Source organism: Peromyscus eremicus, chromosome 23 (genome assembly GCF_949786415.1).
Source record: "Peromyscus eremicus chromosome 23, PerEre_H2_v1, whole genome shotgun sequence".
Taxonomy (NCBI): domain Eukaryota; kingdom Metazoa; phylum Chordata; class Mammalia; order Rodentia; family Cricetidae; genus Peromyscus; species Peromyscus eremicus.
The window spans coordinates 32,600,147-32,672,235 of record NC_081438.1 but is presented as its reverse complement, the minus strand read 5'-3'; the positions used below and the strand labels follow the sequence as shown (position 1 = coordinate 32,672,235).

The 72,089-nt window shown below is 40.1% G+C and overlaps 1 protein-coding gene across 4 annotated transcripts; it reads right to left on the bottom strand.

Moving 5' to 3' along the window:
- Positions 1-25,675: 25,675 nt before the first annotated feature.
- On the bottom strand, positions 25,676-45,217 carry LOC131898080 (zinc finger protein 39-like). 4 transcript variants are annotated; one of them, XM_059249143.1, is made up of 6 exons: positions 45,092-45,217; positions 41,059-41,188; positions 40,459-40,554; positions 35,465-35,591; positions 35,244-35,336; positions 25,676-29,835 (listed from the first exon to the last, which is right to left on the bottom strand). In XM_059249143.1, exons 3-6 carry the CDS (start codon positions 40,477-40,479, stop codon positions 28,247-28,249), a joined length of 1,830 nt encoding a protein of 609 aa, XP_059105126.1. In that variant the 5' UTR covers positions 40,480-40,554; positions 41,059-41,188; positions 45,092-45,217; the 3' UTR covers positions 25,676-28,246. The 4 variants fall into 4 exon arrangements, with proteins under 4 accessions (XP_059105126.1, XP_059105127.1, XP_059105128.1 ...); XM_059249144.1 differs by having other exon boundaries at positions 40,459-40,548; XM_059249145.1 differs by lacking the exon at positions 45,092-45,217 and adding an exon at positions 42,476-42,721.
- Positions 45,218-72,089: the final 26,872 nt, after the last annotated feature.

Below are 72,089 nucleotides of genomic sequence, written 5' to 3'. Positions count from 1 at the left end.
CAGGATTTACAGGCTTTCAAAAATAACAATGAAGGCTTACAGAAAAAGATTCTTTCTCTGGAATCTGCTTTAAGAGATAGCAATGAAAGTGTACAGAAAAAGATTCTTTCACTGGAATCTGTTGATCAGGATTTACAAAACAGGCTTGTACCAAAAATTGATCTTATTGATAATAAATGTGAATATTTAATGGACAGAACACTAACTCTCCAGACACTATATAAGGAAGAAAGATTATCATTAATTGATAAGATAAGGTCCATGGAATCATGTGTTTCTGAGGAACATAAAAACTTCTATGATTCCATGAGAAATCTGGAGTCCCTTGCCAGAGAGGAGGTTCACTCCCTAGAACAGACCCTAGGTGCTCATTTGCAGGCCTTAGAAGAAACTCTCAGTAAACATGACAAGGGACCAAATAAGCAGAAGGGCAAGACCATAGAGGTTGTAACATCTCCAAATGGTTCTCACACAATGGCTTATCCTGTTATCATCCATGAGAAGCCAGCGGATGACACACACCCCGAGCCATATAATACATATACATTACAACCAATTTCAACAAGGGACTTTAAAAATATAAAGGAAGCAGTAGTTACGTATGGGATACACTCCACATACGTAAAACAATTGTTAAATTTGTGGTCTACCTCACATAGAATCATCCCAGATGACTGGCATCAGTTAATTTCAGCTGTTCTAGAATATAGTCAGCAGCTACAGTGGAAAAGCTGGTTGAGAGAAGAGGCAAAAAATTTAGAACAACAAGGTAAACTCAGAGGTTTTGTGATCTCCCAAGATCAAATACTTGGTGAGGGATGTTTCGCTGACAGGAATGTACAAGCCATTTATGATGAGCATACAATATCCCTATGCTGTACAGCAGCCCTAAATGCTTGGGAAAAAATTCCAGAACCTGGAAAACCAACTGAGGTATACACAAAGATATTTCAGGGACCGCACAAACCCTTCACTGATTTTTTACAAAGACTGAACACAGCTATAACAAGAGCTGTATCAGATAAAGAATTAAGAAAAGTATTAACTGAGTCCTTGGCGTTCGACAATGCTAATGCAGAATGCAGAAGAATACTTACACCATTAAAGATCAGATCAGCTCCCTTGGAAGAATGGATTCAGTATACTAATGGTGTTGAGTCTCGTAACTACAGTAATGAGGCTTGGATAGGAGAGACAAATCCCAGAGGTGAAAGAAGGCCCCGTGTTACCAAATGTTTTAAATGTGGTACACCAGGCCATGTAAGTAAAAACTGTACATGGGGTACTCCTAGAAGTACTCCTTTTAGGAATAGCCTAAACAGGAGACCCCAAACACCTCCTGGATTATGTAGAAGGTGTGGCAAAGGCTGACATTGGACCAGTGAGTGCAGATCAAAAATAGATATACGAGGTAACCCTTTACTGGCGGGAAATGCCTCAGGGGGCCTCTTGCAGGCCCCCAAATCAAATGTAGTACGAACATTCCCAGCAACTGTGGAAGAAATTCCTCTCCAAGACAACTGAATAAACCAATGCCTAATGTAAAAACCGATACTGCAATGGATGATAAAACAGCTCTGATGGGTGGATCACAGTTTACAAAGAACACTATAAAACAAATATTTTGGCAGACTTCCATAAATGATCAAAGACCAAAGCTTAGAATTCGAATTAATGGCCTGGTTATGGAGGGCCTGGTAGCCACAGGTGCAGATGTGACTATAATTACACCAAAATCATGGCATCCAAATTGGCCTCTTCAAGAGGTAGATGTCCAACTTTTAGGGATTGGCACCCTATCTCAGATAAAACAGAGTTCGAGATGGGTTGAATGCATAGGGCCAGAAGGACAGAGAGGAAGGCTGAAGCCATATGTAGCAAATGTAGCAGTAAATCTTTGAGGCTGAGATCTGTTACAACAGTGGAATACCCAGATTAAAATTCCTACACTTTCAGAAAAGGAATACAGACCAATGCATGTTTCTAGGAACAATATCATGGCATGCTATAAAAATCAGGCACCAACCATTCAGGCTGTTCACAAACAGAGCACGACTGCTGTCGAACTCTCTGCCTTACCTTTAAAATGGCTAACTAATAAACCTGTCTAGGTTGGACAATGGCCTTTAACAAAAGAGAAGCTACAAGCTTTAGAACAGCTGGTTCAAGAGCAGTTAAATGCTCAACACATTGAAGAATCTACAAGCCCTTGGAATTCTCCTGTATTTGTAATTAAAAAAAAGTCTGGTAATTGGAGAATGCTGACAGATCTGAGAGCTATGAATAAAGTAATTCAGCGAATGGGCTCCCTACAGACTGGGATGCCCTTGCCCTCTCTGCTACCTAAACAATGGCTTATAATAGTTTTTGACTTAAAAGACTGTTTCTTTACCATACCCTTACAAGAAAATGATAGAGAAAAATTTGCCTTCACAGTACCTAATTATAACAATTCTCAGCCAGTCAAGAGATATCAATGGAAGGTCCTCCCACAGGGAATGTTAAACAGCCCTACTTTGTGCCAATACTTTATGCAGAAACCATTGGAGATAATTCGTGTAAAGTTTCCACAATCCATAATTTATCACTATATGGATGATAACCTATTAGCTGATCCAAAGTTAGATACATTAGAAAGCATGTTTGAAGAAGTAAAAAAAAGTTTTGCCTTGCTGGGGACTGCAAATTGCTACTGAAAAAATACAAAGAGGAGATTCTATTAATTACTTAGGGTATAAGATAGAGCTACAAAAAATTAGACCCCAAAAGGTACAACTAAGGAGAGATCGGTTGAAGACTCTTAATGATTTTCAAAAGTTATTAGGAAGCATTTCCAACTTACTGGGTATCATGGGAATACCCAAAGATGGACTACAAAATTTGGCTAATACTCTAGAAGGGGACATAGAATTAAATAGTCCACGAGAATTATCAGCCGAAGCTGAGAAGGAATTGGCTCTAGTAGAAAAGACAATTCGAGAAGCACATGTGGATTGTGTGGAACTTAAATGCATTCTTGTCATATTCCCCTCCAGACATTCCCCAACAGGTATTTTAATGCAGAGGGAAGACATTATATTGGAATGGATATTCCTACCACATAAACCAAATAATAAATTAAAGACTTATATAGAAAAAGATCTCTGATTTGATTCAAAAAGGTAAACTGAGACTTCGCCAGTTGACAGGAATGGACCTGTAGTACCTTTAACTAAAGAGGAAATTTCATCATTATGGAAAGATAATGAATACTGGCAAAGAGCCTGCAGTAACTTTTTGGGAGAGATTAACAACCACTATCCCAAAAGCAAGAGAATAGAATTCATAAAGAAGACTGAATGGGTCCTTCCTCACATTGTACAACAAAAGCCAATTTCTGGAGTCCTCATATTCTATACTGATGCAAATAAATCAGGGAAAGCAGGATATAAATCAGGAGACTTAAGTAAAGTGGTACAAAGTCCATACAGCTCTGTACAAAAGGCAGAACTGTATGCCATTCTTATGGTACTGATGGACTTCACAGAACCCCTCAATATAGTCACTGACTCTCAATATGCAGAGAGAGTTGTTTTACACATTGAAACTGCTGAATTTATTCCTGATAATACAGAATTAACTTCATTATTCATACAATTGCAGGAAATCATCAGAAAAAGGGAACATCATATATATATATATATATATATATATATATATATATATATATATATATATATTACGCGTATCAGATCCCATACAGGTCTGCCAGGACCTCTAGTACAAGGTAATGATGAGATTGATCAGTTACTAATAGGTAATATGCTAGAAGCTTCAGAATTTCATAAGAAATACCATGTAAATAGCAAAGGTTTGAAGAAGGATTTCTCCATCACTTGGCAACAGGCTAAGGATATTGTGAAAAAATGTCCTACTTGTTCCATCTATAACCAAACTCCATTACCTGCAGGGAGCAATCCAAAAGGTATACAAAGAAATGAAATTTGGCAGATGGATGTGTTTCACTTTGCAGAATTTGGAAGATTAAAGTATGTACATCATACCATTGACACCTATTCAGGATTTCAATGGGCAACTCCTATGAGTTCTAAAAAGGCTGATTCTGTGATTACACACCTATTAGAAGTTATGGCCATCATGGGAATACCTGTACAAATTAAGACAGACAATGCCCCAGCATATGTCTCCAATAAAATGAGACAATTCTTTGCTTATTACAATATAAAGCATGTTACAGGTATACCACACAATCCCACAGGCCAAGCAGTCATAAAAAGATCCAATCAAACTTTTAAGGATATGCTAAATAAACAGCAACAGGTAACAATGACTCCTAGAAATAGATTTCATAGTCCTTTATTAACCTTGAATTTTCTCAAAGCTGATGAGAAAGGAACAACAGCTGCGGAGAGACATTGGACGACAGACAAAACTCCTGAGCTAAAGCAACTGGTTTATTTCAAGGATGTGATGACCTCAGAATGGAAACATGGATATGTTCTATGTTGGGGAAGGGGTTTTGCCTTTGTTTCTGCAGGAGAAGAAAAGCTATGGATATCAACAAAATTAATAAAAATTCGATTCGAACAGGAAAAACTCCTTGATGAGGAGAAGTAAAAGATCATCCACCAATGTGACATCTCTACAATTTGTAAGAAAAATTTAACAATCAAAGGTTGGGGTAGGGTTCTGTTTTTGTCTTTCCAGGATAACGGAAATACCCATCTTCCAAAAATCATAAGGCCTTGGATATCCGGATGTTTACAGCAGAAAGAAAGAATCTATTGGTACCAATCTACACACGGTAAAATCTCACTGTCTAACATCTATCTCTCTATCAATCTAGAAAAGTTGTGGTTCCAATTCAATTATAAGCCAAGCTGGCTTTGAAGATGGAATTGGCTCACTCCTTCTCTAAACCCAAGCATATTGCTAAAAGAAAAGTTTGAGAGATTCTTCAGTCCCATATCAGAAGAGCCTCTGGTGTGGGACAGAAGGAAACCAATAAAAAGGGACCATTGTCTTCTAGATTCTAATTATCTCCATGCTTACTCTTGATTTCTCAGAATCCTTTCTTACATGCTATGTCCTCTTTAAATCCAAACCTCCCATTTTGATAACAAATAAGTTTTTCCAATAGCAATCTCGGAAGTCTCCAGAAGGAAGATGGGGCCCCAACAACAGCAACTCTACCTAACCCAGAATGATGCCATGGTAATCATCATCATACTACACTTCTTGCCAGAATTTCAGACAATCTTACCCATTACTCTAAGACTTGCTGCAGAACCTACAGTTAGTCTAACTGAGATTTAACTATCTGAGCTTTCTCACAGTACCCAACAGAGATAACATCACCCCCTAAACAGCAGGAAGCAATTCTAAGAAAACGATGTCCCTTCTCCCTTAGGTTTCATAATTCTCAGGGTTATGGATGATGGCTATAGGGTTGGGGGTGGAAGAAAATATTAGACTCAGTATTCTAAAAAAAAGAGAGAAAGGGGAAAAGAAGAAATGGAATGGATAGGTATAAGATATTATGGTAGATTATTGTATATACTAGTAAACAAATTTAGTAAAATAGCAGCCTTAGATAATTTGCACTGTTATGGATTCTTATATGTTGATACAAATGAAAACTATTTTTATATTCCTGTTTAAGATAATTTGTATATTAATACAAATACAGAACTATATTTGTTATAATGTACATATATTTATACTCTTATTTGAAATATTTATATATTGATACAAATGTAAATTTATATCTGTCATACTTTATGTATGTTCTACTTCTGTTTAGGATATTCAGTATATTGATATATATTTAAGATTATTGTCATATTGCATATCACACTATATATTCCTACCTCTGTTATAAATATCTTGTGTATTGTCACAATTTTGAAGTCATTGTTCTTTACCATACATTTGCTTATAGACTGTTTACCTTGTTTATGTGAAGCCTTAGTCCTTAGGTTATTTTGGTAGATAAGACTTATAAATTTATAGTCACCTATGCTTGTCATCACTATAGTTATGTTAGTTAGGTTATCCAAATTTACAGATACATAGGTCAGATGGACAGGTAATCTTCAAACACTTCATAGACCTAGAGAATATGGCATTTAAATAACTTAGAATTCTGTTGACATGAGACACAATTGCTCCTGGCTGCACCAATTTGATCCTGAAAGAATGTTGGGCTTCTAAGACATTTCCATTTGGAAGTTTGTCTTCTTGGCACAAAATGGCCTACTGGGCAAAGAAATGCCCTTGCCTGGACGGCTGACAGTACAAATGCAATGCTGTCCTTTCTGGACAAGCGGAACACAAGGAAAGTGACCACTGTACTCTGCCAAGACAAGGTAAGATGGTCTTTCAGAATTCCTGCTTCTGAAAATGGTCTGTCAGATACTCTAGGCTTGTAGCCAATTTGAATGCACCAACAATGCTGAGAAACATTAGGTGACTGTCCAGGCTGCCAGCTGTCTTGGTCTACTCTTGCAAGATTCCCAAAAGTTGCTTGCATCCATCTACCATTTCTCAGGTACCATTATACTCCTTCTCAGGTCTTTGATGAGATTGAAGACTAGCAGTTATAGTTACAACTTAGTAGATAGAACATAATAAGTATTAAATTCAGGTTCTTCAGGATAGGACACCTTTTGGAATGATCTTTGTAACATGCCATTTACTTATGCTCTATACTTCTCTGGATTTTAGTATGTGTTTCTTGCTTGATATTGTTTGCATTGGTTGTAGTTCCATCTTATCTAGGTCATTATCCCTCATTATTCCTGGACAATATTTGATAACCATTCCTTTGTATATAGTCTTGTATTAGGTTAGAACCTTCTTATTTAGACAAAAAGGGGGAGATGTAGTGGGTAGCCATTCCATCTTTGATCTGGAAGTTCCAATCCCCATTGAGACTTCGGCAACTGTCACGCCTACAAGGCGGGGCCAAGGGAGGCACCTGGAGACCCGAGATCTGAATGAGCCAGCACTCTCTCTCGGTTCTGGGACCCTGAATGGTGGAGGTAGACCAAGCAGAGCTCCAGAGAACACCGCTGGACTGCGATACACCTTCCCCAGACCCTGTGACCTACCTATCACTTAATTTGTAAGTTATGCCATAAATAAATCTCCTTTTAACTACGTGGAGTGGCCTTAATAATTTCACCAATATAGTTGAGCATGTGTCCCTGTAGAATAATTGAGCATTCCTTGGGTACATGCCCAGGAGTGTTAAAGCTGGGTCTTGAAGAAGATTGATTACCAATCTTCTGAGAAACCACCACACTGATTTCCAAAGTGGCTGTACAAGTTTTCACTCTCACCAACAGTGGAGGAGTGTTCCCCTAGCTCCACATCCTCTGCAACATAAGCTGTCTTCAGTGCTTTTGATCTTAGCCATTCTGACAGGTGTAAGATGGTATCTCAGAGTCATTTTTATTTGCCTCTCCCTGATAAGGATGTTAAGCAATTCCTTAAATTTCTTTTGGCCCTTTGAGATTCTTCTGTTGAGAATTCTCTGTTTAGATCTATAGTCCATTTTTAAATTGGATTGTACATTATTTTGATGTCTAGTTTCTTGAGGTCTTTATGTATTTTGGAGCTCAGCCCTCTGCCAGATGTGGGGTCAGTGAAAATCTTTTCCCATTCTGTAGGCTGTCGTTTTGTCTTATTTATTGTGTCCTTTGCCTTACAGAAGTTTCTCAGTTTCAGGAGGTCCTTTATTAATTATTGCTCTCAGGGTCTGTGCTACTGGTGTTATATTTAGGAAGTGGTCTCCTGTGCAAATGTGTTCAAGACTACCTCCTACTTTTTCTTCTGTCAGATTCAGTATAACTGGTTTAATATTGAGATCTTTGATCTACTTGGACTTGAATTTTGTGCATGGCAATAGATATGGATCTATTTGCAACCTTCTACATATTGACATCCAGTTATGCCAGCACCATTTGTTGAAGATGCTTTTTTTTTCCATTGTACAGTTTTGGCTTCTTTGTCAAAAATCAGGTATTCATAGGTGTGTAGGTTAATGTAAGGGACTTCAATTTGATTCCATTGGTCCACGTGTTGGTTTTTATGCCAATACCAAGCTGCTTTTATTACTACGGCTCTATAGTAGACCTTGATATTAGGGATGGTGATGCCTTCAGAGGTAGCTTTGTTGTACAGGAGTCTTTTAGCTATCCTGGGTTTTTTGTTTTTCCATATGAAGTTGAGTATTGTTCTTTCCAGGTCTGTGAAAAAATATGTTGGGATTTTGATGGGGATTGCATTTAATCTGTAGATTGCTTTTGGTAAGATTGCCATTTTTACTGTGTTAATCCTACCTATCCATGAGCATAGGAGATCTTTCCATTTTCTGACATCTTCAATTTCTTTCTTCAGAGACTTAAAGTTCTTGTCATACAGGTCTTTTACTTGCTTAGTTAGAGTTACCCCAAGATATTTTATATTATTTGTGGCTTATTGTAAAGAGTGATATTTCTCTGATTTCTTTCTCATCCCATTTATCATTTGTGTATAAGAGGGCTACTGACTTTTTTTAGTTAATCTTGCATCCTGCCACATTACTGAAGGTGTTTATCAGCTGTAGGAGTTCCCTGGTAAAGTTTTTGGGGTCTCTTATGTACACTATGATATCATCTGCAAAGAGTGAAAGCTTGACTTCTTCCTTTCCAATTTGTATCCCCTTGATCTCCTTTTGTTGTCTTATTGCACTAGCTAGAACTTCAAGTAATATATTGAATAAATATGGGGAGAGCAGACAGCCTTGTCTTGCTCCTGATTTTCGTGGAATCACTTTTGAGTTTCTCTCCACTTAATTTAATGTTGCCTGTTGGCTTGCTGTAAATCACCTTTATTATGTTTTGGTATGTTCATTGTATTCCTGATCTCTCCAAGACCTTTATCATGAAGGAGTGTTGGATGTTGTCAAAGGCCTTTTCAGCAGCTAATGATCTTGAGGGTTTTTTCCCTTCAAGTTGTTTATATGGTGTATTACATTGACAGATTTTCATATGTTAAACCATCCTTGAGTCTCTGGGATGAAGCCTAACTGATTATGGTGGATAATTTTTTTGATTTGTTCTTGGAGTTGGTTTGCCAATATTTTATTAAATATTTTTCCATCTATGTTCATGAGGGAGATTGGTCTGTAATTCTCTTTCTTTGTTGCATCTTTGTGTGTCTTTGGAATCAGAGTAACTGTAGCCTCATAAAAGGAATTTAGTGATGTTCCTTCTGTTTCTATAGTGTGGAACAATTTGAGGAATATTGGTATTAACTCTTCGTTGAAAATATGGTAGAATTCTTGATTGAAACCATCTGGTCCTGGGCTTTTTTTTTTTTTTTTTTTGGTTGGGAGACTTTTAATGACTGTTTCTATTTCCTTAGGGGTTATTGGTCTATTTAAATTGTTTATCTGGTCTCAATTTAGCTTTGAAATGGTTTACCTATCCAAAAAAATTGTTCATTTCTTTTAGATTTTCCAATTTTGTGGAATACAGGTTTTTGAAGTATGACCTGATGATTCTCTGGATTTCCTCATTATCTGTTGTTATGTCTCCCTTTTCATTTCTGATTTTGCTAATTTTGCTTCTCTCTCTCTCTCTCTCTCTCTCTCTCTCTCTCTCTCTCTCTCTCTCTGCCTTTTGGTTATTTTAGATAAGGGCTTGTCTATCTTGTTGAGTTTCTCAAAGAACCAACTCTTTTTTCATTGATTCTTTGTATTGTTCTCTTTGTTTCTATTTTATTGATTTCATCCCTCAATTTGATTTACTGGCATCTGTTTCTTCTGGATGAGTGTGCTTCTTTTTGTTCTAGAGTTTTCAGGTGTGCTGTTCAGTCACTAATGTGAGATTTCTCCAACTTCTTCACGTGGGCATTTAGTGCTATGAATTTTCCTCTTAGCTCTGCTTTCATAGTGTCCCATAAATTTGGGTATGTCATATATTCGTTTTCATTGAATTCTAGGAAATCTTTAATTTCTTTTTTTATTTCTTTCGTGACCCATTGGTGATTCAGTTGAGCATTATTCAGTTTCCATGATATTCTAGGCTTCTGTAATTTTTGTTGTTGTTGAAATCTAACTTTAAGCCATAGTGGTCCAATAGAATACAGGAGGTTATTCCAACTTTTTTGTATTTGTTGAGATTTGCTTTGTGACCGAGTATGTGGTTGATTTTAGAGAAGGTTCCATGGGGTGCTGAGAAAAAGGTATATTCATTTTTCTTAGAAAGGAATGTTCTGTGGATATTGATTAATTCCATTTGAGTCATAACATCTGTTAGGTCCCTATTTCTCTGTTAAGTTTCGAGCTGGCAGATCTTTCTAATGGTAAGAGTGGGGTGTTGAAATCTCCCACTATTAATATGTGGGGTTTGATATGTAATTTAAACTTCAGTAATGTTTCTTTTACATACGTGGGTGCCCTTGTATTTGTGGCATAAATGTTCAGAATTGAAATTTCATCTTGGTGGATATTTCCTGTGATGAGTATGCAATGTCCTTCTCAATCTCTTTTGATTTTAGTTTGAAGTCTATTTTGTTAGATATTAAGATAGCTGTAAGTAAATTGTTGCAAATCGTTTGAGTTTTGCAACTCTGTGAATTTGGTGTCCTGGGTTTTGGCAACAAAAATGTTAGAAAACTGGTTGCAAAACATGAGTTTTGCAACTCTGTGGATTTGGTGTGCTGGGTTTTGGCACCAAAAATGTAGGTAAATTGGTTGCAACAACTCTGGAAAAAGGTGTTCTGACTACCTGCAGAGTCAGGCAACACCTTGAGCTGCTTAGACAGCTCCGATGTTGAAGAGCAAGGAGACAGTTCAACCCTGGAGGGCAAGGTATCCTGGACACCTCAAGCTGCTCAGAACAACAGCTCTGCCCTGAAGGTATCCCAGACATCTAGAGCTGTTTAGCACAGCCCTGACAGCTGAAACTGCAAAGAAGCAGCCTAACCCTGGAAGGGAATTTTTTCTGACTTCTCGGGAGAGTCAGGCCTGGAACTGCTTCAGCAGGGAAGGGTATCCTGACTCTTCAGGAAAGTCAAGGTATACCTAGTGTGATGGGAAATGGTCTCCCCACAGGATATAGCAATCCTGCTCCTCTCCTGGAGAACCTCTACAACTGAGCTTTACTCAACCCCCACTTAAGGGGGCTTCCTAGCAGAGCTCTGCCTCTCCAGCCTAAATGTTGCTTCTTTTGCTTCACTCTACAAAAGGGGAAACCCCTGCAGAAATGTAGCATTCTCCTCTAGCTCTGGAGAAAAGTGTTACTGCAGAAATGTAACATTCTCCTCTAGCTCTGGAGAAAAGTGTTACTTATTAGTTCTCTATCTATCTATCTATCTATCTATCTATCTATCTATCTATCTATCCACTGAGGGATGTCTCAGCAAAGATCTTCTATTCAGCTCCTCCTTGCTCTGCTCTTTCAGCTCTCCCTTATTTTGTCCACTGGGGGATGTCTCAGCCAGGATCTTCTCTATAGCAGTGAATGAAGACCTTCACACCCAAAAAACTCTTTTGAGAAAGAGATTTATTTGGGAAGGAGGAGTCCAGGAGAGTAACTGCCTCTACCAGGGTGGAGAGAACAGCCTTTTTTTCTGACTAGGCAGGGCAGTTTACACAGGAAGTCTTGGGGGTGGAGTCAACCATGGGTTCTACTATCCTGCTCTGTGATTGGTTGGTTTCACAAGTCAGTTGTCCAAGGACAGAGATGCCTCTGATCTGACTGGGCCAAACTGTGTTTCTTTCTGCCCTGAGCTATGTTTCCTAGTTCTGGGCTCCAGGGTCAAGGTGGATTTCTTTAGCCAGCCCCTTTTCCCTACAATAGCTACACTAGCTTGCTTCTTAAGACCATTTGATTGGAAAGTCTTTTTCCCAGCCTTTTACTCTGAGGTAGTGTCTGTCTTTAAAGTTGAGGTGTGTTTCTTGTATGCAGCAGAAGGATGGGTCCTGATTTCGTATCCATTCTGTTAGCCTGTGGTTTTTTATAGGTGAACTAAGTCTATTGATATTACGGAATTGTGGTGATACTTTAATCGTGCTGAAATGTGATTTTATTTGTATATTAATAAATAAAGTTTGCCTGGAGATCAGAGGTTATTAGCAAGCCAGGAATAGAAGTCAGGCGATGGCAGCCCATGCCTTTAATCCAATCACATGGCAGGCAGAGTCTCTGTGTGGTCAAGGACACAGCCAAGCATGGTGACTCTTGAGTCTTTAATCCCAGTACCAACCATAGAGACCAGGAGGTCTGTATAGACAGGCAATGACAAAGAAGTCATGTGGCTGGGCTTAGAGCCAATAAGAAGGCAGAACAGGAAAGCAATAAAATGCAAGACACACAGGATGAAGGTCTCTCTCTCAGGAGAAGGATGACAGCGAGTGGTAAGCTAAAGGGAGTCATGGCACTTGCTTTGATCTCTTAGGCTTTAACTCTGTATTTGACTCTGTTTCCTATTTAACAAAACTGTTTAGAAATTCGTCTACATTTGGTGCCCAACGTGGCAAAAATTCTATAAAAACCATTGGTGGTTAGGGGACACTGCTCAGCCAGGGGTTACAGGCCCCAGCTCAGACAGAGTTAACAGACCCCAGGCCTGGTCAGAGCTATAATCGGTCAGTTCTGGCTGCACGTGGTCAGAGCTGCACTCAGTCATAGCTGCAGCAGCTACACGCAGCTGGAGATGCTTGAAGCCAGATCACCAACTCACCTGACTGGAGCTTAAGGAAGCTGGAGTTCAGGCCCCAAATTGGCTCAAGCCGGAACACATGGCACATAGCTTTTCTTCTCTTCTCCTGGTAGACATTAGGCACTTGATTCCTTTCTCTCTCTCTCTCTCTCTCTCTCTCTCTCTCTCTCTCTCTCTCTCTCTCCACAACCAGGCTAGGTAGCTGTTTTGAAATCCCTCAGACTTCTACCATTCTAAGAAGATTTGATAAGTCAATTAAGATATCAGATATGTTAGAGGGAGAAAATATTTAAAAGAGAAGATTTTTTAATTAAAAAATGGGTAATATCTTTATAATAGAAGGCAATTGGTCTTTGTTTGATAAAACATTAGGCAATCTGGTAATGAAACAATTATATGAGAGGATTAATGTTGATGGAATGTACATAATATCAATTGTGCATATTATTAGTTTACTTATCCTTATTTTACAATTTAAAAAGATAGTCAATTTAAGTGCCAGGATAAAAAGCTTTAGAAAAACCTGTTAAAATTAGTTATAGAGAAATTCAGATTCAGACAAAAGAATTTAAAGGTGAAATTATTTCATGATTGGATTATAAGGTTACAGAAAGAAAGCTTGTTTTCAAACAAACAAACTTAATTTATCTGATAATCGTACAGCAGCTACCTGATCAAGGACATGTACACAATAATTGGACTCCAGTTGAAATGTTAGATTTGAGAAGGTTTAAGGAAATTAAATGGAGAGAAAATCAAAGCGATTCCACTAAAATCAGGAACAAGAAAAGGCTGTCTGCTCTCCCCATACTTACTCAATACAGTACTTGAAGTTCTAGCCAGAGCAATAAGACAACATAAGGAGGTCAAGGGGATATAAATTGGAAAGGAAGAAGTCAAGCTTTCACTATTTGCAGATGACATGATAGTATATATGAGTGACCCCAAAAATATGAACAAGTAACTCATACAGCCTATAAACACCTTCAGCAATGTAGCAGGATACAAGATTAACTTAAAAAAATCAGTAGCTCACCAATATACAATTGACAAACAGGCTGAGAAGGAAATCAGAGATACATCATCCTTTACAATAGCCACAAATGATATAAAATACCTTGGGGTAACTCTAACTAAGCAAGTGAAAGACCTGTATGACAAGAACTTTTAAGTCCCTGAAAAAAGAAACCGAAGAAGATGTCAGAAAATGGAGAGATCTCCCATGCTCATGAATAGGTAGGATTAACAGAGTGAAAATGGCAATCTTACCAAAAGCAATCTACAGATTCAATGCAATCCCCATCAAAATCCCAACACAATTCTTCACAGACCTGGAAAGAACAATACTCAACTTCATATGGAAAAACAAAAAACCCAGGATAGCCAAAAGAATCCTGTACAATAAAACAACCTCTGGAGGCATCAACGATCCATGACTGCAAGTTCTGCTATAGAGCTACAGTAATAAAAAAAAGCTTGGTACTGCTATAAAAACCAACATGTGGACCAATGGAACCGAACTGAAGACCCTGACATTAATCTGCACACCTATGAACATATAATGTTTGACAAAGAAGCCAAAACTGTACCATGGAAAAAAGAAAGCATCTTCAACAAATGGTGCTGGCATAACTGGATGTCAACATGTAGAAGACTGCAAACAGATCCATATCTGTCACCATGCACAAAACTTAAGTCCAAGTGGATCAAAGACCTCAACATAAATCCAGTTATTCTGAACCTGATAGAAGAGAAAGTAGGAAGTAGTCTTGAATGCATTGGCACTGGAGATCACTTCCTAAGTATAATAGCAGTAGCACAGACACTGAGAGAAACAATTACCTCTTGAAACTGAGAAGCTTTTGTAGAGCAAAGGACATGGTCAACAAGAAAAGTGACAGCCGACAGAATAGGAAAAGATCTTCATTAACCCAACATCTGACAGAGGGCTGATAACCAGAATATATAAAGAACTCAAGAAATTATCCATCAAAATGCCCAACAGTCCAATTAAGAAAGGGATTTTAGAGCTAAACAGAGAATTCTCAACAGAAGTAGGTCAAAAGGCTGAAAGAATTTTTTTTTTTTTTTGTATTTTTTCGAGACAAGATTTCTCTGTGTAGCTTTGTGCCTTTCCTGGAACTCGCTTTGTAGACCAGGCTGGCCTCAAACTCACAGAGATCTGCCCAGCTCTGCCTCCCAAGTGCTGGGATTAAAGGCATGTGCCACCGCTGCCCAGCCACTGAAAGACATTTAAGGAATTGCTCAACATCCTTAGCCATCAGGGAAATGCAAATCAAAACAACTCTGAGATACCACCTTACACCCGTCAGCATGGCTAAGATCAAAAACACTGAAGACAGCTTATGCTGGAGAGGATATGGAGCAAGGGGAACTCTCCTCCACTGTTGGTGGGAATGCAAGCTTGTACAACCACTTTGGAAATCAATATGGCGCTTTCTTAGAAAATTGGGAATCAATCTCCCTCAAGACCCAGCTATACTACTCTTGGGCATATTTCCAAGGAATGCTCAATCATACCACAAGGGCACATGCTCAGCTATGTTCATAGCAGCATTGTTTGTAATAGCTAGAACCTGGAAAAAACCTAGATGCCCTTCAACTTAAGAATGGATAAACAAAAATGTGGTACATATACACAATGACATCATGAGGTTTGCAGGCAAATGGATGGATCTAGAAAAAAATCATCCTGAGTGAGGTAACCCAGACTCAGAAAGACAAACATGGTATGTACTCACTCATAAGTGGATACTAGATGTAAAACAAAGGATGACTAAACTGCTACTCACAACTCCAGGGAGGCTACCTAGTAAAGAGGACCCTAAGAAAGACACAGGGATCATCCAATGACAGAGAAATAGATGAGATCTACATGAGCAAACTGGACCTGAGGGGGGCTAATAAAGGGCAAGTGTTGGGGGAAAGAGAGCTTAGGGGAGTGGGAGATCCCAGCTGGATCAAGAACAGAGAGAGAGAACAAGGAAAGAGAGACTATAATAAATGAATACCCCATGGGAATAGGAAGAAGCAAAGTGCTAGAGAGGTCCCCAGAAATCCACAAAGATACCTCCACAATAGACTACTGGCAATGGTCGAGAGAAAGCCTGAACTGACCTACTCTGGTGATCGGATGGCCGAACACCCTAACTGTCATGATAGAACTTTCATCCAATGACTGATAGAAGCAGATGCAGAGATCCACAGCCAGGCCCCAGGTGGAGCTCCAGGAGTCCAGTCGTCAAGAAAGAGGAGGGATTGTATGAGCAAGAGATGTTGAGACCATGATTGGAAAAAGCACAGGGACAAATGGCCAAACTAGTAGAAACACATGAACTATGAACCAATAGCTAAGGAGTCCCCAACGGAATCAGGCCCTCTGGATAAGTAAGACAGTTGATTAGCTTGAACTGTTTGGGAGGCCCCCAGGCAGTGGGACCGGGACCTGTCCTTAGTGCATGAGCTGGCTTTTTGGAGCCTGATGTCTATGCTGGGACACTTTGCTCAGCCTGGGTGAAGGGAGGAGGGGACTGGACCTGCCTCGACTGAATCTACCAGGCTGAGCTGAATCCTCAGGGGAGTCCTTGCCCTGGAGGAGATGGGAATGGGGGTGGATTGGGGGAAGGGTGGGTGTGGGACAGGAGGAGGGAGGACAGGGGAATCTGTAGCTGATATGTAAAATTAAATTAAATTATAAAGATAAAAAATTTTAAAAAAAGGTTTAAGGAGGCAACAGCATCTTATGGCATGCATTCCGCATTTGTAAACCAATATGAGGTTAAAAACATAGAAAGTCAAAGGAGGGCTAGAGGTGTGGAAATTTCCCAGGATCAACTTCTTGGAGAAGGCCAATATGCTGAAATACAAGGACAATGTTTATATGATAACCAAACCTTAATTCTATGTCACATGGCAGCCATGAATGCATGGGACAGACTTGAGGAAGCAGGAAAGAAAACTGGGTCATTCACAAAAGTTATACCGGGCCCAAAAGAATCCTTCACGGATTTCTTACAAAGACTGTCTTCAGCAGTAAAAAGAGGTCCCGAATTCAGACACTAGCCAGATAATAATCAAATCACGTTTTGAGAATGTGAATAAAGCATGCAAGAGAATAATCAGGCTGTTAAAGGCAAGATCTGTACCCTTGGAGGATTGGATCAGAGACACAATGTTGAGTCTCATGGCCATGATGATATGTAGACAGGAGAAGCAATTTCAAAAGGTTTGAGGAATGTCAGATGTTTTGGATATGGAAAGCAAGATCATTTGAAAAAGGACTGTAAACAGGGCATTCCTAGAAACAATGTTTCTTCAAAGAGCAATGGCAACAGAATGCCTCTTCCTTCGGGAGTAGGCAGGAGGTGTGGTAAGGGTAAACATTGGACCAATGAATGTAGATCAACAAGGGACAAACAAGGTAATCCTTTGCCTTTGTCCTTGGGAAACTCCCAGAGGGGCCTCAGGGAGGCCCCCACAGCAAATCCAGTTCAGACATTCCCTGCCGTCATAGAAGAAACCCCTACTCAGAGCAATTAAATAACCAAATGCCTATTGGAATAAACCAGGCTGCTCAGGGTGATAGAACAGCTGAGGAAGAGAAAATAGAAAATTCAGGAGAAGCCATAAAGCAATTTTTTTGGCAAACTTCTATAAATGAACAAAGACCAAAATTAACAATAAGAATAAATGATGTTTTGTTATCTGGCTTAGTAGACACAGGTGCTGATGTCACCATAATTGCACCAGAATTTTGGCATCCAACTTGGCCTCTTCAGGAGGTAAACGTTCAGCTGTTAGGGATTGGAACATTTTCTCAAGTGAAACAGAGTGCAAGATGACTTGAATGTATAGGTCCAGAAGGACAGAGAGGAAAATTAAAACCATATGTGGTTAACATAGCTATGAATTTATGGGGATGAGATCTGTTACAACAATGGAATACTCAGATTAACATCCCTCCAACCTCAGAAACAAATCATAAACTAACACCTTTCTGAGAGAAATATTAGAAGGTATTATTCTAATGAGTAGTCACCAGCCATCCAGATTGTACAAGAACAGGGCACAACAACTGATGATCTTCCAAAGACACCAACAGCTCTACCTTTAAAATGGTTAACAGACAAGCCTGTATGGGTTCAGCAATGGCCTTTAACAACAGAGAAACTCCAGGCTTTAGAATGCTGGTAGAAGAACAGTTAAATGCTCAGTATATTGAAGAATCAACTGACCCTTGGAATTCTCCTGTATTTGTTATTAAAAATAAATCTGGTAAATGTGGAATGGTAACAGATCTTAGAGCAATTAACAAAGTAATTCAGCCAATGGGCTCTCTACAATCTGGAATTCCTTTGCCTACTCTGTTACCTAAAGGATGGCCTCTTATAGTTATTGATTTAAAAGACTGTTTCTTTTCAATACAGTTACAAGAAAAAGACTGAGAAAGATTTGCCTTCACAGTGCCGACTTACAATAATTCTCAACTGGTTTAGAGATAGCAATTAATTATTTAGGATATAAAATAGGTCTACAAAAAAATTAGACCCCAAAAGGTACAAATTAGGTACAATTACAGACTCTTAATGACTTTCAAAGATTATTTGGAGGCATTTCTCATCTACAAACGATTGTTGGGGTAAAAAATGATGAACTGAGTAATTTGTTCAAAGCCTTAGAAGGTGACAAGGACTTAAATAGTCCAAGAGAATTATCACCTGAAGCTGAGAAAGAATTGGCCTTGGTAGAAAAAAAAGTACAGGAAGGACATATGGATCGGGTCGATCCAAAGCTGGATTGCATTTTGGTTATTTTAACCTCTAGGCATTCTCCTACAGGAATTTTAATGCAGAGGTTAGATGTTATATTGAAATGGATATTTTTACCAAATAAACAGAGTAAAAAAATTAAAAACTTATGTGGAAAAAAATCTCTGACTTGATTTTGAAAGGAAAATTGAGACTTCGTCAAATAGCAGGAATAGACCCAGCAGAAATTGTCATACCTTTAGCTAAGGAGGACATTGAAAAATTATGGGCAGAAAGTGAACCTTGGCAAAAAGCTTGCAGTAATTTTTGGGGAGAGATTAACAGCAAATATCCCAAAAGCGATTGAATTGATCTTATAAAGAGAGCTGATTGGATTTTGCCTCCCATTGTACAGGAAACATCCATGTTGTTAAAAGGAAAATGCAAACTCCCTGTATCATGCCAGAAGAAAGCCATCTTCTGACATGGGACAGGAGAAAACAAAAAAAAAATAAAGGGACTATTCTATTACTACTAATCTCAATTCTTCGATTCTATTCTGATTCTTTAAACTTTTCTTAAGTTATGAATTTTATATCAAAGTTTATAAGATTTATATATATATATATATATATTTTAAACTTTGTTAAGATATCAATGCTCATATAGAGTACTAATTCTAGAAAAAAGGCTTCAATTAGCTGCCTATACATGTCTTTGTGTTGAGTCTTAATCACTTTTCTGCAGAAAATCATGACCAAGCCTAACATCAAATTTGAAGTCTCCAGAAAGATGGTGGAGCCCCACAACAACAATTCCATGTGGACAATAATAATACCACTAAGCTGACAAACATCACCAACAGATCAGCTTTGGACTACAAACTGTTCAGATCAATTCTGAGATGGCTAGCTGAGATGACCCAGTTTCACAAACTACTTGAATAAGGACTTGAGATAAGCCCTGAACTTTGGTATTATGCACAGACTGACAACAAAGGATATAGCTACCTTTCCTAGAATTTGACAATTAACCCAAAATTTTTCTTTTCAGAATAAAGATGCCTTTGCCCATAACCAGCAGGAAGCAATTTTAAGAACATGACGCTCACATTCCCAAGAGGTGGTGTGGGGCGGGTGGTTTTTGGTCTTTTAATGGGTTTTGGGTCTGGGATAATTTTCACTGTTTAGGAGGGTTGGTTACAAGTTGTTGCTAAGGGTTAAGAAAAGGGATAAGCAAAGGAGATTAGATTTAAGGTTCTTGTTTTTAAAAAAGATATATAGAAATGATAGGATAGAGGGTAGATTATTGAATCTACTCTGAAAAGAAAAGAGAAGATATAGATATGATATAGATAAAAAGATAGATTATTGAATCTACTTTTAAAAGACAATTACTAGTTTTAAATACTTTACATTGGATTGGATTTTTGTATATTGTATACAAATTACATATATTGAGATTGAGATTGTTCGAAAATGCTGTACACATATTTCTAATCTTGTTCAAGATATTGTACTTAGACAGTTCATTTAACAATGTAATACAATTTGCTAATCCTTGAATGTTATTATTATCAACTATCAGGATATAAGGGAAATGAAAGTTAGTAGTTACAATTGAACTTGGAGTCATATTAGACATGTTTTCAAGGTTGAGCAGAGGTATTTTAGATAGACAGGTCATCTTCAAATCCTTCAGAGATCTACAGAATATGGCATTTAAAATGTTTTAATAACTTAGAATTTTTTTCTTTTTTTATGACTATGAGACATGTCAGCTCCTGGCAGCACCAATCTACTTCAGAGAAGATATGGGCATTGAAGAAACTACATATGGAGTTAACTTCACTGTGGCAAAAGTTAGCCACTGGACAACAAAGTGTCCTCAAATTGACTGCTGACAAACAGGACAAAATGGACAGACAGAACACAAAACAAAGGACTACTGATTCTTTTCAAAACAAGTGTGGTTGTGGCTTTAGCAACAGGCATCCTCTGAGGCCAAGACAATATGGCCTTTGCAATCCAGAAAAGGTACAGTGCCCCTTTCTTTGAAGGCAACTGTACAGGCAGTGGACCGATAGCTTCTGACATGCAGTGGAACAGTAGCTGAAACAGTTATTTTTGAAAGAGTAATAAGCTGACGGAGTCTAACCTCTCAATGGTAGACTGGCATTTAATAAAAGAGATGAAGCCACCCACAAGCCAAGAAGAATGGTATGCAGAGAAGAACAGGATACAAGATGAAGCCACCCACAAGCCAAAAAGAATGGACAGCTGAATTTAAAAAACATCAAGAATTTCCAGAATTTAAAATCCTGAATCATGATAGGACACTAGTGGAATTCAGGTGACTCTGGTACATGAACTACTCTCACCGAATATGAGCTCAAACTGTAGGCCTTGTGTACATCTTACTTCACAAATGAACCTGTCAGATACGCTAAGCCTATAGGTGGAACATGATGCCCCAACATTGTGGAGAAACCTTGGGTGACTGTCGAGGCAGCTGGCTGTTTCTGTCAACTCACAATTTTTTTGGAAGCTACTTGCGTGCACTTCCTGTGCTTTTGTTGTTGTTGTTGTTTGTTTTGTTTTGTTTTTGTTTTTTGGGTTTTGGGGGTTTTTAGGTTTTGGGGGTTTTTTGGGTTTTGGGGGTTTCTTGGGTCTCTGAGGGAGTTGAAGATTAGATAGTTATAGTTATAGTGAGCTGAAGATTAGATAGTTATAGTTATAGTGAGTGGAAGATTAGACATAGTTATAGTTTTCCTTGTTAAGAATTTCAGAAAAGAAACTCACTAAGAGGTGTAAAGTATATAAATTTGAAAGACATTATAAGATAATTCTCTGTTAGTAATATAAGTAAGGATAGAAAGTGTTTTCATGGGTACATCTGACTTCCTTAGGTTGGAATTTTCCTTCTAGTGCTTTCTGTAGGGCTGGATTTGTGGATAGATATTGTTTAAATCTGGTTTTGTCTTGGAATGTCTTGTTCACTCCATCTATGGTGATTGAAAGTTTTGTTGAGTATATTAGTCTAGGCTGGCATCCTTGGTCTCTTAGTGTCTGCATTACATCTGTCCAGGTCCTTCTGGCTTCAAAATCTCCATTGAGAAGTCAGGTGTTATTCTGATGGGTCTGCCTTTATAAGTCACTTGGCCTTTTTCCTTTGCTACTCTTAATATTCTTTCTTTATTCTGTATGTTTAGTGGTTTGATTATTATGTGGTGAGGGGACTTGCAGGGGGGGGGGTCTAGTCTGTTTGGTGTTCTATAGACTTCTTGTATCTTCATAGTATTTCCCTCTTTAAATTGGTAAAGTTTTCTTCTATGATCTTGTTGAATATATTTTCTGTGCCTTTAAGTTGGTATTCTTCTCCTTCCTCTATCCCTATTATTCTTAGGTTTGGCCTTTTCATGGTGTCCCAGATTTCCTGGACATTTTGTTATGACTTTTTTGGCTTTGGTGTTTTCTTTGACTGATGAATCCATTTCCTCTATTGTATCCTCTACACTGGAGATCCTCTCTTCCATCCCTTGTATTCTGTTGGTTATACTTGCATCTGTGTTTCCTGTTCGTTTACTCAGATTTTCTGTTTCCAGCACTTTGTGTCTTCTTCATTGTTCATTCCTATTTCCTTTTTCAGGTCTTGAACTGTTTCCCTCACATGTTTAATTGCTTTTTCTGGTTTTCTTGGCTTTCTTTAAGGGATTTATTGATTTCTTCCAATTTTTTGTTTGTCTTTTCCTCAATTTCTTTATTGATTTCTTCCACTTTTTTGTTTGTCTTTTCCTCAATTTCATTTTTCATTTTTTCTTGAAAGGTTTCTAGCATCTTCATGAAGCTATTTTAAAGGTTGCTCTCTTCTGCTTCTTCTACATTGTGATGTTCAGGTCTTGCTGTTGGAGGACTAGATTCTGGTGATGCCATATTGCTCTTTATGTTGTTGTATGTATTTTTGCATTGATGTCTGTCCATCTCCTCCTCTAATAGGTATAAGAGGTGCCTGTGTCTGAGCGAGTTGCTACTGGTCCACTCTGTGCTTGTTGTGTCTGTGTCTCAGGGGGTCCCTCTGGGTCCAATCTTAGCTCTTGGTCTAATTGGAGCTGGCAGATTCTGTATCTCAGGGAGCTGCTATTGCCCCAATCCAAGCTAGCTGATTCTGTGTCTCAGGAAGCCTCTCTTGGTCCAATACGAGCTGACAGCTTCTGTGTCTCAGAAAGCCACTCTTAGTCCAATGAAGGCTGGCAGATTCCCTGTCTCAGCAAGTTACTCTTGGTCCAATTAGAGCTGGCAGTTTAGTTTCCATGTCTCAGGAAGTTACTGGGGTCACAGGCAGATCGGTAGTGGGGCAGGGCATGGAACTTGTAGATTGCAGGACCAGTCTGATGGAGGTTTTGTTGGGGGTTAGGAGCTTCCTGCAGGAGTTTTCCCTGCTGGCCAGCAACTGGGGCAGAGTTGGGTGGTGGTTCGCGGGAATTGGCTGTGTCCCAGGGCCTGGGTCCTAGTGGCAGGACTCTCTGGGTGGGAGAGGGCATGATTGTTTTCTTAAGTTACTGGCAAGCACACTCAAGCAGTGTATCAATGAGAAAAAATGCACATGCTCATTAGCTATATGAAATTTATATCATATGGTACTATTTTCCTTTCTATCCTATTTAGAGATGGGAATAGGAACAAAAGGAAAATAATTACAGAGACTGCATTTCATTAAGCAGATTAGTTGAATTATATTGGTCTAGCAAAGTAGCAGCAATAGATTCTCTTCTAAGGTCTCTAGCCCTAGGTAGTTATCTAGATTTCTAGTACCAGGTGTGATTTCCCTCCTGTTGAGCATGCTTAGGACACAAGACTCAGATTATTTCACTTGGATCTAACTTGAAAGCTTTCTTCCTGCAATCCACCTTCCACAGTACCGGAAAGTACTATTCAATCTGCCAAAGGAGGGAAGCAATTATTAGTCCTATCCAATTGTGATGCTCATGAGCCATAGTGATGGCCAGCATGGCAAGATATCCCTAAAGGTGAAATAGGAGCACTTACAACTTGGTGGTAAGAATTGTTTAAGTGGACTTAAGTCTGGCTCTAGAGTTGGATATGGCTTCTCCTCACCTCTAGACTCAAGCATGTTTTTTTTTTTTAATTTTCTGTCCTATGTTGGTAAGCCACTTAATTTTGTTACTCTATGACAGAAGAATATCTCCTAGCTGAAAATCCTGTCCCCAACTAAAAGATATGGTTGGACTATATAATAAAGATTCTTGGGGTGGGGTTCGGGGGTATTGAAGAAACCAAGGACAGGTCCAACACCAAGTTCCTATAATCTTTCAACTAACCAGTTTAGCTACCTCTGTCCAGATTAAACAATACTTGTTTAGTAAAATATTAAAGCTGAACCTCCATGTACTTATATATAAAAATTTACCTTTTTCTGGCAGTCAAACGTTGTAATATGAGTCACCCAGATGGTACTGGTTTTAAAGACATGAAAGAGTCATGGAGAGCCACTGAAGCTTGACACTATATGACAGGATTGAATTTCCTAAAATATCCCAGGAGAAGCTGATAACAAAAATGCAGCCCAGTTGCAATAAGGGACCCCACCAATTTTAGAGATGCCAATGCCAAATTATGGCCACCAAGAACAGCAGTCACAATGAGGTGCAGCCAGCTAGATTCTATGGGACAGGCTATATATGCTGCCAAGGGCAAAACCAGAGAAGTGACCTGGACCTCTTGGAGAAACCCAGAGGATCATGAATAAATCCTACATATTGAATTGTTTATACTGTTGAAGTTTGGTCTTGCCTTGTCCAGATTATGATTGTGCCCTCTTTCTTCTCTCTTGAGAGATAGAACAGACCCCCAAACCTTACCAGGCCTCCAAAACTTAGCACAACTGACTCCATGATGGAAATACAATTCAGGTTGTAAAACTCAGCCACAGACAGCACTATTACCCAAAACTAAAATAAGCTAAACAATTAGGGCCACAGCTATGAGCACCAAACACTAAATTCATCTTATGAAGCAGCAAGACAGTGACCTAATCAGTATAACAAACAACAAAGCCTTCAAAAAAGGCTAGAAACTCCCTGGCAAAGAGAAAGAAATGGCTACATATAACACCTATTGGCATACCAGGTTCCTCATTGTCAAAAAGGTAATGTTAAAATCAAATAGATCAAGATCTACCAATTTATTAGCTAAAGCAGTTTTATAATATGAAAGAATACTCGACATGCTCTATATAGAACAAAAACCAATCTCAAACCAACAAGACAGAAACAATGGGTACCAATCCCGGTTCAACTGGTCCCCCTGGGACTACTCTTGCTTCAGCTGCTGCAGGCTCCTAATACTCATAATGCTCACAATCAAGGCCTTCTGTATTCCAAAGTGCTACAAATTCCATCTCCTGCCAAATAAAAATACTAAGATACTTGTCTTCTGCTGGCACTATCAGCCCATACAATAGATAGAAATGACCATTCCCTTTTCAAGCAAGGACTTGAAAGGAACCCATAAGACAATGGGGGAATGATAGACCAACCTGACTTTTCTTAAGATTAGAAGCACCTTGTTACATGGTAAAAATAAGTTCATTCTTGTTTTCTGTAAAACTTAAGTTGGACCATGTCTTTACCCATTTTCTGGAATTTGACATGTTCTACACCCTATACCCTGACTTTTACTCTGATAAGATGCTTTACCAAATGTAGATGTTCTGCCAAGTTCCTACATAACTAAAAACACTTGAAAACCCCCTAGCCTTGCAGTTTGGGGACTATAAAAAAAAATTATGCTATATTCTGTGCTATTCTCTTAAACCCTGCTTTAGGGAGATAGCTCTGACAGAAAATAAAGCTTGCTTAATTCAACCAAAAAATTTGGGTTAGTGGTCTTTACTCTTTACAAGAGTTCAATAGGATTCACATGACTGTTTTTTTACTAGAAAGTAGTCAGCCCTGAAACCACATATACACACACACACAAAAAAAAAAAAAATTAACCCAGTGGGCTGTATTTATATATTTGTAGCTATACATGTAACTATAATAATGAAAGAGGCTATCACTTGAGGGAGGGAACACTGGAGGAAGGGCCTGGAAGAAGGAAAGGATAGTGGGATATGTGATATAATTATCTTAACTAAAAATGTAAAAAAAAAAATGAAAAATGAAACAAGAATTGTTGACCAAAAGTGCTTTAATTCAGATATCAACTATAAACAGTTGTGTATCAGACTTCTACATTTCAACATTAATTGCTGATATGTTGGTTAAACATTGTAAAAACATTATCAGTCACCTTCTTGGGGCAGTGGATAACTCTTCTATTCAATCGAAATAGTTTTATAAAAAAAACCCATACAACTCTATATGAACATGAATATACTTAACAAAATATGAATGGGATAGTTGTTTAATATGAAAACTGCATATTCTGATTTGAATCTGAAATGCTGCACAAAGGCTTGTCTTGGATGCTTGGGTCTCAGATTGTGGCAATGATTTAGAGGTGATATAAACTTCAGGATGGACTATTTTCATTTTAAATGTGTGTCACTGTTAAACGTAATTAAAGAATAAACCTGATATTCAGCCACTTCTTTGCTGTTTCCTATCTAGAAGTTAAATAAAAAGCGCTTCTGACAACCATGATCTGCTCATGGTCAGGGGGGTCAAGTAACTTGACTATATGAAATTATGATCTAAAGTAAGTATGTACAGCCTTAAATTGGTTCTATCAGATAGTTGCCCACAGTAAAACCAAGTTAACTAATACAACCACAGCATCTTAATACTTATGTCTGAAATTGCAATCAGAACTACAAACATAAAAGGGCATGCACCCTACCTCTTAAGTAGTCTCCCAATGTATTTGTTACACATGTAACAAATTCTCTGTACTTATTCTGAGTGCACTCAATTCAGATTTCTAAAACAAAATATATAATATAGAACATAATTATATTTGAGATGTGGTTCAAGCCTGTTTACTAGATTTGAGTATTAACTATTAACTTTCATTTATGTCAACCACAAGTGTCCCAGGTTGGAGACCAGTTTATGCTGACTGGAGATGACCATCCTGCTTATTTGTACACAACTAAACACAATTTGAAATAATTTTTTAAATAACTTATTTCCAATTAACACTCAAGTTATACGAACAGATTTTTTACATTGTAGGATTTTAATACAATCCAAATGAGGGTGTGTTTTATTTCAGCTCCTTCATTATCTGATTCAGCTTCCCTGACTTCTGCTTGTCTGTGATGATCAAGGCATAGGTTTCTGCTGCAGTGAACTTTGAACTTCACATGACCTGCATTCTTCTGGATCTTGACAGATTTGGCATCCTTTCACCGTGCTGTGAAATCAAATCTTTCATTTGTTCAACGTTTTTGTAACACAGTGATGGAGCATTTAGACCATACAGACAGCAGCCAAAAAAAGCTCCAGAAGCATTCGTTCTTAATTTTTTTAAGCCTTAAAATTTTATGCTGGGCATAGTAGCATATACATGTAATCAAAGCATTCACAGGTAAGAACAGGACTTTGATATCAACCAGGGTGTTTGTAGCAAGACCTTATCTCCAAATTGAAAAGTTGGGGAAACTTCACTTAAAATGATCAAAGAAATGTCCTTACCCATTAAAGAATTCTGAACTGACTAAAATAACTCCAGAACTGCTTATTTTACAAAAATTAATGAGTATAAAATACAAGGGCAGTAGATGGCTCAGACGGAGGCTAAAGACACTTGCTGCCAAGTCTGACAACCTAAGTTTGATATGAAGAACCCACCAGGTAGAAGGGAATTAACTTTGGAGAGTTTGTCCTCTGACCCTGACATACGTGATATGGAATGTATGTACATATAAATATAATAAAACTTTTAAGGTGGTAACAGGTAATCTATATGAAAGGCAACATTTATATTGATCAAGCACTCTGCCACTCAACTACATCCACAGCCCTCCTAACTGCTTAAATTCAAGTGGGCTCACTTTTATGAGTGAAGTGATGTCCAGTAACATGATTTCCACAAAGTTCCACGTTTCTACAAAACTTACATGACTAGGACTCCTATAGCATATTTGATTCAAATGGCATTAAGGTATGTAATTGTATTTTTGTCCTTTGTCAGTCATAGAGTTTGTGAAGCCATTAGATTCTCAAATTCTCGTATTTTTAATTATTTGATTTTTTTGTTCTTAAGGTCCCATGTAACACAGGCTGGGAGTGAACTCGCTCTGTAGCCAAGGACTATAACTCTTGATCCTCCTTCCTTGACCTCCCAAGTATTGAGAATACAAGCATGCACCAACACACCCATTAATCAGTTGCAAATTCTATTCAGAGCTTGAGGCAGTTCTTCATTTTCATTGGTTTCACACTATTGAGCTCTGATATCATGTGAGGAAAACCTCAAGTAGAAAATTTTGCCCAGTTTTCTTTTAAGCCATGGTGTCTTCCTCTGTTGCCTGAATACAAGTGACCCTCCACCATAAACATCTGTTTATGTTGGTTTAAAAGCCATCACTTTTATGTACCTAGCAAAATTACTTGCCACAGTCAATTGTGAGTTCTTTGATAAACAAGCATAAATCAAAGTTTTCTTTCACTGTTTATTCATACAGTTTAATCTCTCATGTGGGTACTCCTATGTACAGTAAGGTCTGACTTGTGGGTAAATGTTTCCCAATGTTCTTTACATTCACAGGTTCCCTTACCTATAAGAAGTGTTACATGTTTAAGTAAAGTTTATTTTATGTTGGAAAGCTTTCTTGCACTCTTCATATTCATAGTACATTGTCTGATGTTGAGAAGTGTTACTCAGCAAAGATTTATTGCACTGTTTGCATTCACAGGCTTTCTCCATAGTATGAATCTTCTGATGCCGTCTAAGATTTGACTTATCATAGAAAGATTTCCTACATTCTTTACATTCATAGGGTTTCTCACCTGTATGAGTTCTCTGGTGTACAGTGAGGTGTGAAGTGCAATAAAAAGCCTTCTCACATAATTGACATTCATAGGGTTTGTCACCTGTGTGAGTTCTCTGGTGTCGAGTCAGGCCTGACTTGCGGTAGAATGTCTTCATACATTGCTTGCATTCATAGGGTTTTTCACCAGTATGAGTTCTCCAATGATGACTGAAACTCGACTTACAAATAAACGACTTCCTGCATACTGTACATTCATAAGGTTTCTCACCTGTGTGAGTTCTCTGATGTACAGTTAAATAGGACTTGGTGGAAAAGGCTTTCCCACATTCCGCACACTCATAGGGCTTTTCACCTGTATGAATTCTCTGATGTAGAGTGAGTTGGGGCTTTTGGCAAAAAGCTTTCCCACATTCCTTACATTCATACGGCTTCTCGCCTGTATGAATTCTCTGATGGTCAGTGAGCTCTGACTTACGATAGAAAGCTTTCCTGCATTCTAGACATATATATGGTCTCTCACCTGTATGAACTCTCTGATGCTGAGTGAGGTGTGACTTTTGGCAGAAAGCTTTCCTACATTCCTTACATTCATAGGGCTTCTCACCAGTGTGAGTACTATGATGTCTGTTGAAGCTCGTTTTCCAATGAAAGCACTTTCCACATATTTTACATTCATAGGACTTTTTCCCTCTGTGGATTTTCTGATGGAGACTCTCTTCTGATTGCTGAGAAAACTCATATTCCTCCTGAACAAAGAGCTTTTCTCCTGCATGTTGTCCCTTATGTTTTAGAAGATATGACTCAGTAATGAAAGGGTTCTCAAAGTCACTACATTTGAAATGTTTCTCTCCAAAGTGTATTTGCTCATTTTCATCAAGGTCAGACTTGTTACATTTTATCTCTGATATATCACATTCAAAAGATTTCTCCCTTATCTGAGCCATCTCTTTGCCAATAAATGCTGTATCTCCTAAAGATTTTGCATATTCACTGAACTTATGAGTCAGTAATACTGCTTTTGTGTTGAAGGATTTCCCTGGTATAAGACTTCGAAAATAACTTTGTGAACTTTGAGACTTGTAGAGACTAACATGCTCTGGATATTTGATGGATTTTACAGTTCCAATAAGATCATCAGATTCTTCTCCAACTTCTAGCTCATCAGCATCACTATGAATATACACATTTTTCCACAGAATAAGCTTTCTAGGACTCATTCCTAGTGGGTTCTCATTCTTTATATTCTCATTTGAAACATGGTTTGCACTCACATTGAATGCCTTCCCTACTCTAGTCAACTCCTTTGATGTATCACGGTCAAATACAACTTGCCACACATTTCTTGCTTTGGTTTCTGGACAGAACTTGGTCAGGGTATTCATTTCCTGGGAATCTGAAATGACATTAATAAAAATTAATATGCACATATCTTCCTTCCCACTAGAGGATAAATGCCCCCCCAAAAAAAATCCTATTATGCTTTAGCCATCTATTTGCTTTTTAATCATTTTATCAAAAATGAAAAAACTAGGAAAATATATTGTTTACCAAAATGATACCCATTTTCCTTTATCTAACTCAATGTCATATGTGACTTCTAAATTTAACATATACATTAATTGTACAAACTAAGGTATATTATGTTGTTTTTATGCTATTCACACCCAAAGAGATTTCATGGTCTTCCTTCTATATATGTACACAATGTACTCTGGTAAAATTCATGTCTACCTTTCTCTGCCCAGAGCTGTAGGTTCTCTTCCTCCTTCCAGATAATCCTCATTCTACTTTTTTGAGTTTACTTCATTCTAGAAAACTTAACCCCCATCTGTTTTACAAGTCACTGATCATTCAAAACTGTATTCAACCACATATTTGTTTAGTTTATTTTCTCTGGCTATTGGTTTTTAGCATTCTCAGTTTTGACTTTTAAAAGATACAACAAATTATTTCCAGTGTTATCTGTTCATTAGGGCTTGCTTTATTACCTCAAATTTGATTTGTTTTAGAGAAAGCTCAGATGTATATTTCACAGACACTGAGACAGTATACACTATAGATGTCTCTTTAGTCACACTGAAGCACTGTTAACTATGAAGTGGTTCTACTAAATCTTGTTCCTGAGTTATCCATTCATGATAGTAGACTATTTTAGTCACTCAACTCCAGTATGTACTTCACTCATGAAAGTGGATGTTGTCTAGTTCAGATTTGTTATTTATTGGCATATTATACAATTCTAGAATGCTGAAGTCACTCATTACTGCTCTATCCAGAACTTCGGTCTTCCTTTGTGTCTATAAATATTTTTATGGAACTCAGAACATCAATATTCAGTGCATAAACATTTGGAATAATTATATTTCAATGGATTGGTCCCTTTACGAATATTCAGTAAACTTCTTTATGCCTTCTAAGCTAATTAGGCATGAAGTTGGCTTACTCATGTGAGTAGAGCTACTGATGAGTCCTTTTACATAATTGTTTGTTTCAAGAAACATTGCTCACATTTTAAATCCATATGTACCTCTGCCAGTGAGGAGATGCTGCAGACAGCAAACAACAAGATCTTAGTTGTTATTCCATTCTGGCCATCTGATTTAAAGTTAAAAGCAATTATATTTAGGATTCTTATTGGAAGACACACACTAAATCTTTATCTTAAAAGGTCTTCTGGTATGCTAAATTAATAATGGTGATAGCATGTCTACATTCTCTGTGATTTGTGATTATTTGATTTCATGTCTACAGTATAGCTCAGTCTCAAAAACTGAATGAGTGCCCTCTCAAGTTCCCCTCTCAAGCTGGAGTCTGTGTATAGTGTAGGAGCCCACAGAGGTTTCCTAGTGAGATCTGAGCTGGCTTTACCAGTAGGACTGCTTAAGAGGATAATTAGATTACAGACCTGGATATCAGGTGTTTGGAAGGGTCTACACTTGGCAATATATAACAAGGGGGAGGTCTTTTGCCTCACTCCATGGCACTGTTATGAAAAGGCAGTGGATAAGGATCCAGGCCCTCCTGAGGCTATCTTGTGTTTCTTTTTTTCTCTTTCCACTATCCTTCTATCTGAATCTCTTATCCCTCACTCAAGAGTAACCTGGGGGAAAAGATAAGGACAGGTCCCCCACAAATGGTGCCTAAACACGGACCAGGGACTTGGCAAAAGTAGAGGGGGCGTCGAGGGTATAAGAAGGCATGCTGATAAGGAATTGAAAAAATAAAGGTGACAGTATTTTATTCTCGAGAGTGAAAGTAAAGTGGCTGAAAGATACCCAAGTGAGGCTGCAGCGTATATCTCTTTAGAAGTTTCTCTTTTTCTCTTCTCTCTCAAATCTCTACTAAAATTAGGTTTTAAAATGTTAGTATAAGTAAGTCATAGAAATGTAGGCTTAGGTATATTAGTGTAGAATAAGCTATAGGCATAAGGATATTGTTTAGGCTTAGGTATATTAGGGTAGAATAAGACTTAGGTATAATAGAAACTTAGAGTAGTTTTTCCACCTCTGAGTACAAGCAGAACCTGGAACGCAGAAAGCAGCATCCACGGCAGACTGTAAACTTAGCAGTGTGAGCGACTTCAGAAGCTCCAGAAGCCACCAACAATGGCAGACACAAGAGCCAGCACAAGCCGCAGCAGCCAGGCATCTGCAGCTGAGACCCACAGGGCATCAGCGCAGCACAGGTGGCAGATGCCCAAAAGCCAGCAAAAGCAGCAAGGTTCTGCAAGCTTTCTGTGGTGAAAAAGCCATGGTGAGACAAGCAGAAATGCCACACTGAGAGAAAGGTGAACAGCAAGCAGCTTGGAGTGCAGCAGAGAGAGTAGACCCTGGAGAGTGCCGAACAGAGATGCCGAAGCCAAATGAGCAGCTGAGATGCGCTAGAGCCCAGGGAGCTGTAGAGGTGAGAACTGTGCTTCAGGCAGAATGGCAGAGATGCTAGAATCTAGGCCAGCCCGAGCTCCCAGCAGTAGGGTGTGGCTGGAACCATGGAGTTACCCTGGGGGCAGCATTCAGCTGTGCAAGCAGGACAGTGTTCTTGGAGGACTCCCAACAAAGTAGGTAATGCAGCCAGAGTGCAGCAGCCATGACTGGCCAAGGCTGGGTTTCCTCCCGGATCCTGTGTGCTGAGAGTTGCGGATCATATCAGGGGCAGCCTCTTGAGCCCAAGTGGTGTGAGACGATTGAAAGCCCTCGGGGCCTCAGGACACAGGGATCCTGGAAACTGCCAGTTTACCAGAGGCACAGATTGTGACAGTGAAAGCTGTGAAAGCCAGGAGCCAAAAGCCTTGCAGTTTCTGTTTGCTAGTTGTAAGAAAAGAATCTTTTGAAAGGACTCTGCCCCAGCCAGTTAATAGCTTTTGTCCTGAGGCAAGGTTCCTCAAGAAAGACTGCCGTAAACTGATGCTATAACTGAAAATGCCTCTGTGGCCGAGAACAAAAGTTTCAGAGACACTTGTTTGAACTAGAATTGTTAACTGAAAAAGGTTTTGTTTATGGGTTTCTTCATATTTAAAAGAATTTATTTTTTGAACTTCTCAGGCTTAAGAAATGAGACAGATAGGAATGATGCCATAGTAATGGGACAATTTTGACTTTACTTACACATATAGGCTCTATTAACTGTGGTGATTCACGAACTGCTTTGTGTTAAAAATGGAACTATCTAAACAGAGAAGTTTGGGGTTTTTTTTCTCAAGCTCAAAATGCAACTTAAAAAAAAAACTATAAGGAAAAAGAGAAGTTAATATTCCAGTCTATTTAATTTAATTAAAAAAAAATATTTTCTTGTCCCTTAAGTGGAATGATGTTAAATTGTGTTAATATACCCTATGTTTTGTATAGTTCTATTAAGAAATTGCTTTTGGATTTTTGCTAAAGTTTTTAAAGTGCTAATGGTTATATTGAGAGTATTGCTTTTGGATGTAGGTTTGTAGGAATTGTAATTGTGTATAGTAATATTTACGTTAGAGTTATTATGTAAATCTGTTGATATTGATGCACCATGGTTTGGTGAAGCTAAGGGAGCTTATTTAACTTTGATGTGGATGCATCAGAAGTTTATCCTACGTTTTATTAGCAAGAAATGCAAATGATTCTATTAAGAGATTGCTTTAAAGTGTATTTTTGTTAAAGTCTTTAAAGTATTAATGGTTGTAATAAGAGTTTGCTTTTGGATGTAAGTTTGAGAGAACTGTAATTATGTACAGTAATATTTATGTTAGAATTATGTTAACCTGTTAATGTTTGGTGAAGCTAAGGGAGTCTAAGTTTGATGCAGTTGCATCTGGAGTTTATTTGATGTGGTTGCATCAGAAGTTTATTGATTTAAAAAAGTGCTTGGTGCAGCTAAGACTTCTATAGACATCTGAGACCCATTCAACAAGGACATTCCATTTTTATCATCCTCTACTCCTTTATTGGGAGATGTGGCAGCCCTAGGGAGCAGGAGTAATGCTGTGGTAATTCCAGCTACTTGCAAGCTCCTAGTGGATTCAGAATTAAGCTCTGTACCCTCACTTGAGTTTTAAAATATTAAGAGGGACCTGTGGGAGCCCACAAAGGTTTCCTATTGAGATTTGAGCTTGCTTCACCAGCAAGGCTGCATTAGAAGATGATTGGACCACAGGCTTGGGTACCAGGTGTTTGGAAGGGTCTACATCTGGCTGTATCTAGCAAGGGGGAGGTCTTTTGTCTCACCCCTTGGCATTGTTATAAAAAGTCCTTTTGAATAAAGTTCTGGGCCCTCCCAAGGCTATCCTGTGTTTCTGTATTTTTCTCTCTCCTCTATCCTTCTATCTTAATCTCTTATCCCTCACTCCTCAAGAGTACCCGGGGAAAAAAAGGTTGGGGCTGATCCCCCACAGTATAGCACTTCAAGGTAAAGGGAGTAATGTAACTGGTTTCTTTTCCAATGTTAGTCTGTTATGAAGAAGTTATTTTCAGACAAGGAATGTTCAACTGGATTTAAGCCTTCTGAAAACTATAGATTTCTCCTGTGTCTAGTTGTCCCTAAGGATGCCTACATGTTCCAGGCTTCCCTTATGCTCATGGCTTTTGGTTTTCCTCTGCAGAGGGAGACAGTTACAGGCTTCCTCCTCTTTTTGTGGTGTGTGGTATGTAGTGTAGTGTGTGTGTGTGTGTGTGTGTGTGTGTGTGTGTCTGTGTGTGTCTGTGTGTGTGTGTTTATGTGTGTATGTACATGCTCATGCATTACAATTTTGTTTTTCTTCTTTTCAGCTGCCCTTAAAACTTTGGATATTTTCTCCTTTATTACCCTATCTCTCTTTATTCAGACAATCATAAAGCACTTTTAATCTACTACTTTATTCTGGAACACTCTGATGCTATTCTCTCAAATTCCACCTGTAACTGCCAAAATAACTGTAATTAAATACTAGCCTTAAGCTACTCATTTATTAATTTGTATATCTCTGCTATTAATACTCATGACTACTATCAAGTCTTTGTTAGATAGCCACCTACATATTATGTAGCAAACTTGGAAAATTACCTAAATAAAATAAATGCATTAACTACTTCCTTACAACTCAGTTTATTAGACTTTTCCTAAACTACACTATGTATGTTGTTTCTCTAAGATCCATATAGGGAATGGATTTATAATAAATCTAAAAGAACATATTTCAGTAACAACAACAAAAGCCAAATCTTTGAAGAGTATATTAGACAAATGTCTAATATATAAGATTAGCCATGTTTAGATCTGGGATGGGGATAAATTTGGTGACCATATCTGTTCAGTTCTCAGCATCCTCCTAATTAGTATGCATTGATGTACCTGGAATGCTCTGGTCTGAGGCTTCTCCTACAATCCATGACCCAAGTCTATGCTCCAAATTGAAGATCAACTCAGGTTTGGTCTTGCAGTGCCCTGTAAATGGGAGATGTTAAACCACTAAGTCAGGCAAAGAAAAGAAAGAAAATACCTTCATTTGAGGAGACAGCCAATGATGGGGCCAATTAGTTTGATAGAGAGTCTACATTCCATTCTACACTCACCCAAAAACAGCAAGTTCCTGTAGTTCTCCAGCATCACATCCCTGTAGAGGGTCCTCTGACTTTCATTCAGGTCCTGCCACTCCTGCCAGGTAAATTCCACAGCTATATCCTCAAATGACACCAACCCCTGTAATGACACATTTCTCCTCAGCCTGAGCGCTCATCCTTCTATGGATACCTGTCTTACATAACACAAAATTTATCTGTATTCATTATCATGGGAGAAAGTAATATTTTACCTACACATGAATTTAGTATAATTCAAGAAAATATAATTATACAGTTCCCCTTACAGATGCTGAACAATCCTTATTACTAAGAAGAACAGCATTAATAACATTCTCCTCAGGAAAGCACCTGATATAGTCCAAAGACAAAAGTACAAACACATTGTTGATGTGTATTTAAAAAGTTAATGTTCTATGTACAACAGGACAAGTGAAATAGAAAACACTGCTACTTACATACAACAGAACTCTTAAATGTTTACATGAATGTATTCTCATGAATATGAAGCAACACAAGTCCAGTTATGACAGCACAAAAGACACAAGATAGGCTAACAGAACTATACAGAACACCAGTCTGAGTATTCTCACATTGTAATGAGTGACAACACCAGTAAATGTTCAAATCATTTATTATCCAGTGATTTTGCATTTAAGTAATTCAACAATTTAATTTCATCGACTTGTTAGTAGTCTATTACATACATAAGTAATTATTCAGAGGCTAGAGAAATGGATTAGCAGTTAAAGAGCTCTGGCTGTTCTTCCAGTGGACCCAAATTTGATCCCAGCACCCACATAGTGGAACACAATCATCTAGAATCACAATCCAGAGGATCAAATGGTGTTCAAGGGCACAAGCACACTCATGTCACACAGACACACAGGTAAAACATCCATACACCGAGATACATAAAATTTTTAAAAATTAAACCTGCTTTAAAAAATAGTAATTGCAGTTATGGCCATTCTTGTATTTTCTTACTTAATCAAAAAAAAAAAAACTGCTAGGATCCACACATAAGTGACTATATTACCCACTTCCTAAATCAAAAGGTTTAAAAAAAGGCATGGCGTACTATAAAATATGTAAATTACATGAACCAAGATAACAAATGACCATCTACATCACTAATCTGACCTCTGATTTATAGGCAGCTGATGGTTACAAGGAGAAAGATTCACAAGACCTCAACCACTCTCAAAGATTTATAGACAGTTAGCAGAGAGACATTCCCTTCAGTGGTGTAACTGCTTAAGAATTACCCATGTGCCTATGAAGTAACCCTAACTAATAAGCACACTGGTTCACTGGGACTTGAGTGGAATAGCTTCTTGCACCTGTCATTGGTGCTTTATCTGGGTGAATGGAAATTTGATGTTTTCAAAAAAAAAATATTCATACAACTAGAGGGTAAACTTTTGTGCTCAATCACAAAAGTATTTAACACTCTATGAAGGGTATAGGAAAATCCAACAAAACACAAGAAAGAGTATCATCTTTACAACATATACCTAAAATCCCAAGAGAATTCCCTGGACATTATTCCAAATAGGAGGATTCAATAAACACACTACACAAGTGACATAAAGGCTGGGGCTGTAGCTCAGTCGTAGAGGGCTTTCCTAGCACATGAGGCCCTGGTTTTAATACCCAGTAAATAAACAGCAAAGGAAACTGTTTTAACTGCTTTCTAAGCTTCAATGAAACACTGACCAAAACCAACTTTAGGAGAAAAGAATTTATTACATTTTTCAGGCTAGATAGAGCCCATCCTCAAGGGATGCCAAGTCAAGAGCTCAAGCAGGAACTTGAAGGCAGGAACTGAAGCAGAAACCACAGAGGAATGCAGCTACTGGCTCTCTCCCTCTGGCTTACTCAGCTGCCTTTCTTATACAGCCCAGACCCACCTACGCATGATGGTACCACCTACAGTGAGCTGGGACCCCTACGTCAATCAGCAACCAAGGGAATTCCCAACAGACATGACCACAGGTCAATCTAATGGAGGCAATTGTTCGATTGAAGTTCCCTCTTCCCAGGTATGTCAAGTTGGCAAGCAAGATTAGCCATCACAGAAAATATTCACACATAAGAGTATGTTCAGACAGTAACAGAATATCAAATTCAAGGTACCTACTGTAGCAACAAAAATATACCAACTTATCAGATAAGAAAATAAATTAAGGTTATAAAAAAAATAAATAAATACTACATTCATGGACAAAATTATGTATCACAAAAAATACAATAAATGGATGAAGTCTACATCACAATATCATTAATTTTCCTTAGGTCAGTACATTTTCTTCTTAGATCTAAAACAGTTTATTTCAAAGTTGTTACAAAAAAAAAATTTTATATACTGGCAAGATGAGTAGAGGTTAAAGATGCCCACTAGGAAATCTGATGACCTGGGTTCAATCTCAAGGCCCCATATGGTGGAAGGAGAACCGACTCTCAGAAGTTGTCCTCTGATCTCGACATATATGCCACAAAAAAATAAATTCCTAAAAAATTAACATACAAATACCAACAGAGTAGTGTAGGTTAAATTCCTGTTCTTCAAGATCTAACTCTTCCCCCTGTATTAGTTGCCATGGGTTGCAATAAAAACTTATACAGAATGGATGAAGTGAAATTTTTTCACAGTTGTGTAAGTTAATTCAACAGTCAAGGCTGCAGGTGGTTCAGTTCCTCATAAGGTCTCCCTTCCTGACATCCAGGTGACAGCCTAATCAGAGTGTCTTTCCATGCAAAAACAAAATAATTCTTCCTTCCTCTTTTAATTTCTTCTGGGGCTCAAATTGTGGTTTGGGGCATGGTAGACAAATGCTCTTACATTGTGCTAGCACCCAACCCTTCTTCCTCTTTTGGGTAAGGAAGTTCAGCTGTATGGTGTTAGTATCCCACACATATTTCCTCATTTAACGCTAATTACCTCCTATAAGCCCTATCTCCAGATAGTCAGCATGTGGATTTGGATATAGGCTTCAATAGAGAAATTCTGGGAAAAGGATAAAACACTTCATTCACAGCCCTGATTGCCATGCCTTTATCCAAGTGAAATACTGACAAAACGCAACATTCACATAAGCCAACTTGGAGCCTCCCTTTGCTGTCTGAGCTCCCTTCACAATGTGAATGCAAGTGATGTACAGTCTTCTGAGAAGAAGCCAGAGGAGTCACATGTAAGGGATGCACAGTCTTCTCTAAGGAGAAGTCAAAGGTGTCACCCACAAATTCACATTTTCCCTTTGGCACGAGGGCTGAGAATGTACTACACAAAGAAAAAAAATCTTTTTCCTCAGGTACTCTGAGTCAGAGAAGCAAATACTCTTATACTCTTGATGGACTGGTTAGTATAAGAAGAAAAGAAAAATTTGCTTCTGATCTTACTGAAAAATTAATTATCATAACAAACAACACCTGAAATAACAAGCAGTGTAAGAATGCTGTTAAACTGTCTTAAATGCTAATTAAAAGTGAACAAATACTAAATATAAAATGACACTTAACCCCTACCAGTGGTGTAACTTAAGCTATGTTTTACTTATATTATTTAGGATAACTATTAATGTAATACAAGTGTTGCTCGGCACGTCATGTGCTTACTACAGGGACTTAAAACATAAACAACAGTATATTTCAGGTACCGGTCATTGCATTTGGCCAAGGTATACAGTTATTAATGGACAGTATACATATGCCAGTTTATAAGCATAAAAAGGAGCAAGGAACCAGTGGACATCTGAGGACATGCAGTACTAAAATCTAGACATGTTTCCATCTCATCTTTTATGCTTTAAAATAGTTTAAAAGTTGCCTCCTCTAGTTCGGGCAGGAAAAAAAAAAAAAAAAAAAAACAGGAAAAAAAAATGTTCTGTGGACTAGGACTGAAGCTCATTTCCACAGCAGTCAGCTAGCATGTGTGAAGTTCCATGTTTGACACATTTTTTAAATCCTATAATGAAAAAAAAAGTAAGAAAGATTAAAATTAATTGAAAATGGGGACTTCTTGGGTCAGAAGGAGGAGCAGAAGCTGTCTACAGGCAACTCCAAGAATGAGATGATCAGGGTAACAAAAGACAGACTTTATTCTGAACAGAGGGGAAGAACACTAAGAAACACCAAAGAGGACAGCATAAGTTGAAATGCAGTGAGAAAGACGAGGCAATGAGAAGTAGAAGTGGGGCCAGTGGCCTCAGCTCAAGCAACCCAGAGAGGAAAGAAGCCAAAGACATATCTATGAGGTAAGCTAGGTAGCCTTAGGGAAAACAGACTGACAGTAGCTAACTACACAAGAAGTGGCCCATCACAATCCATCATGGATACGGTGGTACTCATAAGGCCCCATCATTCCTTAAGGAGTATGGACAGTTAATGAAAGCTGAGTATTCCTTAGTGGTATTGCCACTGGTCAAACAGTCCTTGCAGCCAATAATCCCCTACCCACACTCATGCCAGCAACTCTACTTAAACGCAGAGGGCCATTAAAAAACTAAAATACAAAAAAGGAAGAGAAAGGATTGTTAGAAAGAAATATTCAGGGTGGTATTTTCAGTGGTGATAAAAGGATAATGGGGGTGGATCAAAGTATACTACACATATGTATGAAATTATGAAACAATTTTTTAAAGTTGTATCATTTATGTTAAAAGTCAAACTCATGAAAGTTTAAAAAAAAATTTAATCATCTGAGAACAGAACACAATGCACCCTGTGCCCACTGATGGCTCAGCCTGCTGCCCTACAGTCAGTAGGGAACTAAAGGCACAGAGAGAGCTCCAATAGGAGCTGAAGTAACCTTGCAGAAATGAGACAGGCCACCTGGGTCCCAAGTACCAGCCCATCACCCACCCCACAGAAAGAAGGGACCTGGGGTCCAAAGACCCAATACAGGGTTCCAGCCGGTTGACTCCAGAGCCACAAATGATTCCCACCAATTATAGTCCCTGGTTCAAGACGCTGGCCCACACACTCACCATTTCTGGCTTCCAGGGCATCGAGTGTCCTCCCTATGGAACTCCCCGCACCAGCACGTCACAGGGCAACAGAGTCTACAGCACAGCCACCTAGACCTCCAGAGTAGAGGAGACTGAGCCTAGGGACGCATCCCAAGATGACGAGCTTCAGAGTAAAAAGTCCTAGCAAGACTGGGAAAGCCTGTCCCCTACTGTTCATCTGCCTAATGAGACATTCCTCAACCCAGTGCCTTTAGTTGTACAGGGGGGGGCTGCCTCTAGAGCTCTAAGTACCAGTAGAGTCACCAACCCATGAAAGAATAAAACCAGCATAACAGGTACCGTGAGTTGAAACACCAATCATACATATACATGTCTACATGTATTTCTGTGTGACCTAACAGTATCTTTCAGTTACAGAAAATCAGTACCTAAAAGTACCTATTGTTTTGCCAATATAAGCAAGGTGTCATTAAATTTTGGAATCCTATCTATCATAGGGGGTGATAATTATCTACACTAGATAGCAAGCCCCTTAAAATGTTATTAAATATAGTGTAATTGGGCTGGTCAATAATTTAGGCTAAGATCAGGTGGGCTCTTTTTGTTATGAGTACCTACCTGATGGCTGAAGAGGCAGCTGAGCTTCAGAGAGTGACCTGACTGTCAACTGGTGCATCTTGATTCTCCTCCTTCATTCTCCTCCTCCAGTGCCCTATTGCAGTCTTCCTCTCATGGAGATAGCAGCGATCTGAAAGAAAGGGTGAATAAATTCAAAGACCTTTTCAGTGCAGGTACCAAACTAATACACTTTCTTGTTGTTGGTATTTTGGCTCTTTGCGGGGGCCCTCCACCCAGCTCCCAAATGAATCCACACTCAGAGGCTTATTCTTACTTATAAATTCCTAGCCTTATCTTGGCTTGGTTCTAGCCAGCTTTTCTTAATTTATCAGTCTACCTTTTGACTCTGGGCTTTTTCCATTCTCTTACTTCTGTAAATCTTACTCTTAATCTGTGGCTGGCTGTGTAGCTGGCCCCTGGAGTCATCCTCCTCCTCTGGCTGCTAGCTCTCTTCACTCCTCCATCTCTCTTTGCTTGCCTCGCCTCCCCTTCCCAGATTTCTCCCTCTCTATATATTCTCTCTACCTGCCAGCCCTGCCTATTTCTCTCTCCTGCCTTGCTATTGGTCAGTTCTTTATTAGACCATCAGGTGTTTTACACAGGCACAGTAACACAGCTTCACAGAGTTAAACAAATGCAACATAAACAAAAGTAACACACTTTAAAATAATATTCTACTACACTTTCCCACTCACAGCTTCACAAGTGACATGACAAATAGGCAACTCTGGATCCAAGGTTCAGGAAATAGAGCTCCCTTTCAATGAGACTGTCCTGGTTATGGATCCAGAGAACTAATTAATTGCTAACATTCTGACACTCAGTATCATTCAGTCTTTTCTTGCAGATAAAGTTTCTGTACCAGTTCCAAGTCAAGGAACTTCTCCCAACAAGTATTAAGTAGCTGACCTAACTAACTGGACTCTAAGATATAGGGGAAAAAAGAACATGAAAGTGGGAGGAGGGCCTATTGGGGTGATATGATTAAGACACATTTTATACATGTATGAAACTGTTGAAGAATCAATTTTAAAAAATACTGTTGTATGTTTTGGTTGTGAGTGTAGCCTTCAATGGAACTGTCTCTCCAGTCATAAAAAATATTCTTTTTATTGAGAAATTTTTTTTTATTCATTTTACATACCAAGCATAGATCCCCCCTCACCTCTCCTCCCACTTCCCCAGCCTTCCTTCCCAGCCCACCCCCCAATCTCCTCCTCCGAAAAAGTAAGGCCTCCCATGGGGAGTCAGCAAAGCCTGGTACATTCAGTTGAGGCAGGCCTAAGCCCCTCCCCCTGCACCAAGGCTGTGCAAGGTGTCCCACCATAGGTAGTGGGCTCCAAAAAGCCAGCTCATGCACCAGGAATAGATCCTGATCCCACTGTCAGAGGCCCCTTGAACAGACCAAGCTACACACCTGTATTGCTTATGCAGAGGGCCTAGTCCAATCCCATGCAGGCTCCATAGCTGTTGGTCTAAAGTTCATGAGTTCCCACTAGCTTGGTTTGGTTGTATCTACAAGTATCCCCCATCATGATCTTGATGCCCCTTGCTCATAGAATCCCTCTTCTCTCTCTTCCACTGGACTCCTGGAGCTCGGCCTGGTGCCTGACTGTGGATCTCTGCATCTGCTTCCATCAGTTACTGAATGAAGGCTCTATGATGACAGTTAAGGTATTCACCAATCTGATTATCTGGGTAGGCCAGCTCAGGCACCCTCTCCATTATTACTAGTAGTCTAAGTTGGGGTCATCCTTGTGGATTCCTGGGACCTTTCCTAGCACCCGGTTTCTCCTTATCCCCATGATATTTCCCTCTTACAAGATATCTCTTTCACTGTTCTCCCACTCCGTCCCTGTCCCAGCTTGACAATGCCATTCCCTTATGTTCTCATCCCCGACCCCCTACCCTCTATTTCTCCCCCTCACCCCCAGTTTACTCAGGAGCTCTCATGTAAAAAAAAAAAAAAAAAAAAAAAAAAAAAAAGCCGATAATACAGGACATGAGTCAATTCAGCCTGACTATAAAGACCATGTATCACCACTAGACAACATGACTCATGTAACTAACCTTGTCTTTTTCAGTCCTAGATAATGAACACTGATTCTAGTAGCAGAACTCAAGAAATCAAAGGGCAATAATACATTTCAGATTTCTCATCACAGGAGAAATTTGAAAACATGTACAATGCATCCCACAGGTGTGCCAATCATTCCCATCACTTTCAGCATTTACAAGTATATGATTTCTTGTACAGATAAAAACAAATCACTATGCCTGGAACATCTTACTGTGAAAGTGGCCTGAAAATATGATTAGAGAAAGCATTTTCTCTTGTTGGAATTTTGGAGAAAGACACATCGAAATATTCTCAGTTTGTTCGTTGATTTCTCACTAGGCAAAGCTGTTTCCAAACACTTGAAACGAATGCTGCAATGAGGCAAATATACATAGCACACGGAGAATGTTTCTAGAACCCTGAACCCCCAGAAAGACTTAAAATCTTCAAAATTCAAGTTGAAATGGGCCAATGAAATTAGAATGGCTGTACTAGCCCACCTAGAAATCAATACTCACCTAGAAAGCAATACTCTAATGCTTTCCAGTAGTACACAACGTGAGGGAAGGGCCGAACGAACCCACTGCTTTTTAAGCCATCATCTTTTGTTGGCTTATCTGCAAGTTGGTCTTTAGGTAATATTTAAAATCATGAGGCTAGAGAGATGGCTAGAGCATTTTAGGATACTTGTTGGTTTTCCAGAGGACCCAAGTTCAGTTCCCAGAACTGATGTCAGGCAGCTCACAACTTGTAACCCCAGCTCCAGGATATCCAATGCCTCTTCTAGCCTCTGAGACACCTGAATGTTAATGGCATACACTCACACAGATACACATACACACACACACACACACACACACACACACACGCATAAATAAAATAAATTTACTGCAAAGTTGTGTTTCAGTCTTACCTACTGACATAGATTACCTAATCAATATCATTTGTTCAACTCAGCAATTGCTTCATTCTTGACTGAAGTCAATACCAGATGTGTCCTACCATGAATAAGGTATGGAACACTTTGGTTTTCTCCTAGCTTCAGTGAGCATTACTATAAGATGAGCACTACATGGGGGAAAATATCATCCAAAAACTAAAGCCATGCCACTCACTACATTGAAACGAAAACTGACAGTTCTTAGGGCTCGCCCAAGGGTGATGACATAAATACCTCAAAATACTACAACTGACCTCACAAAGACATGTGTGAACATGGCCAACATTAAAACAAAACTAAGATCTATTGTTATTCTCAGATACTTAGGTATGCAAATCGTTAACAAGTATTACTTTTTGTTGATGTAGCACGCATGCTAAAACACATTCACGTAAAACTCGATGACATTTTGCACAATGTTCAGGAGTCAAATGACTTGTTTTCCTCTCTTTTTGTGTTATAGTCACAGGAAATTTTTTTTAAGTCCTTGAGAAATTATTTTTTCTCTAGTACTCCGCAATTTTAAAGAAATAAATTATACAATATTGCATATTTGAAATGAGGAACAGTTAAATGAGGAACAGTTAACATAACGGAAACTGGAACTTGGTGCTTGAGAATATGGGCAAAGAGGCAAATTTGGGGGAAGCGCTCTCATGGAAGAAGGAGGGGCGGGTCTGGCTGGCATTCAGGAGTCTGGATTTGGGGCTCCAAGGCCCAAACATTAGGGAAGATTTGAGGAAACAGGCGGGGGTCACAGGAAGGAAGGGGGGACTAAGCGTCCGGGGGACGACAGCTCGTCTCCAGGAAAAACTTCCCAGAATAGGACGAACACAACCTGCAGGAACCACGCAGCCAGCGCAGAGCTGCCCTCGGTCGCCACAGCGGGAGCGACAGGACGCCCGGGGCTCGGGCAGCCCCACTGCCCAGGGGACCCAGCGCGGACGCCCCGCGAGGCCTCACCGCAGACCCCGCTCCGCCACAGCGCTTCCCGCTCGCGCACCGCCACCTCCGGGCGCCACACGCACACTCACCAGGTCCGCTTCTCCGGGACGCCGGCGCCCTCCAACCATCATCACCCAGCACCCACCGCGCCGACAAAGCTGCGCAGGAGCCTCCCCAGCTGCTGACACCAAGCCCAAGATGGCGGCTCCCGGACAAAGGCCGGGCGACCGCCAAGGCCCGCCCCCGCCCTCCGTCTGTGTGTCTGATTGGACACGCCTCAACCCACGGCCTGCGATTGGACAGGGCTTCAGGTCCTGCCCGCTGAGTGACAGTAGTTGGCGCCAACGCAGGGCTGAAGGAGCCCAGGATGACAGGTTCTTGGCTGCAGCTAATTTTAAGTAGGGAGGGCTTCTTGTGAAGCACAATATATTCCTGTAACTGGGCATTTGTGGTTTAACCTTATATCCTTATATCTAATATATGAATTAGATATGTATGTGTGTGTGCATACATACGCATACTAGTCACAAGAAATAAGATGCCAACTTTTCACAAGTCTCTAATATTAGGTTATGGGCCCTGTAGCTGATTTAAGAGAACTAGATTACACACACACACGTATATAAGCAAAGCTTGCTATGTTACAGTGCCTGCCTCCATGACTTTTGGCAAGTAGGCTAGGTCATATGGTTTGATCAAAAGAACTGAGTCTGGGTAATGCTTAAAGGCTGAATTATATGATCTTGGGCAGGCCTCATTGCTTTTCCCAGACATAGCCAAGGACTACCTATCAAGACTTAAATTTGTTTACATTAAAGATGCCCTGCCTTCTTGTATCCCTGTGAGCTACATTTTTACTTTATTTTAACCCTGTCACGTGTCCATCAGAAACTAGCTGGTCGTTAATTTTGGGGGTTAGTTTGTATGTGCATATGGGTGTCAATATGCCCTGGTGTGCATATATAGAGGTCAGAGAAGAACTTGTGGGAGTTGATTCTCTCCTTCTACACTGTGGGTCCTGAGGACTGGACTCAGGTTGTCAGGCCTAGAGGCCTGTGCCTTTACCAACTAAGCCAGCTCACTAGCTCCCCTGCCCACACACTTTTTAAAGAAGTTATCCCCTCTCTTTTTTACATACACTGTGTATTTTCATTATATTCACTTGGGACTCTTCCCCCTTCTGGATCCAACCATCATCACCCCACTGTAACAGGGATGCTGGTAGTTGCCTAGTGGTTTTCTGAGCTCATTTTCTTGAACAGACAGAGAATTGATTGTCTGGGAAGATAGAAGACCAAGCCACAAGAAAAGTAAAAGTAACTGCTTTTTTCTTTAAGGGTGGGACGAGCCATAAGCCTGGGCATTCACTCAGTGCTCAGTGGACACTGGCTTGGGTATTTTATAGGGACCCCTGAGTCCTCCCCTTCCCACTATTGGTCCTGTTTAGATACCACCCTTACTGCCATTTCCCTTCACAATGTCTTCCAGGAACAAGAAGCCACTGTCTCAAGGATGCTGCCTTCTTTTTCCCTGCCTACCTGTGTTCCTCTAACCCCACTTGCCCAGATTCGTTCCAATTTTGAGTTACTGCTCTCCCACTGAGCCCAGTTTGTGCTGCTTATATACTCATGGATGTGGGACCATCTACCGAAGGATGGTTGACCTACCATGGTCTACACTCTTACTCTTAAAACAGATTCTCTCTTCCCCAGAAGCCCCCAACTGTCCGTAGCTCCTCACCTCATGTTGAGGAGGAGGGCCTCTGGAAAGGTAGGTCCCTGTGCCTTTCCCCCTCCATTCTGAAATGTTGACTGGCTTTATTCTCTAACCAGTATCCACAGCTGCTATGAGTTCATGAATGCATCCATCTTGTCATGTCCACAGTACAATATTCAATATATTTTTTTTCCAACAGGGTCTCACTATGTATCTCTGGCTGGACCTATATAGACCCTGCTGGCCTCAAAATCAGGGAGCTCTGCCTGCCTCTGTCTTCCAAGAGCTGAGATTAAAGGTGTGTGTCACTATACCAGGCAGTTTCAATTTTGTATGACATTATTTCTTTTTCAGCAAAGTTCTCAGTCCACAGTTACCAATTAACACAATCTGTGCGTGTGTATAGTGGGTACTTGGGGAACTAGTTCAACCAGAAACAAGATGAACAGTTGAATCCAGCAAAAGATTGAAATTAAGTAATGCAGTTAAGACTGGAAAGCTACAAAGCAGCAGCAAATATTTTCCTGTTAATTTAAGAAATCTGCTTGCACTGGAGAGATGGCTTAGCAGTTAAGAGCACTCACTGCTCTTGCAGAGGACCAGGGTTTGGCTCTCACACCCACATCAGGCAGTTCACAACCACCCTAAACTCTAGTTCCAGGGGATCCAATGCCTTCTTCTGAGGAAAGCCCAATGGTGCACACCTTTTGATTCCAGAACTCAGGAGGTAGAGGCAAGCTGATCTCTGTGAGTTTGAGGCCAGCCTACTCTATGGCTGGACTTAAACAAGTGGACTCAGGATGGACTCTGCCTGTCCTGCTGTCTTGGAACTCTGTGAAAGTTCTCAAGAAAAACCCAAAAAACCAAAGGGCACACTTCTTCTCGCCTCCACAAGTACAAACACATACATGGCATATACTCACAGAGACACAGACTAATTAAAATAAGTAAAACAAATAAATGATTTAAAAGTAAACATATTGAAAATTTGGGATAATATCAACTAAGAAAGCATATCAAAGATCTAAAAGAACAAAAGGAAGTACATGAGCCATATGTTGTGGGATGTCTTTCTGTATGCTGTGAATATATGTTGCTCCCATTGGCTAATAAATAAAGTTATTTGGGCCTATGGCAAGGCAGCTTAGAGGCAGGCAGGAAATCTGAGTAGAGAGACAAGAAGAGAAAGGCAAAGTGGGGAAGACGTGAGCGAGCTGCCCAAGAAGCAACAACATGCCAGCAGACCAGTATAGCCACAGAACACGTGACAAAACATAGATTAATAGAAATAGGTTAATTTAAGGTATAAGAGCTAGCTGGCAAGAGGCCTGCCATAGGCCATACAGTTTGTAAATAACATTAAGCCTCTGAGTGATTATTTTATAAGTGGCTGCGGGACCGCGGAGCTGGGCGGGATTGGAGAAACTTCTGCCTACAGTGTTTGGATTTTGGAGTCAGGCAAGGTCCGTCCTGAGTCCACTTGTTTAACAGTTGAGGCTTCAGGGGCTGGAGAGATGGCTCAGCGGTTAAGAGCACTGACTGCTCTTCCAAAGGTCCTGAGTTCAATGGTGGCTCACAGCCATCTATAATGAGATCTGGTGCCCTCTGCTGGCCTGCAGGCATACATGTAGGGAGAACACTGTATACATAATAAATAAATTAAAAAAAAAAAAAAAAAAAAGCCGGGCGGTGGTGGCGCACGCCTTTAATCCCAGCACTCGGGAGGCAGAGCCAGGTGGATCTCTCTGAGTTCGAGGCCAGCCTGGGCTACCAAGTGAGTTCCAGGAAAGGCACAAAGCTACACAGAGAAACCCTGTCTCGAAAAACCAAAAAAAAAAAAAAAAAACAGTTGAGGCTTCGGGCTATTAGGGGAATAAATATATACATACATGTTTGTATTGTGTAGGTACTTTTGTCTGTGAGTACATGGGAAAGCTACAGGTTGATTACAAGTGTCTTCTATCATTCTCCACCTTTTTCCTCTCTTTCTTTCTTTCTTTCTTTCTTTCTTTCTTTCTTTCTTTCTTTCTTGCAGTGTGGTGGTCCCCCATAGGCTCATATAGCTGAATGTGTGGTCATTAGGGAGTGGTACTACTTGACAAGGATTAGGAGGTGTGGCCTTGTTGGAGTAGTTGTGGCCTTGTTGGAGAAAGTATATCACTGGGAGTGGGCTTTGGGCATTCAAAAACTAAGACCAGACCTAGTAGCTCTCTCTTCTGCTGCCTGTGGATCTGGATGTAGAACTCTTGACTTCTTTTTCAACACCATGTCTGCCTGCATGCTACCACACTTCCCTCTGTGCTAATAATGGACTCACCCTCTGAAACTGTAAGCCAGCCCCAATTAAATGCTTTCTTTTATGAGTTACCATGGCCATGGTGTCTCTTCACAGCAACAGAACACTGACCAAGACAAACAGGGTCTCTCATTGAGCTTGCAATCCTCCTGTCTCCACATCCGCAGTGCTGGGATGGCATATGGCTTTTTGCATGGGTGCTATGAATCCAAATGCCAGAGTTAATGCACAAGTGCCAAAACCACTGAGCCAATAATTAGCCGACCTGTCAGCAACGTGCTTTAACTGATGCTCCCACTGAAAGGGAAGATCTGCTCCTCACACTTTGAATCTTGACTGGCCTTGTCCACTGTGGCTCATACAAAACTGTAATATGAAAGTGCATATTAGCTTGGTACATAGGCAGGAAAGATTTTGAGGAGTCATTTTCCTTTTACTTTGAGAATCTTGCCACCTCCATGAGAACAAGTTCCTAGTAACTAGCTAGGAAATGAAATATTGTTTGGAGGAAAATCAGCTGGTATCCCAGGTGGCAACCAGCTCCTCTTCTGCAGCTGAGCCACCTTGTAAGGCATCAGATAACTACATACATCAGAAGGAGCCCAGTGGATTTCAGCATAGATTGCTAACCAGCCCAAATCTGAACTAACAACTTTTGGAGGAGCTTGTATCCAGCCTTATCTAATTAGTCATAGCCTTAACAGACAGATGTGAATGTAATGTAAATGACATCAGCAAATTGTCATGTACTATTTTAAGCATATAGAAAACCAACTCGGGAAGTAAGAAGGCCCTCCCTTCTCTCCTCCAAAACTCCATGTTCTGAGTCAGGGTGGCTCTCTGGGTCTGTAACAAGAAGAGCAAAACACAACAAACATGCTAGATTAATAGACATAGTGCATCATCCAGAACAGCTAAAAAGTAAATCATTTCCAACAAACTTCACTATGGTTCATTCAATGATGTAAAAATGCCTGCAGTAGGAAAGAGTTACCTGGCTAAGAATAGGTACCATATAGATATTGATTTCCCTTTCCTTTTGTTGAATGTTGCTGAGTTCACAGAAATATGTATAGAAATATATTTTTCCAAAAAAAATCACACAGGGGCCCCAGCCTTTCCCGGAGAACAGATGCCCAACTTGGCCACAGTTGCCAGACAGCTGGCAGGGCTCCTGCAGGAAGGCTCCCCTTCACCAAGACCCCCTAGTGGACCCTGCAATCTACACACCCTGCCCCCACACCCATCCACCCGAGACCCCTGTCACTTCCTAAGACTTGGAAACCAACCCCCAGCTCCCATCCAGTCCAGAGGTGAGTGACTCTGTTCATACCCAGGGAGGCCTGCCCTTAGGACCCATTCCTGGGCCCCAGCCTTTCCCAGGGAACAGCTGCCCAAATCGGCACCAGTTGCTGGCCTACGGGCAGGGCTCCTGCGGGAAGTTTCCCCTTCTCCAAGACCCCCCAGTGGACCCTGCAATCTACACACCCTGCCCCCACACCCATCTGCCCAAGAACCCCCGCCCCCCACGCCACCTCCTTAGGCTTGGAAACCAACCTCCAGCTCTCATCTGGCCCAGAGAGAGAGCTCTCATGGGCCTAGAGAGAGAGCTCCCATTGGACAAAGAGCTGTCATTGGACCAAGAGTAACCTCAGGAGACAGGGAATTTGCCAGCCCTCATTAGACCAAGAGTGGCTTTCTGAGAAGCAGAATCTGCCACCTCTCATTGGACCAAGAGAGGCTTCCTGAAACACAGACTCTGTCAGCTCTGACTGGATCAAGAGCCCTGATAAGACCAAGAATGAATCCTTGAGTCACAGAATCAACTAGCTTTGGTTGACCCAAGAGCAGCTCTCCAACAAACAGAAGCTGCCTGCTCCAGTTAGACAAAGAACTAAGATTAGACCTAGAAGGGCCCCCTGAGACACAGACACAACAAGCACCGAGTGGACCAACAGCAACTCCCTCAGACACAGGCATCTTTTATACCTTTTAGACAAGGAAATGGGCAGACGTCAAGGCAGAAGCGTATACAACAACATAAAGAACAATACAGCATCACCAGAACCTAGCCCTCCTCCAACAGCAAGACCTGAACATCATAAGGTAGAAGAAGCAGAAGAAAGCAACCTTAAGAATAGCATCATGAAGATGCTAGAGGCCTTTAAAGAAAAAATGAAAAATGAAATTGAGGAAAAGACGAACAAAAAAAGCAGAGGAAATCAATAAAGAATTGAGAAAAAGTCAAACAAAAAATGGGAAGAAATCTATAAAGAAATAGAGAAAAGAACAAATAAAAAATTGGAAGAAAGCAATAATCCCTTAAAGAAAACCATGAAAAAGCAATGAAACAGGTGAGGAAAACAGTTCAAGACATGAAAAGGGAACTAGAAACAATGAAGAAGACACAAACAGAAGGAATGCTGGAAACAGAAAATCTGAGTAAACAAACAGGAAACACAGATGCAAGCACAACCAACAGAATACAAGAGATGGAAGAGAGGATCTCTGGTGTAGAGGATACAACAGAGGAAATGGATTCATCAGTCAAAGAAAATTCCAAAGCAAAAAACTCATAACAAAAAATGTCCAAGAAATCTGGGACACCATGAAAAGGCCAAACCTAAGAATAATAGGGATAGAGGAAGGAGAAGAATATCAACTCAAAGGCACAGAAAATATATTCAACAAGATCATAGAAGAAAACTTTCCCAACTTAAAGAAGGAAATGCCTATGAAGATACAAAAAGCCTATAGAACACCAAACAGACTAGACCCCCCCCCAAAAAAGTCCCCTTGCCACATAATAATTAAACAACTAATCCTACAGAATAAAGAAAGAATATTGAGAGCAGCAAAGGAAAAAAACCAAGTGACTTATAAAAGCAAACCCACCAGAATAACACCCGATTTCTCAGTGGAGACTTTGAAAGCCAGAAGGACCTGGACAGATATAATGCAGACACTAAGAGACCATGGATGACAACCTAGACTAATATACCCAGCAAAACTTTCAGTCACCACAGACGGAGTGAACAAGACATTCCAAGACAAAACCAGATTTAAACAATACTTATCCACAAACCCAGCCCTACAGAAAGCACTAGAAGGAAAATTCCAACCTAAGGAAGTCAGATACACCCTCAAACACACAGGCAAACAGATAACCCCACAGCAGTAAACCCCCAAAGAAGAGAAGTACACACACACTACCAACAAAAGATAACAGGAATAAACAAACACTAGTCATTAATATCCCTTAATATCAATGGACTTAATTCACCTATAAAAAGACACAGGCTAACAGAATGGATACGAAAGCAGGACCCATCTTTCTGTTGCATACAAGAAACACACCTTAAATTCAAAGACAGACACTACCTAAGAATGAAAGGCTGGGGAAAGTCTTTCCAATCAAATGGTCTTAAAAAGCAAGCTGGTGTAGCCATCCTAATATCCACCAAAATAGACTTCAAACAAAAATCAATCAAAAGAGATCAAGAAGAACATTACATACTCATCACAGGAAAGATCCACCAAGATGAGTTTCAATTCTGAACACTTATGTCCCAAACACAAGAGCACCCACTTATGTAAAAGAAACACTACTAAACCTTAAATCACATATAAAACCCCACACATTAATAGTGGGAGACTTCAACAACCCACTCTCACCACTGGACAGATCTGCCAAATTGAAACTTAACAGAGAAATAAAAGACTTAACATATGTGGGCATTTAGTGCTATGAATTTTCCTCTTAGCATTGCTTTCAAAGTGTCTTCCTTGACCCATTAGTGATTCAGTTGAGCATTATTAAGTTTCCATGAGAAATTTCTGTAAATTTTGTTGTTGTTGAAGTCTAACTTTAAACCATGGTGTTCTGATAGAACATAGGAAGTTATTCTATTTTTTTTTTTGTATCTGTTGAGATTTGCTTTGTGGCCAAGTATGTGTCGATTTTAGAGAAGGTTCCATGGGGTGCTGAGAAGAAGGTATATTCTTTTTTTGTTAGGATGGAATGTTCTGTAGTTATCGATTACTTCAACAACAACAAAATTTACAGAAATTTCTCGTGGAAACTTAATAATGCTCAACTGAATGACTAATGGGTCAAGGAAGAAATAAAGAAAGAAATTAAAGACTTCCTAGAGATCAATGAAAATGAATACACCACATACCCAAACTTATGGGACACTTTGAAAGCAATGCTAAGAGGAAAATTCATAGCACTAAATGCCCACATAAAGAAGTTGGATCTCACACTAGTGACTTAACAGCACACCTGAAAGCTCTAGAACAAGAAGAATCAAAGTCACCCAGGAGGAATAGATGCCAGGAAATAATAAAATTGAGAGCTGAAATCAATAAAATAGAAACAAAGAGAACAATACAAAGAATCAATGAAACAAAGAGTTGGTTCTTTAAGAAAATCAACAAGATAGACAAGCCCTTATCTAAACTAACCAAAAGGCAAAGAGCATCCAAATTAGCAAAATCAGAAATGAAAAGGGAGACATAACAACAGACAATGAGGAAATCCAGAGAATCATTAGGTCATACTTCAAAAACCTGTATGCCACAAAACTGGAAAATGTAAAAGAGATGGATAACTGTCTGATAGGTACCACATACCTAAGTTAAATCAAGACCAGATAAACTATTTAAATAAACCAATAACCCTAAGGAAACAGAAATAGTCATTAAAAGTCTCCCAACCAAAAAAAGTCCAGGACCAGATGGATTCAACACAGAATTCTACCAGATCTTCAAAGAAGAGATAATACCAATACTCTTGAAATTGTTCCACACAACAGGAACAGAAGGAACGTTACCAAACTGCTTCTATGAGGCTACAATTACCCTGATCCCCAAGCCAAACAAAGATGCAACAAAGAAAGAGAACTACAAACCAATCTCCCTCATGAACATTGATGCAAAAATACTCAATAAAATAGTGGCAAACAGACAAGAAAACATCAAAACAATTATACACCATGATCAAGTATGCTTCATCACAGGGATGCAAGGGTGGTTCAACATACGAAAGTCTGTCAATGTAATACACCATATAAACAACTGAAAGAAAAAAACACATGATCATCTCACTAGATGCTGAAAATGCATTTGACAACATCCAACACCCCTTCATGATAAAGGTCTTAGAGAGATCAGGAATACAATGAACATACCTAAACATAATAAAGGCAATTTACAGCAAGCCAACAGCCAACATCAAATTAAATGGAGAGAAACTCAAAGCGATTCCACTAAAATCAGGAACAAGACAAGGCTGTCCACTCTCCCCACACTTATTCAATACAGTACTTGAAGTTCTAGCCAGAGCAATAAGACAACATAAGGAGATCAAGGGGATAGAAATTGGAAAGGAAGAAGTCAAGCTTTCACTATTTGCAGATGACATGATAGTATACATAAGTGACCCCAAAAATTCGACCAAGGAACTCATACAGCTTATAAACACCTTCAGCAATGTAGCAGGATACAAGATTAACTCAAAAAAATCAGTAGCCCTGCTATATACAAATGACAAACAGGCTGAGAAGGAAATCAGAGATACATCACCCTTTACAATAGCCACAAATGATATAAAATACCTTGTAACTCTAACTAAACAAGCAAAGGACCTGTATGACAAGAACTTTAAGTCCCTGAAAAAAAGAAATTGAAGAAGATGTCAGAAAATGGAAAGATCTCCCATGCTCATGGACAGGTAGGATTAACATAGTAAAAATGGCAATCTTACCAAAAGCAATCTACAGATTCAATGCAATCCCCATCAAAATACCAACACAATTCTTCACAGACCTGGAAAGACAATACTCAACTTCATATGGAAAAAAAAAAAACCCAGGATAGCCAAAAGAATCCTGTACAATAAAACAACCTCTGGAGGCATCACGATCCCTGACTTCAAGCTCTACTATAGAGCTACAGTAGTAAAAACAGCTTGGTACTGGCATAAAAACTGACATGTGGACCAATGGAATCGAACTGAAGACCCTGACATTAATCCACACACCTATGAACATAGATTTTTGACAAAGAAGCCAAAAGTGTACAATGTAAAAAAGAAAGTATCTTCAACAAATGGTGCTGGCATAACTGGATGTCGAGATGTTGAAGGCTGCAAACAGATCCATATCTGTCACCGTGCACAAAACTTAAGTCCAAGTGGATCAAAGACCTCAACATAAATCCAGCTACTCTGAACCTGATAGAAGAGAAAGTAGGAAGTAGTCTTGAATGCATTGGCATAGGAGATCACTTCCTAAGTATAACACCAGTAGCACAGACACTGAGAAAAACAATTAATCAATGGGACCTCTTGAAACTGAGAAGCTTTTGCAGGGCAAAGGATACGGTCAACAAGACAAAGCGACAGCCTACAGAATGGGAAAAGATCTTCACCAACCTCACATCTGACAGAGGACTGATATCCAGAGTATATAAAGAACTCAAGAAATTAGACATCAAAATAACCAACAGTCCAATTAAAAAATGGTCTAGAGAGCTAAACAGATAATTCTCAACAGAAGTAGGTCAAATGGCTGAAAGACTTTTAAGGAATTGCTCAATATCCTTAATCATCAGGGAAATGCAAATCAAAATGACTCTGAGATACCATCTTACACCCGTCAGGATGGCTAAGATCAAAATCATCAAAGACAGCATATGCTGGAGAGGATGTGGAACAAGGGGAACACTCCTACATTGTTGGTGGGAATGCAAGCTTGTACAACCACTTTGGAAATCAATATGGTGCTTTCTTAGAAAATTGGGAATCAATCTCCCTCAAGATCCAGCTATACCACTCTTGGGCATATACCCAAGGAATTCTCAATCATACCACAAGGACACATGCTCAACTATGTTCATAGCAGCATTATTTGTAATAGCCAGAACCTGGAAACAACCTAGATGCCCTTTAACTGAAGAATGGATAAATAAAATGTGGTACATATACACAATGGATTACTACTCAGCAGAGAAAAACAATGACATCATGAGGTTTGCAGGCAAATGGATGGATCTAGAAAAAATCATCCTGAGTGAGGTAACCCAGACTCAGAAAGACAAACTTAGTATGTACTCACTCATAAGTAGATACTAGATGTAAAGCAAAGGATGACTAGACTGCTACTCACAACTCCTCAGAGGCTACCTAGTAAAGAGGACCCTAAGAAAGACACAGGGATCACCCAACAACAGAGAAATGGAAGAGATCTACATGAGCAACCTGACCTGCGGGGGGGGGGGGTTAATGGAGGGCAAGGGTTGAGGGAAAGAGAGCTTAGGGGAGTGGGAGGTACCAGCTGGATCAGGAACAGAGTAGGAGAACAAGGAAAGAGATACCATAAATGAAGACCCCATGGGAACAGAAAGAAGCAAAGTGCTACAGAGGTCCCCAGAAATTCACAAAGATACCTCCACAATAGACTACTAACAATGGTCGAGAGAAAGCCCAAGCTGACCTACTTTGGTGATCTGATGGCCAAACACCCTAACTGTCATGATAGAACTCTCATCCAGTGACTGATGGAAGCAAATGCAGAAATTCACGGCCAAGCCCCAGGTGGAGCTCCAGGAGTACAATCGATATAAGTAAGAGATATTGAGACCATGATTGGAAAAAGCACAGGGACAAATAGCCAAACTAGTGGAAACACATGACTACGAACCAATAGCTGAGGAGCCCCCATGGAACTGGATCAGGCCCTTTGGATAAGTGAGACAGTTGATTAGCTTGAACTCTTTAGGAGGCCCCCAAGCAGTGGGACTGGGACCTGTCCTTAGTGCATGAGCTGGCTTTTTGGAATCTAGGGCCTATGCTGAGACATTTTGCTCGGCCTGGTGTGGGGAGGACAGGACTGGACCTGCCGCAACTGAATCTACGAGGCCAAGCTGAATTCCCAAGGTAGATCTTCCCTGGAGGAGGTGGGAATGGGAGGAGGATTGGGGGGGAAGGCTGAGAGGTGGGAGGAGGGAGGACAGGGTAATCCGTGGCTGATATGTAAAAATAAATTAATTATAAAATAAAAAAATCACACAATATCCCACATCACAGGAGAAAGCCACACCCACAGACTGACCATTAAGAACCTGGTATGTTTATCTAATTATTCTTTATCAATAAAAAACTGGAAGTCAAGCCAGGTGGTAGTGACGCACGCCTTAATCCCAGCACTCCGGAGGCAGAGCCAAGCGGATCTCTGTGAGTTCGAGGCCAGCCTGGTTTACAGAGCAAGAGCCAGGACCTGTACCAAAACTACAAAGAAACCCTATCTTGAAAAAAAAAAAAAAGACGTCAGATATCAGGGTTAAAACCTGAATGATCAGAGAAGCAGCAGAAAATCCACCAGTGACCTCTGATCTCTTCCATTCCTCCACCCAAAAGGGCTGAGATCCTCTCTCAGCCCCAAGTTACTACTTTCCGTCTCTTATCTGTCCTCAGTCCTCCAGTCCTCCAAAACCTCTATGGTTAATTTTGGTTAGCTAGTGGCTAGCTCTGCCCTCTAACTCAAAAGCTAGCTTTATTGTTAGAATGCAATCAAAATATCACACAACAGTGACCAAGGCCAAATAGCAAAATTAAAAGGTAATCTTTTTGTTGAACTCTACGGACCAAGGCTGTAGATAGATGTGAAGAGATAGCATTTCCTCCTCTTGTGACCCTACAGTCTCTCTCTGCCTGCTTCTGTCCACTCTCTGGAAGAATAGACCTGTCCTCACCAGCTGTTGGGAAGCAATGGTTTACCTCTGGGCACTTCTGCTTGAAGTTCTCTGTTCTCTTTTAGGCTGCTACAGTTCCCTTCCTTGGATTTTAGGAGAAATACCGATAGGAATTCCCTTCCCTCTGGGATAACAGACCCTACTTTCTGAGAAAGTCACAGCTCTCAAAATGATGTTGTGGCTCTTCTAAACTGAGACAAGCTGGAGGCTTAAAACATTTGCTGATTTGTGAAGTTTGTTTGTTTGTTTGTTTGTTTGTTTGTCGAAATAGTTCATAAAAGTCACCAGTTTTAGCCGGGCGGTGGTGGCGCACAACTTTAATCCTAGCAGTCAGGAGGCAGAGGCAGGCAGATCTTTGTGAGTTCGAGGCCAGCATGGTCTACAGAGCAAGATCCAAGAAAGGGGCAAAGCTACACAGAGAAACCCTGTCTAAAAAAAAAAAAAAAAAAAAAAAAAAAAAAAAAAGTCACCAGTGTTACACTGATCAGATTATAGAGATATTTTAGGTGCCTTGGGTCGTTACCATCAATTTCATATGTTGTATTTATTTATTTTGAGACAGGGTCTACATATGCATTCCAAGATGGCATGAAACTCATCTTGTAACGAAGCTGGACTTGAGATTGCAATTTCCCTGCCTTTACCTTGCAGGTTCTAAAAGTACATACAGGCATGTGCCAACAACATTGACTTTCCTGTTTCTTTTCCATTTTTAATCTGAATACAAAAAAAAAAAACAACTTTACATTAGACATCTCTTCCCATTTTGAAGGCCAAGTTAAAGAACAGTTTGGAAACTTTAGAAGGTTTTTGAAAACTGGTGTCTTCTTCCCGTTTGTGACTAATACACACATACATGTATTTAACTCATAATCTTATATGACTTTATATGTAAAATTAAATGCCAGTGTGAGCTGTGGCCCAGAGAGGACTCTAGCAGGCTAAAAGCCCAGTGTAAGGACTTGAGGGAATTTAGCAGAGGCTGAAATCTGCTAAATTTGCAACAGGACTCATGGCCGCAGGCCAAGTCCCTACCCCATAGCCGGAGGGGACCAAGGAGCAAGCCTTCCACAGAGATGACTGAAGTCCAACCTCTGAGACCTGACAAGAGCCAGAGTCCCCAACAGCTGCATCTGAGAACCTGTCATCCTGGGCTCCAGCAGCTGTGCGTGGGCGCCAACTACTGTCACTCAGCGGGCAGGACCTGAAGCCCTGTCCAATCAGAAGCCGTGGGCTGAGGCGTGTCCAATCAGACACACAGACGGAGGGCGGGGGCGGGCTCTGCGGGTCGCCCGGCCTTTGTCTGGGACCCTCCATTTTGGGCTCAGTGTCTGCTGCCCCGGAGGCTCCTGCGCAGTCTTGGTTGCGCCGTGACGCGGTGGATGCAGGGCAATGGTAGGAAGACGCCGCCGGCGTCCCCGAGAAATGGACCTGGTGAGTGTGCGTGTGGCGCCCGGAGGTGGCGGTGCGCGAGCGGGAAGCGCTGTGGCCGAGCGGGGTCTGCGGTGAGGCCTCGCGCTGGGTCCCCTGCCTGGGCAGTGGGGCTGCCCGAGCCCGGGGCGTCCTGTCGCTCCTGAGTCAGCGACTGCAGCCGTCTCTGGGTAGCTCTGTGCTGGCTGCCCGTTTGCTCCGGATCATGTGTGGCGAGGACTTGGTGGATCATCAGGGGATCTCTCAAGGTGACGTTCGTTCACGAAAGGAGCTGTGTATGTTCCCTAGAATCCCCTTCATCCTCTCCATGGCCCACCTAGTCCCTGGACTTTACAGGTGTGTGGGAAGCAGGATCTCAAAGCCAGAACCTAGGCCAGCTCCCTGAAGTCTGATTCTATCTTCTTAAAATTCCACATCCCCGCCCACACTCCTAAACACTCTAACTTCCCTTTCCACCGTTTGTGCGCCCCTGAGCTTCCCACAGGTGCTCCCCCAGAGGGCTGCGCTGAAAGCCTCCCATTTGTTCCTCATAGTGTATTTTCCTTATGATAGATCTAAAACACAATTTTTTTAAATGTTTTGTTTTCTTCCAGGTACCAAAAAAATGGATTATTAACATTTTTTTAAAAATTTATTTATTTATCATGTATACAGTGTTCTGCCTGCATGTATGCCTGCAGGCCAGAAGAGGGCACCAGATCTCATTACAGATGGTTGTGAGCCACCATGTGGTTGCTGGGAATTGAACTCAGGACCTCTGGAAGAATAGCCAGTGCTCTTAACCTCTGAGCCATCTCTCCAGCCCTGGATTATTAACATTTTTAAAATTAAAGTGTGTGGTGTGTGTGTGTGTGTGTGTGTGTGTGTGTGTGTGTGTGCACCAAATGTATGTATGTGTACCAAATGAGGGCAGTACCAGAAGAGGGCGTGTGAATCCCTGAACTGGAGTTACAGCCGGTTGTGAGCTGCCTAATGTGGATGCTGGGAACCAAGCCCCAGGTCCTCTGGAAGAACAGCAGCTGCTCTTAACTGCTGAGCTGTCCCTCTAGTCACAAGGATGTTTGTCTGTGAACATTTCAGGAGAAGAATCACTTTTGTCCTTTTTTGTTTTTAAACCCCTCTAGGCCAGGAGAGCTTCTGAGAATGCCTTTGTGTTCCCTCCCATTTGGGAACTGTCAGAGTCCTCATCCCCCCTCATGTCTTTTCCAGTTGGTAGGTTTCAGAACTGCCTGACACCAAGTTCTTGTGATTGTCAAGTCAACACTGAGTAGACCTGAAATGTGGGGCGAGCTGTGGGAGAGGGTGTAGGAAGTGCCAAGGTCCCATCAGGCTGCCAAGAGGTCCCCTGTTTTATTTGCTGCTGGGTGTGTGTGTGTGTGTGTGTGTGTGTGTGTGTGTGTGTGTGTTTTCTATTAATAGTAATGCTATTTTACATATGGTTATGTTGATATGTCTTTCTCTTGCTCTTAACAGTCCAGTCCTTTCATCCATGTATATCCATTGATGGATGATATTTATATTTATAGAACCCTTGGACTTTGTTAATCACAGTAATGGAGTTATAAGCTGCATGTTAGTGTCATGTAATGATAGCCAATCTTACTGCTCTTATTCTAGGGTACTGGGTCCTCTCCTCCTCTAGGAGGCTTTCTGAGGTGTGGGGGTACAGCCTCTCAGGGGAGCACCTGGATGCCCTGCTACTGGAAGGAATGCCCTGGTATACTGTCATCTAAAAGGAACTTCAGTTGTTTCCATGTCTGGTCTGTGAGTGTGACTAATGCTACAGCAATCATGGGAATGATGCCATTTCTTTGGCAATGTGTTATTCCTTTGAATACATAACCAGTATTGTATGTTTGGATTATATCGTAGTTCTGCTTAGTTCTTTGAAATGGAACACAGGAATAATTTATATTCTCTTTAGCAGTGTACTAGGATTCCTCTTTTGCCATGTCCATGTCTTTTCGAACACTTGTTGTCTGGCATGGTTTTGATACTATTTACTCTGTACTGAAGCTACAGGAGGTCTGCTGTTTGGATAGCCAGTCCCTGTTGGGATTCGGGGAGTCACCACTGGAAGAACGTTCACAACCTCTTCTGGGGTGACAGGGGTCTGTGACTTTTAACTCTTCATTAATGGTGAGAGTTGAGGGCCAACAATGTGCTTGTGTGTCCATCTTAAAAGGTCAGTTTTTCCTGTGATTCATGGCCATTTGCACAGGCCCAGTCCCCTCTGCTTCGAGAGTTCCGAGACTTAGAATTAATTCCTTGAAACAGAATACATTAAAACCAAGACACTTGGTATGTATTAAAACTCATCCCAGGAGATGGACCTTGTAGATGGAGTGAGCTGGAGTGAGGGTGAGGAGCTTAGAAAGTGCTGAGCACCCATTCTGGATGCCAGAGGTTTTACTCTTTTGTTATTTTTTTCCTAGTAGCTAATAGTGTTGTTTTTTTGTTTTGTTTTTTTTTACTATGGCTGGATTGATATGTGATTTTATGTTGCTCTTAATACAGACCTCATATCCATATAAATCTATCAGTGGTTCTTACTTATATTGGGATGCCTTGGAGTTTGTTATAGTATTTGAGTTACATAATGTGTGTTAGTATTATGTAATAATAGCCCATAATTGACCAATCTAGGCCCCCTCCATCTGGGTGACAGTTGTGTAGCTTGGTCTTTTGTGGGGCCCTGTCCCTGATGCATAAGCTGGCTCTTTGGAACCTATTCCCTATGGTGGGATGCCTTGTTCAGCCTTGATGCAGGGAGGAAGAGCTTGGTCCTGCTGCAACTTGATATGTCGTGCTTTGTGGATTCCCAAGGGAGACCTCACCCCATCTGAATGGAGGTAGAAGGGAGGTTGGGGGAGGGAACATGAAGAGAGGAGGGAGGGGAAACTGTAATTGATATGAAAAATAAAATAAAGGAAAAAAAGAATACAGAGATGAAATAAAAAAATACAAAAAAAATAAAAGCCCATAATTACTGCTCTTATTCTAGGTTAATTTCATATATACTGTGGATACACACATGTACACAGACATATATATTTTTATATGCATATATTAACCTTCCCGAAAAGTTCCAGGGTTTTGTGATTTTTTTTCCTTCTATTAAAAATAAACCATGTTGAAATTCTGATAAGATAATACTATTAATTAATTTAGGAGAAAAGGTTATGTTTATAAATTTTTCAACACAAACAGTATATGTAACTTGGTCATTTATATGTGCCTCTCTGAATTTTTATTTTCTCATAAGTTCTACCTATTTCCTTTATGAATTTTATGTCCAAGTGAAATATGACAGGCTTGTAATATCTGTGCAGAACTTAGTCTGCAGAACATAGAAGACCTTGAGTGTGATTGTCACCTAGGCCACGTAATTATTTGTCACTTCCTGATTGTGTCTCCTCTTGTCTCCACCTCCCAGGATTTCAGCTTTTGTGTTATTATTTCTGTGTCTCCAGTGTTATCATGACACACATTTATACCTGTAACAGAAAATATTTTGTCTCTTTCATAGCTACTTTCTCCGAAGGAATAACAACTTACACTTCATTGTGAGTTTATGTACAGTTGTTCCTTGTGTTCATCAATACTATTCGTCTATCTTGTTATTTTGTTTTATGTTTTTTCTCATTTCTAAATGTGCTCTGCATTTTTATAATTATTGAAGATGTACATACTTCCTATATAAAACAGCTTTTCAAATCCCTTGCCTACTTTTCTTCCTAGGTCTCTATCTTTGCCTTCCTTATTAATAAGTGATTAGATGTGTGTGAGGCAATTGGTTTCTCCCACTGTGCCACTTCATTTTTAACCCTTTGTTTTATTTGATGAATACAATTATTTCAGTGTAGTTTAAATTATGAACTTTTAAATATAGCTTTGTGTATATTTGAAGAGCAATCACTCTATCTCCCATAACACCTTCTGAATGTCTTAGTATGCTTTTAGATTTATAAACTAAATAGTTACAAATGATTTCTTGTGTGGTATGAGGAAAGGGTATGCAAACATCTGTAGCCATACAGTTGCCCCAGTGTTCCTGTAGTTTTCATTGGAAAGAGTGTATTTTCCTATTGTTGTGCAGTTCAGTCTCTGTCATCTATGAATCTAAAAGGCAAGCATTTTTTTTAAGGACTCTGTCTTCATTTCCACAGTTGTATTTATTCTTCTCATTGCCAAGTTCATGCTATATAGCTTTATAATACATAGACATGTGACACATCAAGATGTTATGTTCACAGTAGATTCATACATGATAACAGCTGTAACATGTAACCGAGGTTTGTATAAGTTTACTTGGTAATGTTTGCAGAATGTCAGAATCACTAAGAACACCTCTCATAGGCTGTCTCTACTATGATGTGAAATATGAGTTCAAATATATAACACAAATGAACATGTAATTTTTCCTTATTGAAGTTACCTGGAATTGCTGATATTCTTTGTGATATGTTCCTTTTCAATACCTCTTCTTTTTTTTCTTTATTTTGGAATGTCTTTTTTAAGTCTCCCTGCAACCTTTTTTGAAAATTGCATTTACTTACTTATTTTGTGTGTATGAGTGAGTGAGTGAGTCTGAGACAGAGACTATATAGAGACCAGAGGACAGCATTCAGGAGTCAGTTCTCTCCTTCCATTATGTAGGTCTTGGGAATCGAACTGAGGTCACCAGCCATGGTGTCAAGCCTTTTATCTCTACCAGTTAAGTCATTTTTGTCAGCTTCATCTTTTTTTTAAAATAAAATATTTATTTTCTCAGTTATTGAGATCATAGATTAGGTAATGAATTCTTAGTCTCTTTGTTGTTTTACCTAATATTGATTTTGTCTAATGAATACTATTTTTAACACCAGGATTTGACATATCTTCTTGAAGTTTATTGGCTTATAATTGACATGAATTGCATATATTTTTGTTTACTAACATGCTTACATTCATAGCACCTATACCACAGCCAGCAGAATTAACATACCCATGATCCCATTGTGTTTTATAGTGTCCTTACAATCCTTCCTTTATGTTTTCCCCCATCATATTTTGTGTAATAAACATTTCCTTGAACAAAAGAAAAATGTGACAAACATCAAAATTATATAGCTCAGTGAAGTATCATATAAGGGACATGTAATTACTACCTCCCATGTCAAAAATGGATACCTTTTGTAACAAGTAAAATGTTCAGAATGTGTTAATTTAGCAGACCACTGGCTCCCACCATCCCAAAGCTAACTACAGATAGCATTCGCAGCCGATGCCAGAAGTTTGCCCACTTTGCTTCAACCCATTGTGTTGATTTACATGAATAATGCCCTCCACAGGCTCATGTATTTGAACATTTGTTCCACAGTTGGTGGTACTGTTTGGGGATGTTGTGGAACCTCTAGGAGGTACAGCATTGCTAGAGGAAGTACATCAGTGGGCAGGCCTTGAGGACTTAAAGCCTTGCCCCACTTCCTACTCTCCCTCTCTGCTTCCTGTGCATGGATAAAAATGTGATCAACCACTTTCTTGCTCCTGCCACCGTGCCATGCCTTCCCTGTCATGATGGACTCTTACTTCTCTTAAACCATAAGCCAAAATAAACTCTTCCTTACATTGCTTTTGGTCATGGTATTTTATCATAGCAGCAGACAAGTAACTAATACAGCCACTTACAGCCTGATAGCTATACCACTCTATTGAGTAATGCCTTGAATTACGACTTTGTTTTGTGACTATAAAGGTTCATGTAGCCGGGCAGTGGTGGCACACACCTTTAATCCCAGCAATTGGGAGGCAGAGGCAGGCGGATCTCTGTGAGTTCGAGGCTAGCCTGGTCTACAAAGCGAGTTCCAGGAAAGGCACAAAGCTACACAGAGAAATTCTGTCTTGAAAAACCAAAAAAAAAAAAAAAAAAAAAAAAAAATTCATGTAACCACTTCCACCTAAATCCATGTTGCTAGGCCACAGCCACTAATATTTGACTTGGAATAAAGTGCATTTTATTCCCTTTCCCTTTGAATGAGAACTATTTTGTGCACACTCCTGTGCACAAAGCCCACACATTACCTGATTGTCCCTGCTCCCTTTGTCTCTCCAGAGTTTGGGAAGCTGTGGGCATGTGGACATTCATCTAAAGAGAGCCCCAGGTCCCAAGACACTATTCAGACAAGAGCCTAGGTCCCAGAACCATACCACAAATAGACAGGAGCCAGTGGATGAGTGGACAGCTGTGAAATTGGGCTCTAGACAAGTGGAGGCCCAGGGTGGTAAGTGCTAGTTATGCGGGTTACAGTAGCTTATACATCTACACTTCTGGACTTCCTGGCCCAAATTCACCATGTCCTGCCTTCAGTTGCCCTGATATCCTCCCTATGACTGCCATATAAGTTATAGTGCAGAAGATGATATTGCATAGCCATTGAAGTTTGTAAGGCTCATAGCATGTGTCTATCACAAACTATACCACAATTCACACATATTCATGTACTTTAACCCAGTAGCCCCTTTTACCCCCACCCGTTTTCTTTCAGCAAAGCACCTGATTGGACAGCTCAATTATTCCCATTCCTGTAGAATGCAGGGAAGAAGGTCAGTCAGTCTACAGGCAGATTCCCCTTCCTTTTGTGGATTGTAAGTAGTTCCTGCCAGCCACATTTCCATGTAAACAGAACCTGAAGTTGACCCCAGTGTCTTCCTACATCTCCTTCTGAACATGAGGATTCAAGCGTGTACAGAGAATTCCACATTTTGTACTATTGTGTAATTGTCATGACATCACTGAATGATAGGAACTTTTTGTGTTAGCATTATAAGAGCTACCATAATACTGTGTGTGGGTTGTTGACTAAAATGCTGTTAACGCATGACAATACTCTTGATTGGCAGGGTAAAGTATCATAAAAATATGTTCTAAGCATGACATTGTAACCCTTATTGCATCCACCAGTACAAAACCTAACACCTTTATTTTCTTCTTTGTATCCTCATGCAAGCTAGACCACTGGTGAATTTTAATATGGAGTCATAAGGAATGGATTATGCAAAAACAAATGTTACAACCTCATCTACATTAATTAAATTCAAGCTAAAAAATTATTTCCAACTGTAGATTCTGTTAAACCATTAGAGATCTGTTTGTGGTTATAATAGTTAGTCTTACTTGCTAATTTGATAGGATGTAGAAGACAAACTTCTGAGTATGTGTAGGAGGGTCTTTAACTGAGAGAGAAGTTTAACTGAGATTGGAAGATCCACCCTGAAGGTGAGCAGCACTATTTTATAGGCTGAGGTCCCAGACTGAATAAAAAAGGAGAAAGTTAGCACACCGGTATCTATTTCACTGGGCTTCCTGACTTGGATATATTGTGACCAGCCGCCTCATACTCCTGCTACCATGCTTTCCCTCTAATATGGTCTGTACACTCAAATTGTGAGGCAAAAGAAACATTCCTTAAGTTGATTTGCCAGGTATTTTATCATAGTAATGAAAAAAGTAACCAATACAGAAAATTGGTAACAGGAGTGGGAACACTGTTTCCAGAAATCTGAGTATATGGCTATTACATCCTCTGAACTGGTTGTGATAGAGACGTTGAAGAAGGCTTACAGACTAGGAAAGTTTTAGAATCCCGTAAGCAGAGCTTAGTGGAGCATTTGCTGAGAGAAATGTGGACTGTGGAGACCTGGCTCATGAGGTTTCAGAGGGGAATAAGGATTTTGCCAGGAACTGGGCTGGAGGTCATTCATGTTACATTCTCCCTAAGTATCTAGCCTCATTCTGTCCATGTGATGAGAACTTGCATGACTCTTGATTCAAACGTAATGGGCCAGTCTAGTAAGATGGTTCAGCAGGTAAAGATGCATGCTACAAAGTCTGATGGCCTGAATTTGATCCCTGGGACTCACATGATGGAAGAAGGGACCAGCTCCCACCACTTCTCTTCTTACATGGTACATTCTCACCCTTCCTCCTTGCATATAACTGCATAAATAAATGTAATTTAAAATTTTTAAATGGTGGATTAATTTGTTTTGTGGGGTAAGTTTCAACACAGTATAATATTCAGGTTGTGCCATGGTTACTGCTCACTGCTATTATCCAGATATACAGGGAGAATGGTCAACAAGTGTTAACAGAGAGAGATGTGAAAAACTGTGCAGCAAGGTGCTAACTTAAAATAGACATGTAGATCAATGGGATAGAATAGAGGACCCAGAAATAAACCCACATGGCTACAGGCATCTAACCTTTGATAAAGACTTTTTTAAAAATACACTGGAGCAAATACAACCCTCTTTAACAGATGGTACACTACGCACATGTATATAGCAGAATGAAACTAGGTCTATAATATCACCCTGTATCCCCCCAAAAAAGAACCAGTTAAGAATAAATCAAATACCCTAATGTAAAACATGAAATGAGAAAACACTTGAAGATATAGTTACAGACATTCTGAAAATGTCTCTGGTTGCTCAGAAAATAAAAACTTAAGAATTGTCCAAAGGATTGGATTAAATAAGAACTGCACAACAAAAGAAACAGTTGTGGGGTAAGATACAGCCTACAAATGAAATAAGCCTTTTTTAGCTCTACATCTGACAGGACTAATGTCTAGAACATATAAAGAACACAGAGCCAGTGAGATGGCCCAACAGTAAAGGCACTTGCACAAAAGACTGATGACCTGAGTTTAACCTTCAGATTCCACATAAAGGTAGAAGGAAGAATCAATTCCACAGGGTTGTTCTCTGACCTCCATACATGGATCCTGGCACATGCATGCATCCCTGCCCTAAACACACACACACACACACACACACACACACACACACACACACACACACACACACACATAGTTCAAAGTCCTCCTCTGCTACATAGTAAGTACAAAGCCAACATGCCTGAATCAGACCCAGAAAAACAGCAACTACAACAAAAGAACAGCCAGATACACAATAGCTAAACAATTAATAAATGGGCAAATGAAATAGACAGTTCTCAGTGTCACAGGTCTTTAATCCCAGCACTTGGGAGGCAGAAGCAGATGGATCCCTGTGAGTTTGAGGCCAGCCTGGTCTACATAATGAGTTCTAGGACAGCCAGAGTTATGAAAAGAGACCCTGTCTCAAAAAAAAAAAAAAAAATCTCAAGAGAAGAAATACAAATGGTCAGTAAATATGTAAATATATAAAGAATATTGAACATCCTTAAGGCATTGGGGAAGTGCTGTGAGATTCCATCTCACCCCAGTTAGACTGCCATTGAGAAAACAGATAAAGGTTGGTGAAGATGAAAGTGCAGGGCGGGGACATTATACACTATTTGTGGGAATGCAAATTCGTCGAGCCAGTGGAAATCAGTGTGGAGAGTCTTCAAAATACTTTAAATAGTCCTGTCACCCAGACATACCACCACTGGATATATGTCCAAAGATACTTATGTGTCTGTTTAGTGCAGTGTTACTCAACCTAGACAACTTACAGAATTAGCCTAGATTTCAAACAGGTGACTGGATGAAAAAGAATGTGCATTTTTTCAAATATAAAGGACAAAATTAAGTCATTTCTTTCAGGGAAATGGGTGGAACTGTATATCATCAAAAGTGAAATAAGTTAGACTCAGACAAATACTACATTTTCTCACTATGGACCCTAAATTTAGAATCCTATATGTACATATATGATGTGAGAGTAAGCAAGACTGCAGAAACAAAGCAGAAGAGTGGAGGAGGGGGAAATGAGATGGCAGGGTGCATATGATCAACTTATATGATATGCTTGCATTAAGATGTCTGTGAAACCCATCACCATGCACAATAAATGTACATCAACATTTTTAATTAAAGTCACTTTAATTTTTTTATTTGCTGACTTAGTGGTTGTTTGAGTCACTGTTTTATTGATGTGAAGAGACACCATGACCAAGGCAACTCATAAAAGCAAATATTTAATTGGGGCTTGCTTACAGTTTCAGAGGTTTAGTCCATTATCATCATGTTGGGAAGCATGGCAGCATGCAGGCAGGCATGGTGCTGGAGAATAGCTGAGAGTTCTACCAGACCCACAGGCAGCAGGAAGAGTGAGCCACTGGGCCTGGCTTGGGCTTTTGAAACCTCAATGCCCACCCCTAGTGGCACACTTCCTCCAACAAGGCCACAGCTCCTAATCCTTCTCAAGTAGTGTCACTCCCTGATGATGAAGAATTCAAATACAAGCCTATGGGGGCCATACTTATTCAAACCACCACAGTGGTTGTACATAAGCACACACAAACATCCAGCAGTACACATGTGGAAGTCAGATAACTTTGGGGAGTCAATTTTCACCCTTCATTTTGTGGGTTCTGGGGTTGGAACTACAGTAGTGAAACTTAGTGACAGGTGCCTTTACTCACTGAACCATCTCCATGGCCCACTGTCATCACTCCAGAGGTGGTGGGACCCGGGAGAATGGAGCCAATGAATGAGGCAGACTGAAGTCTCATGCAATAGCCTACTTTATATAGAATATCAGGCAATATATACTTTGAGAATTAAGAAAGGTCATATGCTGGACTAGACCCTGTCCATATGGCAGACAGTTGTGTAGCTGGGTCTGTTTGAGGGGCTCCTGGCAGTGTGATCAGGATCTACCCCTGGTGCATGAGCCGGCTTTCTAGATCCCATTACCTATGGCTGGACACCTTTCTCACCCCTGATAAAGCAGGGAGAGGCTTGGCCCTGCCTCACCTGAACATACTAGGCTTAGCTGTCCCCCCATGGGAGAACTTACCCTGTTAGAGGAAGGGATAAGAGGTAGGCGGGGAAGGTGAGGGGGGAGCAGGAGGAGGGATGAGAGGGGGATCTGTGGTTGGTATGTAAAATGAGTAAATAAATAAATAAACAAACAAAAAATCAACAGGAAAAAAGGTCGTATGAGTAAAGAGCACATGATTCAAGCTGTAAACATTCTGAATAACAATAGTAAGTGGCAATGGGTACTCTGAAGCAAGCCCACTCCTATGTGCTACACCTGGGAAGGCATGAAAACACATTCCCTGAACAATCCCATGTTTTGAAGAAACAAGTCACAAGACTCTCGTTCTGTTTTCTTGGAGTGTTCTCACAAGCACTCAGAATTCTCTTCACACAGCTCCATGTTCCGACAGCCTACCTTTAAAACTTTTATAAAGTGAGCTGGAGAAATAGCTCAGTTTAAGAACACTTGCTGCTCTTGAAAAGGACCTGGATTTAGTTCCCAGCACCCACATGGTGGCTCACGATCATCTGTAATTCTAGCAACAGGCTTGTATGTGGCACACATAAATACAGACAAACACGTAATATTTTTTTTTTAATGTTTCTGTTGTTTTGAGATGGGGTCTCTCTGTGTAATCCTGGAACATTGCTACCATGCAGACCAGTGAGCCTCAACTCAGATCCACCTTCATCTAACCCCTAAGTGCTGAGGGGAAACATCTTTTTAAAAAAATATATAAATCAATAAAGTTATATGTCTGCCTTAAATTTTATTTTATTTGCATCTAATATTATACATATATAATTCACGAGCTGATATGACCTTATGTGCAAAGTTAAATGCAAATGTCCAATGGTAGGCTAGATTCTCCCACAGAAAGCTCTGCCTTAAAATACCTGCAGATAAGAACTTATTGTTCTGGTTTCATTCACTCGTGGGTTGGTGCCATCCTCTGAGGTATGCATGCAGTTCCTGTGAACACATGTTTAGGTTACCCCAAACTCCACATCCCTGTGTAGTAACAGTTTTATGTAGCTTTTTCTATATAAAAAGATGCTTTAAAATACATGGTAGAGCCGGGCGGTGGTGGCGCACGCCTTTAATCCCAGCACTCGGGAGGCAGAGCCAGGCGGATCTCTGTGAGTTCGAGGCCAGCCTGGGCTACCAAGTGAGTTCCAGGAAAGGCGCAAAGCTACACAGAGAAACCCTGTCTCGAAAAACCAAAAAAAAAAAAAAAAATACATGGTAGAAACATCCTGTAGGCAAGTTATCACAAAGCAGAGAATCTCTGTTATGGCCCTCAGATGCTGTGTGATTGACATTCTTTGCCTTTGTGTTGGTAGAGCGTAAGAGGAAGGAGGGTAAGGGGAGGAGGCTGTAACTATCCCTGATACACATGGACCTCTCAGGAGTGGATTAGTCACAATATCAGGGTCTGTAGTGGAGTCCCTTCCAGGCTCCTTTGGCTCCTTTGTAAACCAAAGGTCCTTAGTAAGAGACCATGAAGGCCTGCCTGTATGTAAGACATCTCTGACCATCTGACTTCTCTCATAAAGTAAGCCTAATTGTACTACTATGTGTTTAAGGCTGCCACGAAACAGCCACTGCTGTAATTTCTCTATATTATAACCAGACCATATTGTAGGAAAATAAATAAATAAAGGTGCTTTCTCTTTAGCTTATCCAGGTCAAGTTGTTTTTGCTGGTTAAGTATGTAGCCAGTTGGAGATTTCAGTGGTATTGATGGAGTATTCTAATAGAGATCTAAGGACAAGGAGGGTAGGTCATTAAAAGTCTAAAACTCCTTATAGGGTGATCTTTATCTGTGACTAAGCCTCAAGATGCCAGACCTCTCTGGATATTAGATGGACATAGTGCCTTTTCCTTAGAGTGACTTCTTCAAGTTGTGTTCTGTCTCCAAACATGACAATGACTATCTGTCCTTAGAAGTGCTATATCCCCTGCAGATGATTGTGAGCCACCATGTGGGTGCTGGGAACCAAACACAGGTCCTCTGAAAGAGCAGCCAGTGCTCTCACCTGCTGAACCGTCTCTCCAGCCCCACTGCATTGATGTGAAATTCCAGCAGAGCACTAGGGTTTCCTCCCCAGTGCACCAGTGTCCTCTCAAAGGCTATTTTTGTCTGACAGTGT

Bases quoted from the DNA above. Each gene is read 5' to 3' on its own strand.
- LOC131898080 (XM_059249143.1), bottom strand. From the start codon at position 40,479: ATGCCCTGGAAGCCAGAAATG. The intron at 35,337-35,464 runs GTGAGTGTAGAA...TCCCATTTACAG, and splicing joins CAGGAACTTGCTGTTTTTGG to GGCACTGCAAGACCAAACCT. The intron at 29,836-35,243 runs GTACATCAATGC...ATGTCATTTCAG, and splicing joins CTCAGACCAGAGCATTCCAG to ATTCCCAGGAAATGAATACC.